Source organism: Antennarius striatus, chromosome 10 (genome assembly GCF_040054535.1).
Source record: "Antennarius striatus isolate MH-2024 chromosome 10, ASM4005453v1, whole genome shotgun sequence".
NCBI lineage: Eukaryota > Metazoa > Chordata > Actinopteri > Lophiiformes > Antennariidae > Antennarius > Antennarius striatus.
Genome location: NC_090785.1, coordinates 21,417,079 through 21,484,466, shown reverse-complemented (window position 1 = coordinate 21,484,466; position 67,388 = coordinate 21,417,079). Strand labels below are relative to the sequence as shown.

The 67,388-nt window shown below is 48.0% G+C and overlaps 7 protein-coding genes across 11 annotated transcripts in view; 2 read left to right on the top strand and 5 right to left on the bottom strand.

The window, feature by feature from the left end:
- elf2a (E74-like factor 2a (ets domain transcription factor)) overlaps nt 1-7,349 on the bottom strand; it is an 8,837-nt gene extending 1,488 nt beyond the window's left edge. Inside the window, exons 1-9 of one of the 2 annotated variants that reach the window (XM_068326278.1) lie at nt 7,042-7,349; nt 5,391-5,474; nt 3,880-4,153; nt 2,954-3,061; nt 2,726-2,839; nt 2,183-2,266; nt 1,819-2,011; nt 1,484-1,738; nt 1-1,318 (exon numbers count right to left, since the gene is read on the bottom strand). The exon at nt 1-1,318 is cut by the window's left edge and continues 1,488 nt beyond it. In XM_068326278.1, coding sequence (XP_068182379.1) covers nt 781-1,318; nt 1,484-1,738; nt 1,819-2,011; nt 2,183-2,266; nt 2,726-2,839; nt 2,954-3,061; nt 3,880-4,153; nt 5,391-5,465 — 1,641 coding nt within the window. In that variant the 5' untranslated portion in view covers nt 5,466-5,474; nt 7,042-7,349 and the 3' untranslated portion in view covers nt 1-780. Of the gene's footprint in view, nt 1,319-1,483; nt 1,739-1,818; nt 2,012-2,182; nt 2,267-2,725; nt 2,843-2,953; nt 3,062-3,879; nt 4,154-5,390; nt 5,475-7,041 lie in introns of both variants that reach the window. The other variant, XM_068326277.1, reaches the window with a different exon arrangement.
- Nucleotides 7,350-11,939: 4,590 nt separating this feature from the next.
- On the bottom strand, nt 11,940-24,946 carry mgarpa (mitochondria localized glutamic acid rich protein a). 3 transcript variants are annotated; one of them, XM_068324955.1, is made up of 7 exons: nt 24,787-24,946; nt 23,142-23,242; nt 22,317-22,422; nt 17,936-18,244; nt 14,149-15,611; nt 13,500-13,546; nt 11,940-13,325 (listed from the first exon to the last, which is right to left on the bottom strand). In XM_068324955.1, exons 1-6 carry the CDS (start codon nt 24,860-24,862, stop codon nt 13,511-13,513), a joined length of 2,091 nt encoding a protein of 696 aa, XP_068181056.1. In that variant the 5' UTR covers nt 24,863-24,946; the 3' UTR covers nt 11,940-13,325; nt 13,500-13,510. The 3 variants fall into 3 exon arrangements, with proteins under 3 accessions (XP_068181056.1, XP_068181057.1, XP_068181055.1); XM_068324956.1 differs by lacking the exon at nt 13,500-13,546; XM_068324954.1 differs by lacking the exons at nt 11,940-13,325; nt 13,500-13,546 and having other exon boundaries at nt 13,553-15,611.
- A 3,303-nt stretch (nt 24,947-28,249) lies between these two features.
- Nucleotides 28,250-31,772, bottom strand: ndufc1 (NADH:ubiquinone oxidoreductase subunit C1). Its single transcript, XM_068326129.1, has 4 exons — nt 31,670-31,772; nt 30,679-30,782; nt 28,504-28,573; nt 28,250-28,349 (listed from the first exon to the last, which is right to left on the bottom strand). Coding segments are annotated over exons 1-4 (222 nt in total). The 5' UTR covers nt 31,716-31,772; the 3' UTR covers nt 28,250-28,347.
- Nucleotides 31,773-34,289: 2,517 nt separating this feature from the next.
- Nucleotides 34,290-43,129, top strand: naa15a (N-alpha-acetyltransferase 15, NatA auxiliary subunit a). Its single transcript, XM_068324885.1, has 20 exons — nt 34,290-34,485; nt 36,390-36,474; nt 37,663-37,767; nt 38,018-38,175; nt 38,262-38,396; nt 38,509-38,662; nt 39,097-39,216; nt 39,338-39,433; nt 39,839-39,945; nt 40,026-40,098; nt 40,169-40,338; nt 40,436-40,588; nt 40,773-40,901; nt 40,987-41,200; nt 41,555-41,748; nt 41,818-41,926; nt 42,009-42,107; nt 42,353-42,496; nt 42,576-42,673; nt 42,808-43,129. Exons 1-20 carry the CDS (start codon nt 34,432-34,434, stop codon nt 43,015-43,017), a joined length of 2,607 nt encoding a protein of 868 aa, XP_068180986.1. The 5' UTR covers nt 34,290-34,431; the 3' UTR covers nt 43,018-43,129.
- A 103-nt stretch (nt 43,130-43,232) lies between these two features.
- On the bottom strand, nt 43,233-51,989 carry ugl (ureidoglycolate lyase). The gene is made up of 16 exons (XM_068324886.1): nt 51,835-51,989; nt 51,601-51,661; nt 50,474-50,602; nt 50,168-50,386; nt 50,014-50,104; nt 49,816-49,892; nt 49,299-49,409; nt 49,149-49,208; nt 48,637-48,793; nt 45,967-46,165; nt 44,852-44,930; nt 44,682-44,774; nt 44,484-44,556; nt 44,338-44,405; nt 43,890-44,014; nt 43,233-43,787 (listed from the first exon to the last, which is right to left on the bottom strand). The coding sequence occupies exons 2-16, from the start codon at nt 51,604-51,606 to the stop codon at nt 43,625-43,627; spliced, it is 1,650 nt and encodes a 549-aa protein (XP_068180987.1). The 5' UTR covers nt 51,607-51,661; nt 51,835-51,989; the 3' UTR covers nt 43,233-43,624.
- Nucleotides 51,990-54,811: 2,822 nt separating this feature from the next.
- hars (histidyl-tRNA synthetase) lies at nt 54,812-60,896 on the top strand. 2 transcript variants are annotated; one of them, XM_068324887.1, is made up of 14 exons: nt 54,847-54,985; nt 56,597-56,914; nt 57,057-57,146; nt 57,583-57,702; nt 57,784-57,879; nt 58,439-58,564; nt 58,656-58,763; nt 58,842-58,940; nt 59,071-59,164; nt 59,255-59,382; nt 59,494-59,766; nt 59,863-59,979; nt 60,066-60,212; nt 60,289-60,896. In XM_068324887.1, the coding sequence occupies exons 2-14, from the start codon at nt 56,810-56,812 to the stop codon at nt 60,346-60,348; spliced, it is 1,563 nt and encodes a 520-aa protein (XP_068180988.1). In that variant the 5' UTR covers nt 54,847-54,985; nt 56,597-56,809; the 3' UTR covers nt 60,349-60,896. The 2 variants fall into 2 exon arrangements, with proteins under 2 accessions (XP_068180989.1, XP_068180988.1); XM_068324888.1 differs by lacking the exon at nt 56,597-56,914 and having other exon boundaries at nt 54,812-54,985.
- Nucleotides 60,897-62,733: 1,837 nt separating this feature from the next.
- dnd1 (DND microRNA-mediated repression inhibitor 1) lies at nt 62,734-67,132 on the bottom strand. Its single transcript, XM_068325104.1, has 5 exons — nt 67,112-67,132; nt 64,740-64,845; nt 63,920-64,245; nt 63,327-63,459; nt 62,734-63,239 (listed from the first exon to the last, which is right to left on the bottom strand). Exons 1-5 carry the CDS (start codon nt 67,130-67,132, stop codon nt 62,734-62,736), a joined length of 1,092 nt encoding a protein of 363 aa, XP_068181205.1.
- Between the last annotated feature and the right edge of the window lie 256 nt (nt 67,133-67,388).

Genomic DNA, 67,388 nt, shown 5'->3' with positions numbered 1-67,388 from the left:
ACGTGTTCAGCAGCGCAGCGCCCCCTTGTGGTCTGACCTGCAGCTCTGACTGAAGACCAAAGAACACAACTTGACGCAGTTTTAGTCCATATTTGTTTTTTTATAATACATATTTAAGTAAAATCTACTTCAATACACTGGTAGTACAAGAAAAAAATAGTATATTATACTTCAGATGTGGAACACACCGCTGACTTCTCATCCTGACGCAGACATCCATCACTCCCTTTCTATGAACAGTAAAAAAGACAAATGTGTGTGTGTGTGTGTGGGGGGGGGGTGACAACAATCTGCTGGACAATGGCAAACAAGGACACAAAGGGTGTGTTGTGTGTGTGTGTGACGACATGTGAGCGGGACACACCTCCGAGTATCAAAAATCATCTTTACATTTACAACAAAAACTCTCGTCAGGCGTTTTATTTTACATTCCGTTACAAAAAAGGACTGTTTTCATTTACAATCTAAGGCTGTCCCTGTGTGTGTGTGTGTGTGTGTGTGTGTGTGTGTGTGTGTGTGTGTGTGTGTGTGTGTGTGTCTGTGTGTGTCTGTGTGTGTGTACACCAGTCCCTTTGATCCTCTGTGGGTTTGCAGCAGTGACAGCATCACCCTTCAGACCAACGTCAGTCTGACAGCCTGAGCCAATCAGAGCGCACCTCTGCTCTGCTGTGGGAGGGGTTTGTGGGGGGGGTTTGGGGGGTCCTGCACTTCCATAGCAGTGTCCACAGTCACTTCCTGCCCCCCCCCCCCCCCCCGGCGGCTTGGCTCCGGGCAGAGGTCTCAGGACGACAGGCTTTGCACTGGTGCTGCTGGCGGACTGGAGGGGGGCGTGGCCTCAGACGCCACCTCTGATTGTGCTGCCTTGGGTTGGCTGGGGGTTGTGGGCGGGGCCGGGTGAGGCTGGCTGACCTGGACGGACAGCTGAGGCAGTGGCTGGGCCACCGCTGCCGGTTTAGCCAGGATGAGCTGCTGCGGGGGCCGCGCCGCCGTCAGCTGGACGGGGGGCGCGGCGGCGGCGGGTTTGGCCTGCGCTACGTGCGTCGCTACGGGTTTAGCGTGGATGACCTGCGTGACCTGACCAGAGGGGTTGGACTGCATGAGCGCCGCCAGCTGATTGGCTGGGATGGTGATGATGGTGATCTTCTCCCCGGCTTTGGAGCCCGCTGGCAGCATGGTGGGCAGAGCCTGAATGACCAGTTTGGGGGGGGCGCTGGTCGACGCGTTGGCTATCGGGACCCCCGTGGTGAGGATGGAGGAGGAGTTTAGCGTCACCTGACCCAGGGAGTTGGTCATCACCACCGGCATGGCTCTGATGGGCCTGCAGCGAAACGGGAGATGAGAGATTCAGGCTGGTCTCCATGGAGACGCCTCAACATCAGCACCAGCCAGCAGTGATGACTCTAAACGTGGCCTGACCAACAACAAAATCTAACCACACGCTGGAGGAAACGACCTGCACACACACACACACACACACACACACCTGGTGGCGGCGTTGCTGGGGATGACGGTGACATAGGTCTGCTGGGACTGGGGGGCGGTGGAGGCGTTGGTGCTCAGGCTGACGGAGCCCTGCTGGTGCGCCGGGTGCTGGCTGGACATCACGCCCTCGCCGTCCTCCACCTCGTCTCCGTCGTCCTCGTCTTCGATCACCCGGATGTTCTTGGGCATCTCTTTGAACTGGTAGGCCAGGCGCTGCCCCTCCACCTTCGCCAGGATGCCGCGCTGGTAGTAATACCTGCACACACACACACACACACACACGTTACAGGACAGGCACAAATGGCAGGGGTGGTGTTGGTAGTGAGGAAACCTGACCTCAGAGCCCGGCCCATGGTCTCATAGTTCATGTCGGGCTTGTTCTTGTGTTTGCCCCACAGTCTGGACACGGCCTTGGAGTCGACCAGCTTGAAGATGCCCTTCTCCCTCTGCATCCACTTGATGTACCTGGGGCAGGTGTTCTTGTCCTGCAGCAGCTCCAGCAGGAACTCCCACAGGTAGGTCGTGTTGCCTTCAAGGACGCACAGAATGACATGGTGAATGCCTGCCACCCCCCTGTAGAAAACACGCTTTTCAACGGGGGGGGGGCACATTGGGGGGGTGGGGGAGATCGATGGGTACCAATAGCTGGCAGTGAAAGAGTTAACAATCGAGGATGAAAAAAAAAGAAGCTGCGACCGACCTTTACCCTCTCTCTGCCTCTTCTTGATACCGAGGTCAAAGGAGCCGTTGGAAGCAGGCTGATGTGTCTTGGGCTTTCGTCCACCTGTAAAACACACACACACACACACACACTAGCCTACAGTGAACAGCTGGGGTACCGTGATCACGTGACAAAAGCAACACCAAACATGGCCGTCAGAGACTGACTGGAACATCCTGCGACACCCCAGAATTCAACATTTTACCCCGACCTACACGTTTTTGTGCCTCTAGCCTCCTGAAAATGTTGCTTTTTATTTTCTGATTTTATCGCATCAGGTTTCAGAGATGTGGACCTAAAAAGTTTTAAAAAGTTAAAATTTGACCTTGACCTAGTTTTTCAAGGTCAAGGCTGCGATCTAATTTTCATCCTCTTGCCTCCCTGAAAATGACGCCTTTTTTGTTTTGTCTATCTCATCCGGTTCCTGAGATATGTGCAAAAAAATATACAACAGTTGAAATGTCCATCCCCTGCTGCCTGAATGAGGGGCTTTTTCTGTCTGAAACGGTTGTGGAGACTGACCTCCTCTCTTCTTCTTGGCGGCCGGTTCACAGTCAGGAGCAATGGGGAAGGAGTCCTCCTCGATGGGCCCACACTCTGTGGACACCTCCACCACCGTCTCCATCATCACGTCCTCTGCTGGAGGAGCAACCAGCACTACTGTTAAGGTCACCTCTGACACACGGCTTTAATTGTGGCCCCCCATGTGCCCCGGTGACCAGTGGGCTGGCAGTGGAGGAAGCGCTTCACCTGTGTTGCGTTCGTTGTGCAGTCCTCCAGGAGACTCCATGTGGAGAAGAGCCTCCGCTGCCTCGAACGTCTTGTCGAAACACACCATGTCGTGACTCGACATCTCCACTGAGAAGAGGAGCAGAGAGAAGGCTGTCAGTACACGCACACACACACACACACACACCCACACCCGCACACACACGCCCACGTGACACACTCCCTGAGGAGATGCACACCTGTGACCTCCAGGAACACACCGGAGCAGCTTCTGCCAGTCACAACAGATTCTGTTCACTGCAACCTCGAATGTTTTGAAAGGTTCACTTCCTTGTTTGAGATCTGCCGAGGCAGTCTGCTCCTCCCTTCCTGTTTCCTGTAAACTGGTCTACATGTCGGTCTAGATTCCTGCCAGCAGGGGGCACCCTGAGCCGTGTCCTACACTTCAACAGCCGCTCCGGGGAGGAAGAGGAGCGCTGCCCTGTGGGATCTCAGTCCCAGAACGTAACGGACCCAGAAACCAGGGGATCGTTTCTGGACATGAACAGGGGGCCGTAAGAATACAAGAAATAAAGCTGATCAGACGTCAAACAAGATCTACTAATGAAATGAGTCACTGGTAACACAGTGTGTGTTTAAAATCAGGTATAACGTGTGCAGCTGGTCCAGAGGACGAGAACTGTGTCCAGTATTTGCAGGATAGTGTGTGTGTGTGGGGGGGTGGGTGAACAACAGGTGGGATCCAAATCAAATCCTAAGGAATGTGAAGTGGGACGGCTCCCTCACTGATCTCGAGTCAGTGACAGGAAGTGAGACGCATTCATGCACAGACAGGACGGGGCTGGACAACACACTCTACATGGTGCAAATCTCACTCCCCCTCACAAGTGATTTAAAACAAAACAGAAAAATCTTTCTCAGCCTCGGCCCCCAGGGGTGCGGCTCACCGGTCTCGGCCACCTCGGTGACCACTTCCTGCTCCTCCGCCACGTCCTGCATCAAGTAGGTCTCGTCGTCGTAGACCAGGACCTGGGCTGAGTAGCACTCCTCCACCTGGGCGCTGGGGACCTCCTCCACGATCACAGCCGGACAGCCTTCCTCCTGCAGCACCACGCCCTCCTCATCCTCCACGTCGCCCTCGATGATCACCGCCTCGATCTCCTGCTGGACCACCTCTTCCTCCTCCTCCTCCTCCTCCTCCTCAGCAGGCGGCTGCTCACACTGAACACAGAGGGGAGAGGTGTGAAGACGGAAGGTTTTTAAGAGCGTCACTGCGTCCCAAGTCACACCCGTTACCTTGGTGATTACTATGTTACTGACACGAGCCAACTGAACCAGGCCCACGGTGACATCAGATTTCATCTCATTCTTTAGAGAAATCATCGTGTTGAAGTCATTTACTTGAAATATTTTAAACAGGAAATTGACAGCAGTACCACAAATGATGTTAATCTCCCCTCGCAGGTCGGACCTGGGACAGAACTCTTTCGCAACAAGTCATGAGACAAAATTCTAGTCAGAATATTTGATCATTAGTTATTTGTTTGTTTGTTGAGGGGGAGGGGTCGTTATGGTGCCGCATGTTGAACGATCATCAAACTAGTTTGATTTAAACTTCTTTTCGATTATTCGGCCGTTTAATCATCAGAGAAGGTGAATGATAGTCAACTACGTAACCAGAAATACTAGCCAGTTAAACATATTTTCATATTATTAGTGTACACGTAGTGAATGTGTCATCGCTTCCCAGTGAAATTTAGTTACTTATTATTTTATTTTGTAATTCATTTATTTGAATGAAAATCAGATTATCTGACGTTATCAGAGCTGCTTTACTGCGTAACCGTAACCCACCAAGCCACAAATAAGGGTTAAATGCCAAATATCAAATATTCATTCATTCATCTGAAAGTAATCCCCCAGCTCAGAGCTCTACCCCCCCCCCACACACACACACAGACACACCTCCAAGTTACAATCGCAGACTGTCTAAAGGACGCTGCAGTGACATTATGACATTTTATCTCCATCCACTTTCCTCAAAGATAGAATCTCTTTATATGTGTGCACATTTATCAGCTCGTCACTCCGCCAAAACTAATTCCTAGGAGAAAAAAATCACAAGGCCATACCCTTTTTGTTGCCGTGTCCTTTAATTATGCTCAACTGTCTGTTTTATGTATGCTTTTCTTTTCTTTTTTTTTACACTAGTTGAAAGTTAAAACGTCCATTTAAACTTAATGAAAATGTGTAATTCGATGTTTTTTGCAGATAAAATATTTTTACAAAAAAAAACAACATGCAATTATATTTTTGCGTTGTCTTTATTGTTGCATGTTTTTTACTCAATATTAATCATAACAGAATTGAACAGATCGCTGTCATGTGAACGAGGTCAAAAGCTGAATTCACTCCAGCAACCAATCAGTGAGCAGATCAGTGGGAGCTGTGGGCCTACCTGTTGGGGCTCCTCCACCACAGTGACATACTCCACTATGTTCCCACCACCGTCTGACACCACCACAGAGGTCATCACTCATTCCTGTGAAACAACAGTACAGCATTGTCAGGATGGATTATAAATATGGCAATCCCATTCATGTCCTGTGTGTGTGTGTGTGTGTGTGTGTGTGTGTGTGTGTGTGTGTGTGTGTGTGTGTGTGTATCATATGAACCCCTCCCGGGGCACCTGTTGTTCTTATGATTCAGTCTCAGTAACATTTTTTTTTCTTCAAAAAAGCACATCACAGGGTTACTCAACATAATCTGCTACATGAGGATTCTAAGAGCTTCAACAAGAACCACTTCAATGGTTCAATAGATAGATAGATAGATAGATAGATATACTTTATTAATCCCGGAGGAAATTGCAATGTCACTGCAATAATCCAGAACACACTACCAGTCACAGAAAGGGCCCTCACACACCCACAATAAGAGACGTCTTAGTAGTGGAGTTAGACTTCAGTTTAACATCACACACACGCCGTATTCAGTGCGACAAAAGAAGTCACATGTCCTACTACAACTTCACTGTGTTTGATACAAAAAGGACAAGTCATCACTGATTGGTCATGCAGCTCTATCAGACCAGCATCTGATCCTCTGCTTGTGCACAGCAGAGGGACCAGAACCCACAACCCACCGTGTTTCTGGATCAACACCAGAGTCACTGATGCTCCACCTGAGGCTGTGGTGAAAGCCACGACCAGGTCTGACTGCTCTATCTTATTATTCATTTTTTATTTTACATACTGAATTAATCCCCTAAGAGAAATTAAGTGGCAGGAACAGGAACCAAGACATTTAAATGAAAAACACTCAGACAGAGCAGGAACAGAAAACGATTGTTTTTCCTCTTTATTTCACTTTGTAAACAACGATGACACTAAATGCGTTTTACGTCACACCTCCTTCCGTGACGCGTGAAATGATCAGTAAATAATAATAATAAATAATGCTAATAATTATAAGAAATATTTTGCATGATGATAGACTTTCTTACACTAATGCAGTTACAAAAACCTACCTAGTTAAATAAATAACTTAACTGTGAACACACTGAACACACGTAGTTTCCTTTTAACAGCCGCCTGGATTCCAGCTTCACCTCATTTGCAAATGAAGCTGTCATGCTGGCTGAACGCCAACACGTTTTGTTCCAAAACAAAGAGTTCCTCACCTGTCAGAGAGCAGCAGAGCCCCCCCAGCCCCGCTCCCTCCCCACCGTCACTGCTGTTTACTTTCTGCGCGGCTTTGCGCGTCCAAATGATCGCTAAACGATGCCGTAGCTAACGGCAGCTAGCTTGTGCTACGTACCCTAGACACTCTTGCTAACATTATATAACTTCCCGTCTCCGATGCAACAGAAGGAACAAAGAGCGCCTTCTGTCCTTAAAAGGAGAGAAACAAACCAAACAACTGAGCAAATGCTAACAAAATAGTTATGGAGGTAGTTAGCAGCTAGCTAGCTAATGTGTGTAGACGTAAAAGCAGTTTAAACTCCTGGTTGAAGAAGTCAGTGAGGGGCACAAAGAGTGAATTCGGGTATCTGAGGTGGAGTTGTGTGGGTTCGCAGCCCGGTCCCGCGTCGGGGCTCCGGTCCTCACCTTGTTTGGCTTTTGGTCGTGAAAAGTCAGCTCCACGGCTAAAGTCAGCGGGCCTGGCGTTAGCCGACGGCGGCAGAGCGGGCTAGGCCAGGGGGACCGCCTCGCTTCCGCTTTGTCTTCTGACCGTCAATAATTCCTCTGCAGAAGGTAGAAGACGTCCGCGCTGAACCCCACCGGCTGAGAGCGGATCCAGGCCCAGAAGGGGTGTTTTGGTCGGTGCTCGGTGCTATCCTTTAGCTTTCCGGCGCGCCGCCTCTTCGCCACAACGGATCCAGCGGGTCAAAGCACAAACCGTGGTGACGTCACGAGAACAAATGCGTTATTTTCCTCCGCCACAGTTTGCTCTAGTCCCGCCCCTTTGTGCTGTGATTGGCTGATACAAACTCCAAAAAAATCCATCCTTCAAATAGATTTTATTGAAAAAGTTGTCAATGAAAGATAAATATATGTAAAATGTAAGCAACATAACATAACAGGATATTCGGGAAACCTTGAAAGTTATTTTTAGGAGGTGATTGAAGTTGTAAAATAGAAGAGACGCGTCCGTGGACGTGGAGGCGCAGAGAAGGGCAGTGGGTTCACCAGGAGTTAATTTCACTTTAAATTCTGTTTAAAGACAACAACAACTCAGCATCAGGAAAAGGTTGTGGCTTGGATTTAATCATTATTACATGGAAAAAGTTATGGAGTCAAATCAGCTAATATCCGCTCTGGTCAGCTTTTATGAGCTCCCGCTCAAGGGATCCAGTCCCAGCCACTTACAGAGCAGCGGTCCGCGTCAGTCACGTGACGGAAGAGAGGGGCTCTTGGGTAGAAAAGGTGTCCAGCAGGGGGCGACATGCACCGGGGGTTTGGCTCGATATCATTTCCACTCCCCACACTTATGTTACATCTAATGGCGGTTCATTTCACCTTTACCTTCACTGCTACTCTATCCAAAACATTGATTTTATGTGCAATAATTTAATTATAGGAACATTTTGAATACACGAATGTAGATGAGGAGTGAATAAATAATGGATCCAATGTAAAAGCGACTTTGAGTGTCCAGAAAAGCGCTTAATAAATCTAATCCATGTTTTTGTTTCTTTCTTTATGAGTCATAAAGTTTATATATTTATTTATTCATTCATTCATTCATTCATTCATTCATTCATTCATTCATTCATTCATTCATTCATTCATTCATTCATTCACATTCCTCGCCAAAGACGCCAACACCAGTTCTGGGTCAGACCGGGATACGCTGTCTGCTGGCGGGAGAACTCAGTGATGGGTGCGCTTGGTTTTTAATACCAATACATTTGTTTTCATATGTTTGGTGTGAAGTCTGATATTATTGTTTTATCGTGGAATTTCCACGGGTTTCTGCTACACTAGAATAGAATTGAATAGCTTTTAATTGTATTCATACACAAATGCACATTCATTCACTCATTTTAACAATCCCTTAATCTGCCACAAGTCTACAAAGAAATTTAAAAGACAATTCTCAGAAGACAGGTGCAGAAACAAGTCAATTATATAAATATATTTGCAATGAGCCAACAAGAATGTAATGTGCAGCAGAAAGCTCGATAGCAGCCGTGGGAACAAACACACTGCACAGAGGACATGGTTGGAAGAACGGTCCAACAGCGTAGCGACATTTACTTTGTTCAGTACTCTGTTGGTGTGTCTAGAGGTTTGGGGTGTGAATGGTCCCTAGTGATGCTTGTGGACCTACGCAGACATCTGGTGTTGTGGATGTATGACAGAGAGGATAACTGTACACCTACGACTTTCTGCGCTGACTTCCTGACCCTTTCCAGAGTCTTCCTGTCAGCCTGAGAGCAGTTGTTACACCATAGGAGGATGTTGTTGGTGAGGATTCTCTCTACAGAACACCTGTAGAAGGACAGCAGCAGGTCCTGGGAGACGTTTACTCTTCTCAGGGACCTTAGACAGTACAGGCACTGTTGCGCCTTTTTCACAAGGGCATCGGTGTTAGTGCCCCATATAAGGTCCTGTGAGATGTGTGTTTCCAGGAACTTGAAGTCGCTGACCCGTTCCACCAGGTCCCCTCAGATTAGAAGACGGGAGATCCTCCCTCCTCCTGAAGTCCACCACCCTCTCCTTGGTTTTCGAGGAGTCCAGTTCCAGGTTGTTGAGGGAGCACCAGGTGGTGAGGTTCAGGACCTCCTCCCTGTAGGCTGACTCATTATTATTTGTAATCAGACCCATCACATTAATGCCGTCAAGAACTTTGACGAAGAATTTACTGCTGTTGATCGGGGTGCAGTCGTGGGTGTACAGGGTGTACAGCATTGGAGTGAGCACACAGCCCTGGGGGTCCCAGTGCTCACAGCCAGGGTTGAGGCGTAGTAACCCCCCAGTCGGACTGACTGCCTGCGGTTTGTGAGAAAAACTCCCGATCCATGAGCGGGTGTACTCGTCGATACCCAGACTCTACAGTTTGGACAACCGTCTGCTCGGAACAAATGTGTTAAAGGCAGAACTGAAGTTTATGAACAACATCCTCACATAACTGACGGCACGGTGGCATAGTGGTTAGCACTGGTGCCTCACAGCAAGAAGTGTCATGGGTTTAAAACCCAGTATTCCCAGCATGGCCTTTATGTGTAGACTTTGCATGTTCTCTCCGTACCTGAAGGGGTTTTCTCCCCATCATCAGGACAAACATGCGTCTAAGGAATATTGGGTTGTAGCGGTGGCGGCTCAGGACCATCTCTCCACACTAGCCTTGAAATTTCTTTGTACATTTGTACAATGACAATAAATGCTTCTTCACACCTCGCATAACGGTTCAGGGGTTCGTCCCTCAGTCTTTCTGGCATTAAGCTGCCTTCACCCACTTGATGTCCCTCTTCAGGTTGGATCTGCTTCCATGTCTCTAGACCCTAAGGCAGAATGTCGTTCCCTCAGCAGTTCTTCCATCCGCTGTTTCCTGTTTGGATAATGCCTGAACATCTTCTCCTCAGTGACATTATCCTCCCCCGTTTTAACATAAAACCGAACAGTGGATGTGTAGTAGTAGGTCTGGAAGCAGTCCTGTAGTTGCGGGATGGCATTTTCTGACCAGACCCGTAAGGTTCTTACCTCAGCCGGTGTTCTCTTTATGAGGGGTCTGTATGCTGGGATATAAACCTTATCTTGCACGTTAATGACCCATCGTTGAACATGTAACACGCTGATAAAATTTAGGAAGCACAGTTCTTAAGTCCACATGATTAAAGTCTCCAGTGACTATGCACATGCCATCCTGGTGTGCAGACTGTTGTTTGCTAACAGGGTCTAGCAGGGTCTTTAATGCTATGTTAGCATTAGCATTGGGTGGTGTGTACACAGCCTTGTGTCAGTTGGAAGTTGCTTACCGGAATTTCCTTTGTGAATAACAATTGAACGAGTAAATGTATGATTTATACATACTGATCAGGTCAGAGACCTGCTGACAGGCCATGTTTAGTTACTTTATCTAGTCTACTATTTTTATTGTTACTATTGTGGGGCCAACAACAAAAATAATGTACCTTTTTAATAATTCTTGACATCGAATTTAACTGAAAACATTCATTCATTCATTCTTCTTCTGCTTCATCGGGTCACAGGGAATTGGAGCCTTTCCCAGCTGACTGAGAGCATGAGGCAGGGGAAACTCCGGGCACGACGCCAGTGCACCGCAAAGCCACACAGACAAGCATGCACACACTCACACCTACAAGCAATTTTGTCACAGATTCTGGCTTTTGAACTTTGTTCCTACAACAGTCTGAAGGGTTCTTCTCCTTTTTGGTCCGGAGAACAAGACTACCACATTTTCCCTAAACAATTTGAAACTCGTGGACTCGTCAGACCACAGAACACGGGCATTCAATGTTGGTTTTCGGCAGTAATTTCTGCAGATTCTCTGAACTTTTTGATATTACGGACCGTTGAAGATGAAATCCCTAAATTCCTTGCAATAGCTCGTTGAGAAATGTTCTTAAAACTGTTTGACAATTTGCTCACGCATTTGTTCAAAGTGATGACCCTCGCCCCATACTTATGAATGACTGCATTTCAGGAAAGCTGCTTTTCTACTCAACCATGGCACCCACCTGTTCCCAAGTAGCCTGTTCACCTGTGGGATGTTCCAAATAAGTGTTTGATGAGGTTTCCTCAACTTTCTCAGTCTTTTTTGCCACTTGTGCCGGTTTTTTCAAAACATGTCGCAGGTAACGAATAATAATATAGCGAACTTTGCCAGTTCGAGCACTGAATATCTCGTCTTTGCTGAAGCTCTCAGACTTCCTCCCACTTCCAAAAACATGCGCTTCAGGTTAACTGAAAACAGTACAAAGAATGTTTCTAGTAATGCCTCATCAGCTTCATTGATTTTTGAAAATATGTGCTCATTCTGAATTCTTTGCCAGCCATGCTCGCCATGTCTCTAAAAAAGTTGGAAAAGTTAGAACTGAAGCAACAAAACATTATGAAGGATGTGGAATAACTTAGATGAACCCTTCATCACCAGTGCTACATCATGTTCACTTCAGCTGCCTAGAAGGTTGTATGCAGGTATATCTTTATATTTTTTTAAAAAGGCAGAAAAATGGCAAATACATCAGGGTTTGTCAGCGGGACTGTCCAAAACAAAAGCAGTGTGGATAAAAACTAAAAAACTTGCAAGGCGGGAAACACTACAGTCTCGACGCTTACTGTTCTACATACCTGCTAAAATCAGTATCTTCTCATCGCGCTGAAATCTGTCGTCAACAAAGACATACAGTATATTTATTCCTGTGTTAACAGGCAGAAACAGAATCCGTCTCCACCTTTATGTTGCCTGCATAAAATTAAATGACTGAAAATGGACTCATTTGTGACACACATTCACCTGGAAAAAGATTACACAAAAGTAGATTTTGTCCCTTTTTATTTTGACAAAACAAGAGAAACAGTAACATGTGAGCCACACCTCGTCAAGTCCAAGCATGCGCCCCAGAGAGAAACAGGCCTGTGGGCACTTGGTTCAAATCCCAGCTCGAGCGACTACATGCTAAGCTAACCAATCCACACATTTAATGACACATGTGAGAGAAAAGAAAGAAAAAAGAAGAATCACAAATGTCAAAACATTTCAAATCGGACACTTTTCTCACATTCTGCAATACTTTAACACATGAATATTTTATATAATATCAGGAGTTCACATGGCAGTTCAACTTCCTGCAAGCCTTTAAAATCATCCACACAGGACTGACTACTTGAGTGGAGCAAGAATGACAGAACAGAGTAAAAGAATTAAGCTCCATCTACACATTCCTCCAGTAACAGTTCCCACTCTGAGCCATCTTCCACACACAACAATCAGGACAGGAACAACCAGCAGGACTCCCTTCTTGGGTCTACAGGGGTGATTAGAGGGATGTGGCCCAAAGGAGATAGAAGGAGTATGACCTCAACGAAGGGTTCCAGCTTCATCAGGAATATGTACCTTGTGTTCGGAAAGAAAACCTGAAGTGAAGGAGCACTAACTTGCGGCTCCGCTCCAATTTATGATGTCATAGAGTTAGTAGCCTTGAAGGGAATCGTATCCACTATGACATCCGAACTTGAGTTTGGCCAAAAGATGAACAACAAATCAAAGAAAGCACTGCAACAGCAGTTTTTGTTTCTCAAGTTAAAAGGTAACCTTTGGTTTTACAGACTAAGACGCTCCAGTGATCAAACTGAATAAGGAGTGTTTACTGAAGTTGGTGGCTTTGTAACCGTCAAGATCATGAAGATGTCCAGCGCGTAATTCTGAGGCTGAAAACGAGGTAGGAAGGAAGGCGGCTACTTGGCATGGTCTGTTCAGCCACAGTGCTCGAAATGTTTCTTCATGAAATCCACAACATGTTCATTAATGTCCCAGAGCGGCAGAAAAAGGACCCGAGGTCAGACTTAAGGAGAATGCTGGTGAATAAATACCCCTCACAATGGGTTTAACACTGGAGTTTTACATCACAGGAGGATGTGGAGTGAAGTTTGAAGCTGTAAACACTGAGGAAGAACCGGGCTGGATGGCTCAGATTTCAGCAGTAAATAGGTTGTAAATCACTAACGTTACAAGGAGTTATTGACTATTCAAAGGCTGACCACAGATCTGTCATTGTTAGCACACAACTGACGTGAAGTGATGGTGGGTCCACAACCCCACACTGATCTGAACTCGGTAGACTGTCTTTAGCTTTTCAATGTGACAAGGAGAAAGGCACATCCTCTTCTTCTGCAGGGTCAAGTCATCATTCAGGAGCTGTTTACTGTGATGAAGGAAAGAAAGAAGTCAATAGCATTGAACATGAGCCACATATCCTGCTTTTAGAGATGACATTTATATACTTAATGTTTCTACCACAGAGTAACAACAGAGCTGCGTCATTGTAATCAATGTATAATCTACAACAACCATGACAGAAATAATCAAGGCTCAGTACCTTTGTTGGAGCTACTCCATCTGCATTCTAAGAAGACGACGTTTACCCTGAATAGGAGTTTAAAATCCATGTTAAAGCCCACACTGACCAATGACAAGCACAGAAGATAACTTCATGAAATATGTTTATGAAGCATCATCTAACTCTCACTGGGATTATTTTTCTAAAGTGAAAACTATTGCTTGTTAGTGATGTGCAAAAGTTAGGCCATGAGCCACATGAGTTACAGCAGACTGGGGTTGACTTTTAAAAGGTATTACAGGGTAGGGCAGTTCAGTCAAACAGCAGTGAAAAAGATTTAGAGGACATGGTTCAAGGATTATTTCTTAAGCAGCAATTCAAAAAACGTAAGGACGAATTTGTTTATGTAGACTAGCTCTTTGTATGAATATGGGAGAGGGGATTAAGACATTAAAGAACAGTAGTACCTTGTAGATTAAATGGTTCTCATTGATTGCTTTGTTAATACAATGCATTTTGGCTGCTTGAGGGCTGGGTCAACTTCAAGTCATTAGTGTATTGATGTGGGGGCACGTACTAAAAATGCCCAATGTTGCATTCCTAGCACTGTTCACCTATGCCAATCAAAATCCATATAAGGAACCCTTACTCAACGTGAGGTCAACCACAAAACAAGAATATCTGGTACCTCAGAGACAGGGGCATCATTGTCGTCATCTGGAGCTGGGATGATTCTCCCAGTCACATGACCCACTCCCAACACTTTGGACTGTTTCTCTTTTGCAGGGGTTCCTTCCAAAACAACAACAATATATTCTCTCTTGGGTTCTTCTGCCAGGGTCTCTGCAGAAACTGCAACTGGTTCAACTCCCGCAGCTTCTTCCACAACCGTGGTGGGGCTAGGCTCTTCATCTACAGCTGAGAGAACATCAGGGTCTGCTGGCGCAGGGGTGTCCTCACCATGAGTAGCTTCTACTGTGGTCACGGCTTCTTCTACCACAGGTGAAACCTGCACTGCTACTAGAGCTTCAGCATCCACAGCAGGGGCCTCATCTACTGCAGCAACATCGACTGTTGCAACAGTGTCTTCAAGCAGGGGTACAACTTCGATGGGCACAAGGGCCTCTTCGGCAACTGGTGCAACGTCCACTGGTACAGGGGCCTCTACGGCAACTGGTGCAGCGTCCACTGGTACAGGGGCCTCTTCGGCAACTGGTGCAGCGTCCACTGGTACAGGGGCCTCTTCGGCAACTGGTGCAACGTCCACTGGTACAGGGGCCTCTTCGGCAACTGGTGCAACGTCCACTGGTACAGGGGCCTCTTCGGCAACTGGTGCAACGTCCACTGGTACAGGGGCCTCTTCGGCAACTGGTGCAACGTCCACTGGTACAGGGGCCTCTTCGGCAACTGGTGCAACGTCCACTGGTACAGGGGCCTCTTCGGCAACTGGTGCAACGTCCACTGGTACAGGGGCCTCTTCGGCAACTGGTGCAAGGTCCACTGGTGCAGGGGCCTCTTCAGCAACTGGTGTAACGTCCACTGGTGCAGGGGCCTCTTCAGCAACTGGTGTAACGTCCACTGGTGCAGGGGCCTCTTCAGCAACTGGTGTAACGTCCACTGGTGCAGGGGCCTCTTCAGCAACTGGTGCAACGTCCACTGGTGCAGGGGCCTCTTCAGCAACTGGTGCAACGTCCACTGGTGTAGGGGCCTCTTCGGCAACTGGTGCAACATCCACTGGTGCAGGGGCCTCTTCAGCAACTGATGCAACGTCCACTGGTGCAGGGGATTCTTCGGCAACTGGTGCAATGTCCACTGGTACAGGGGCCTCTTCGGCAACTGGTGTAACGTCCACTGGTGCAGGGGCCTCTTCAGCAACTGGTGCAACGTCCACTGGTGTAGGGGCCTCTTCAGCAACTGGTGCAACGTCCACTGGTGCAAAGACCTCTTCGGCAACTGGTGCAACGTCCACTGGTGCAGGTGCCTCTTCTGCTGGCTTAGAAGCTTCCCCAACTGGTACAATATCTTCAACAGGCTTCGTCTCTACTGGAACCAGAGATTCTTCCTCTTTGAGGTCTCCAACAGTTGGTGCCAAATCTCCATTTGCTTCAGCTATCTTCGGTATCTCTATAGAAGAAGCAACTGCCAGCAGCACTGCAACACAAAACCCAGCCATCCAAATATCACTGATGTTGAAATTATAGTCTTCCATATCAAGCCTACACAAGGTGAGGTAGTTAAGCAAGGTAGAGTGTTTGTGAGACACTTTCAGGGATAGCAGATTTCATGCTAGGGCTGTGAAAGTATGGATTCTCTTCTACAGGAAAAGGGGTGCATCCCTGTGGTTTGGTGGTTGACCACCCTCCACTCAACCCAGTGAAAAAAGATAAACAAAAGCAAGGACGTTTTGTGCAAGAGAGGGCTGGTAGAGAATGAAAAGAAGGTTGTTACAGTCATTTATGATGAACATTAATTTACTATTGCAGCTCCTTCTGACAGAAAACTTGGAAACTAATCAGAAAAAGCAAAGAAAATATCTGGTGCGATCACATGTCTTTCAGAAGTCTGTAATCCAGCCGTCAAGAATCCAAACAAAGGCTTTATTTCTAAATGGACATGTGAAATTTTAAATGCATTGTACAGTATAACACCACAGGCCAAAAAAAATTAAAATAAAAAGATTTGCAGTCAATCTCAGCTCTGCAGGAGAAACCATGTGACAGTGGTCATGCATTTCTATTCAATGACAATCTCATGTATTAGGCTAACATGCAGCAGTAGTCTACTTCTAGCATTTAAAGGAACTGAAAGGAAAGCTGTTAGAGGAAAGACATGGTTCATTACCAGTGTACCATAAACCAATGAATTGAAGAAAACATTTTCACAGAAATTACAATATTATTTGATTAGTTATCTTAGTATCGTTTCAATAACCGGTAATTGGCTGTAATGTTCTACAGGGAAGCCTTAGGTCCTGACATTAATTTGAAAATTTTTGTTTCATTATCCCGTAGTAAGGATCCTTCTCTATGAAATCTAACATCACAGTCCCTGTTTCCATTCCTCAAAAGAGGTGTAACGCACATAGACCTTATCTGGTTTTCTAAGGGTGAGACTATCCAACATCATCCGTCTAAAGCTCAGAGGACCCACTCCACAACACGGGACAAACTCAGTTACTACACAACAAGACAGCCAACAGCAGCTCTAAGGGTTTGGCTTCTTGGCCAGGCGAGAACATATCACCAAGCATCACAAAGTAAAGAGACTACAAACAAAAAGTGAAGGTCAACTTTCAATGAATACTGAAGTTTGGTTGCAGCAAAGCTGAAGGTACAAATAGTGATGAGATGGAGAGCATGGCAGTGGCTGTTTTTCAGATCGATAAAGACTTATATTGAATTGATGTATAACTTCATGCAAGATTAATTACTATGTAAAAACACCAAGTCACTGATACTCTGGAATCAGCAGCCAGAACGGTCGAATGACTGGAAAAAAACTGAGACAAAGTAAAGATGGCAGTAAACCTTTCCACTTCAAACAAAAGCTTTATTTTATGGCTTAATGACTTATCTTTATTGTTCACAGTGCTCAATATCCAGTTCCAGGATTAATAAAATCATCAAATATAACTTGAATCACTCAATAACTTAATTGTTTCATTGACCTTATGATTCGTGACACATTACAGTTGAGGAAAAAACACACTTCAGCTGTTACACAGTTTTTACACAAACAGCCATCTCATCTGGGTGTTGGATGTACACATCGACATGTGAGGACAACCAGGAGTCAACCTGCTCCACGGCAACGGGAAAATCTCTCCAACATTACAGATTAAAATCAAAGACATACAGTGTGTGTCAGATCTCATGAAGCTTCAGGGGCTACATGGTTAAAAATCACAGCATCTGATGGGGGCTCCAGCTTGTTTCCAAATGCCTATGTGCCTGTGTGTGTTCACTGTAATCTCACATAAGGCCTGTGGTATTGTGTTGGCCAATCCGAGGGGAGGGAACACAGAAAAGCCCCACTGGCCCCTAGAAACTGTCTTCCTGATGTGCAGCTGGAAATGAGGATCTTTAGCAGAAGATGACCTATCTGAATTGGAACATGTCTAGGCCACAAACAAACATACACATCATGCCCAGTAATCTATGCTGCACACCACAAAAACCTCAACGCATCCTTGATAAAATACTTAGTTTGCTCCCAGTGCTGCCCTTCATCCTTAGTACAATAATGAGAAAATAGTGTCTTAGGAAAGAAGAGGAGGTGAACCCATGCACCTGAGAAGCAGCTAATCCCTAATGTTTCTAGACGTCGGCTATAAGTTACCAGTGTTACTGTTCCCAGAGATGTGAGGAGAAAGAAATGTGGGTCAGAGATAGTCAAGTGTATGTGTGCGTATTCCTGTGGTGAATGTGTGGAACCTCAGGCCTCAGAGGCAGTTGTCTCCTCGGATGAAGTCGTACCATGGCTTTCAGGCTCCGTGGCAACAGCAGCCGGCGGTTCTGCAGCAGCCTCAGCCGGCGGTTCTGCATCAGCCTCAGCCGGCGGTTCTGCATCAGCCTCAGCAGCTTGTTCAACAGCGACAGTGACTTCCTCAGCAACTACCTCCTCTTCCTCCTTAGCAAGGACTTCGGCTTCCTCAGCAACCTCGGAGACCGCCTCAACAACCGTCTCCACTACAGCCTCAGTTTCAACAGCTGCAGCCTCCTCTTCATCACCCTCAGCTCCTCCAGTGGCCTCCTCAGCCTCCTCCTCAGCCTCCTCCTCAGCATCTACTCCATAAGAAACAGAAATACCATCAGATGGAATACTGGTTTGACCGTCAGAGTGAACACGAATGATGATTGTGTAAAGAACCCTACCCCCCCAACCTAAAACAATCCTCACTGACATTCAATGCATTTCCCAAATGTTGCAAATAAGATAAGCCTGGCAGAACATCCTTCTTATATATATTTTACAATTTTAAAAATATATTTAAGATAATCTTTCTTGAATATACTTTAATATTTTAAAACAAATGGGGTGATAAATATCTTCTGCAGCTAGATTTCCATCCAATGTGCCAAACTGAAGTATTCAGTACTTGTCTGAGACTTTTTTCAGACACATTTCATGTCCAGAATATCAAAGCAAAAATCTTGGATTAAGGATATTTTTTTTTCAAACACAGTTACTCCGCCTTGATTTATCTGTAAAAAGTGAGAACAAATCAGGGATGATCTTCAGACAACATGCTCTGGTAGCGTCACCTGCTAAACCAGAAGCAAACATGAACTGGTGAGTTGGATGGAAACCTAACTACCAACAGCTGATTTGATGTTTTCTAGCAGTCCGACCTGCAGACTGTTAACCTGAGCGCTGCCTCGGGGGTCACGGTGTGTGGAAACCCACAGAGACGTCCCCTTTACCACACACACTGCATGCAAACTCAAACGACAAAGAGGAGCACGACCAGAATGATGCAGGGCAGAAGAACAGGCAGGGTAAGGGAACAAGATGCAGGGTGGTGGGGGGCGGGGAGTGAAGTGGAAGTTATTTAGAACCGTTACCGGTGAGGACCAATGAGATAGTTGGATGTTTGCCTTTTGGAACTGAAATATGATCAACATTTTTTACAACACAAAAGAAGCTTCAGGTTGTGGGACAATGGTCCAGGGACTTCAGCACGGACGACACGACTGTTGGAAGTGATGATTATACCCTACCAGCTCTGGCAGAACCTACTAGCTTATAATGTGGCTCAGTTGAAGCAGCTAGTTAGCTAAGGCCATCTAAATTTTTACAAAAAAACCAACCGACTAAAACAACGAGGGTCATCTCAGCGGTGTGGGTGTGGGCAGACTGACAGGAGTTTCCTCATGCTGCTCCTGGACCTGCTGAACCACTGCAGTCTCATTTCATCTGATTCTTGAAATTTTAAGTGACAATCCCCTCCGTCAGGGAACTGGAAACTGGTCGAGACCCAAATGGCTGGCCGTTTCAAAATCCACAGGGGGTCAAACAATTTCAGCTCTGAGCCAGAGTACATGTGTGTGAATGAGAGGGACCCAAGTGGAAGAGTGAGGTTACAGGGAGAAGAGATCAAGAAGGTGGAGGATTTTTAGTACTTAGGCTCAACAGTCCAGAGCAATGGAGAGTGTGGAAAAGAGGTGAAGAAGCGTGTCCAGGCAGGATGGAACAGGTGGAGGAAAGTGTCAGGTGTGATGTGTGATAGAAGAGTTTCAGCTAAAATGAAAGGAAAGGTGTACAAAACTGTGGTGAGACCAGCGATGTTGTTTGGTCTAGAGACAGTGTCACTGAGGAAAAGACAGGAGACAGAGCTGGAGGTATAGAGATGAAGATGCTGAGGTTCTCTTTGGGAGTGACCAGGAAGGTTAGGATCAGGAATGAGTACATCAGAGGGACAGCACATGTTAGAGGTTCTGGAGATGAAGTCAGAGAGGCCAGACTGAGATGGTTTGGACATGTCCAGAGGAGAGATAGTGAATATATTGGTAGAAGGATGCTGAGTTTTGAACTGCCAGGCAGGAGGCCTAGAGGAAGACCAAAGAGGAGGTTTATGGATGTAGTGAAAGAGGACATGAAGGTAGTTGGTGTGAGAGAAGAGGATGCAGAAGACAGGGTTAGATGGAGGACACTGATTGGCTGTGGCGACCCCTGAATTGAAAAGCCTGAAGAAGAGGAAGATTCTTTCCATTTTGAAACTCAATAAGAGTGAAAAGAGTCAAATAACCATGGAGATCAATCACTGACATTGTTAACTCCAGGTTGGTCAATGCAGAGGAGATCTAATGGAAAACCGTTGCTAATGAACTTGTGATTTCTTCTGTATTATTTGCTTGGAAAACGCTCACATAATTTGTAATACTTCCTTAATTTGAAAACAAAGATGAGTTTGCAGCTAGGATTGTGTCGTCCAGGATCATGATGAAGCAACAGCTTAGCTTGTAGCTAAACTCCAACATGACGTTTGGAGGACGTCTCCGACGTGGCGTGATCTAAACATTAACTGACAGACGCCAAGGGAACACCATCACTCACAACAGTACAGTGTTAGCAGCGATGGCTGTATTGGAGCCATTGTCCCACAAAGTCAGATTTCCATTCAAACTAGAGTCGTGTTCAAAACTAAGTAATCAAACGGAAAAAAAAAGAGTCAAAATCAGAGTGTGGATTTTTTTGACAAGTACATTTATCCTCCTTACGAATGAGCATTTAGCAGCAAAGACAGCGAAGGACGGTTCATCCTTCAGAGAACTGTCCACAGGTTTTAGGCTGAGGAGCAAAGGAGGAGAGGGGTTTGTTTTCCTGTTCACATCCAGAGTCCAGCACTCGGACGAATATCCTCACGGCCACAGAGGACCCTAGCTTTAGCATTACACTGAAAAGAGTAAAGACACACAGTTAGAGAGAGAAGAAGAAATCAGTGCCATGGTCTAATCCCAGAGGTTAGACGTGTGGTAACGGTTTGACGAGAGTGACCAGCAACTAGTCAACAAGTCTTCACATCACTCAGGTTTCTTACAGCTTAGTTTACTCATATTATTAACCAATATGTCTGAATAACGGTGAAGTGGTTTGGTGTGACGGGAGAGGATCCATTCAAGGACAAAGGTTTTAGGTAAGAAGGGACAGGAAGTGAGGTCATACAGAAGAACAACTTCAGTCAGTGATTCTGTCTGGTAAAGGCATTAACCTCACCGACAGGCAGTGAATCAAGCCAAGCATCACATACTCAAGCACATCGGGGGAATGGAAGTGTAGATTCTAACTGATGTTTTGTCTGGAGGAAAACAATCGTATGCAAACCCAATCAACCCCATGTTAATGAACAGCCACACTTTTGGAGTTTCACACAAGATTGAGACTTGTTCTAGACCAAGAACACAACTTCTGGCCAACCAATGCCTGGCCAGAAGTGTGGAAACTCTCAAACCCAATACAGGTTTTAAACGTCAGCTCAGGTCTCTACGGACGACACCTCCAACTAGGAGACCTGCTGGAGTTTCAGGTTTGTAGTTTAACAAAAGCAACCACCATTACAGGGTAAAATCAATCATTTTGAAAAAGTCTCATTATTTAAACTTTGCAATTAACGATAAAATACAAAAACTGTGATAAGACCAGAGTTTGACCTGAGCTGACACAGGGCTCCAACACACACCCTCTGTGTCTGGTGTGACAACGGTCTCTGGTTCGGGAGCACAGGGTTCTAAGGTTGCGTTCAGACGGCAGGCAAATCAGATACCAATCAGATTTCCTTCCATGTCTGATTTTTAGGGACAACTATTCACTGTTTTTAGCAAATGCCCAATAGCGATCTTGCTCTGTTCAGACTGGGCCACATTGTTGACCGATCCGACAGGTTGCCGTACCAATGACGTTGGAGCAAAGGTGTCGTTCAGTGTGTGTAATTTGTGAGCTCATATAGCAGGGGCAACAACAAAGACATCAACGAACATGGAGTCTGGTTACTTCAGAGTATTGGAGAAAATCTCAGAAACACCATATATTGTCAATTTCTTCTTCCATTTTTTACCGCTCCGTAATGCGATGCTCTCGCGTTGCGTACATTGACGTAACGGACCACCATATCCGATCGGTGTTTGGAGCTGTTGACACTGTCCATATCTGATATGAAACTACCTCCTGTATGTGGTTTCAATCTGTCCCGCAAAAGTCAGATTTCATGTGGTATGTGACATCCGACATCAATCTGGATGGGCTAAAAATTAGATTTTGGCGACCAATCTGAACACGCACTAAGACACACCCAGTGTGTCTGGTGTGACCGCCGTCTCTGGCGGGTGAACAACTGGAGGGTCGCTCAGGAGTGCTTACGTCTGGGTGGCCATGGCTTAGGGATCCACTCCGCTTCGGACTTGGCATGCATTCCTGCCACACGTTTGTTGTACCTGGCATTGTCTGCAGTTATGCCTGAGACAGCCTGCAGAGAGAGGGAGAAGAGTCACCAAGGTCAGTTCGTTTGTTGGAATCACCAGAGGACTGAAGCTCAAACATTTGGCTTGAAGGTTTGGTTTTGAATCACTGTGGACATCACTTTTTAAACTAGTGTAGATGAATGCATTCCTACTCCGGAATAAAAGACATTGAAATAAAGTGTGTGCGCTTTTGATTGCGAAAGATTCCTAACTTAATGAATTACAGAAGGCTTGTTTCAAAGCTGATTCTTTAATATTACCACAACATCCTGACAGGAGAGACAGAACTGAGTTCATCTAGCGTGAAAGCTGCTCCTCTTCATCACAGCTGGGTCAGCACACGGTTTCCAGTATGAACTGGAGACCAGCCAGAGTTGTGAGTGACTGAAGCTGGTCTCCATGTCCAAGAGCATCACATTCATCACACGCGACAGGATATGAAAGAAACCGTGGCAGAAGGCTTGAACCATCTGACGGCTTCTCAGAGAAAAACACGTAAACTGAACGTCGTTTGGGTGTGGATGCGACGGCGTCACAAGGTTGATTGTGAGCCGAGGTCAGAATGATCAGGACTTTAATATCCAAACGTGAGATATGTAGGATCTGATCGGGGGGGGGGTAACAATCCAGGTAGATCTTTGGGTTCAGGACCGGATTTGTAAACACCTCCAAACGACCACATTAAAAAGTTCTTCTAGAGTGTGTTAGAGTCAGTAGAACTTACATATGCCACAGTGCCGACGAAGGCTCCTCCACACAGCAAGCTGTAGACTATGGTCTGGCCAGACCCCTCCGAGCCGGAGGACATCTGTCGCCGCTGCATAACTAGACAGAGTAAGAAAAAGAAAGCACCACATCAGACCCATTGATTGTTCCAACAGCTCAGAACGGCGTTCGTGTTTGCTCGCCAGCGGGCGCGTCCACGTCTCTCCACTGTCGCTAGACCTGGAGATTTAGAGGACAGAAAAAAGACGGCTCACGATGCCTCATCCTGTGATGGGATTGAGCACAATAGCATTAGATCTCCAAAAATATGCTTGTCAGCACTTGTTTGACACCTGAGTCACTCCGTGGCCATGAAGGTTACGGGGGGGGCATGGATCAGGATAAATCCTGCAGGAACGGTGGACTGAGAAACTTCACTTGACTCCCACCAGCCTTGTTGTGTGACAACGAGTCAAATCCTGGTCAAGTCCTCCTTTAAGTCAGCGTTAACGGTATTAACCTCATGTTGTCACCAACTGATCCAAAGCCGATACGCCTCCTGGTATTTATACCCACTGATCAGCTCAGACACCCCCCTCCGAGGGGTCACATGGTGCCACTTCCTGACCCGCTGGAGGACCCACAGGTCACAGACTAACCACCGATACCCTCCTCTTGTTAAGTGGGACCATGGGAAGAGTCTGGTGGTCAGAATGTCTGCAATAATTTAACACACACCCCTCCGCCCCCCATGGATGGATGAAGCATTGATGAGTCAGCAGTTCTACAAACAACAAACCTGTTCCCGTCCATCCAAGGTACAAATAACACAAATAACAGTTAGCATCCGCTAACTGTCAGCGACAGACTCCAGGTTTTATTAAAGCCATTTCCTGTCAGCAGAGGACAGTCTGAACCACAGAAAGGTCAAGCAATTCAATCGTCATATTTCCCACACCCCCTGAAGGCATCATTCCCGTAAAAGACGCTAAAAGCAACCTTTATTTCACCTGGGTGGGTGAGATCGTGACGTCACACACAGAGCCACACCCCCAGCGGGTCCCCTCACCTTCAGACCGGATGTTGTCCACAGGCGCGAGCCTCTTCCACGCGTTACGTCACGTCACAGGGGCTGGAGCGCGAAGCTCGCGGCCAAACGATTACACAACAAAACGTGGACATGACGTCACAGCTCGTAACCTCTGCTTCACGTTCCAGTGACACGCCAACACCACGTGACCGAGCAGCACCATTACTGTGCCGCACGAACACTTGGTGAAGGTCACGCGCGTGCACGCGAGTTTGACCCGGAATCTACATGAAGGATCACGTGACCTGCGGTGCGTTCACGGTCAAGTGTAAAAAAATTAAACCTTTAACGCTGAGCTCAAACTGCTGCTTTACTGCCCCACACACCCCACTGAGGGGCAACACGGTGTGGAAAGAACCCCCCCCCACAGGAGGGGCGACACCTGGCGGCCCCAAACACCTCGACCTTCACCCCACCCGAGCAGACATCCCATTCCAGCAGCGGACGAAGCCACGCCGGGCCAGGACACGCGAGGACAGAGTGTACTAGTCCACGGGCCCGGCCCGCGGGCCACTGGCGTCCCAGCAGGACTGCGGGGACCCGTCCACGGGGACCCGTCCACGGGGCCACTCACCCTCCCGGGGCAGCCGGCCGCCCACTCTCCGCACCAGAGGCCCACACCGCTGCCAGGCCGCTCTGCAGGCGAACATGTCGGCTCCACGAGTGGAAAGGTCCCGCGTCACGTCGGCAGCCCGTGGAGGAGTGCTTCACGGCTGGAGCGGAGAAATGTGCGTGGGGGCGGGAACAGACCGCCCCGCCCCCCCCGTGTATGGAAGCTGATTGGTGCGCCAGCGCCTCGGCTATAAGAGGTCGGACACGCCCCCGGGAGACGTCACACGTCTGTTCACGTGACGTCATTTAAACCCATCCAGACCCAGAGCTGGAGGACAGGACGTCCAGTGAGAACAGCCTGAGAGGGTTGAGGGCTCCTCGGGGTGCATTCTGGTGGACAAACGCTTTACTTTTACTTTATTAAAATGTCAAACTCCAGTTTATTTAGAGAGAATCAGGATCTGGATTATTGACCAGAAAGTGTGACGTCAGAGGATTGACCCCCGTGTTTGGTGCGTGAGATTAGAAATATAATCCTAATCATAAATTATGATTATAATCATAAATATAAGGCAGCAAGTACAAGATAACAAATGTGGGCTTTTAAAAAATAAATATTCAAACTAAGAGTTTTAAAGGGTATAAAACTAGTTTAAAGCATACAGAGCAGGAGTGTCAAATTATTATTTATTATTTCATAATGAGCTGTCGCAGCACAACACGGTGGTTTCGGGTTCGAGTCCCACCCTGTGTGAAGTTTGGAGCCATGCCGGGCCTCTCTTTCTCCCGCCGCTCACTGGACCCTGTGGACTCCTGGCTGCTGCCTGTCGTCGGGCCGGATGAGGTGTTCCAGCCCCGCAGTCTGTGTCTGGACCCACACAACAACATGGACACACACTCCATCTTGTTTTATCGTCTGGTTTGCCTGTTTTTAACCTAGAGATTTGTGCTGCAGTGTTTTCAGATCATATGCCTGTGCTTTTTGAGGTTACTCTTGTCACTAATACAGTTAAATCTGCTTCTCAGCGCTGTCGCGTCATAAACCCTTCACCGCTGTTCAGTTTTCAGCCGCTTTTAATCACAACTCCACCATTCCTGAGTCTGTGTGCAGTACAGAGGAGCTCAGCTCATGGTTTCACTCCACCTGCCAGACTGTCTTAGACTCTGTGGCTCCATTAAAAACCAGGCAGCCTAAAACTAAATCTGAGCCCTGGTTAAATGACTCGACTGGTGCTGCCAGACCTGAGTGCCGTAAAACTGAGCGCAAATGGAAAAAGGACCAACTGCAGGTGTCTCTTCAAATGTTGAGGGACTGCTGGCGTCATTATCAGAAAACTGTGAAAAGTGCTAAAAGAGAACACTTGTCTAATATTATCCTCTCTAACTGTCACAAACCTCGTGTTTTGTTTAAAACAATTGATTCAGCTCTTAATGCCAAGCAGACAGTTGGTATAGAGACTTCTCCTGTTGTCTGTGAAAATTTTCATCAGTTTTTTATTGACAAGGTCTCTTCTATAAGGGCTCTCATCTCACCTCCTGCTTACGACCCCTCAATCTCTGTCACCTGCTCTGCTGTTTTTGACCAGTTTGAGCCGTGACACTGTCCTTTGTACAGGAGATTGTTGGTCAGGTGAGGCCCTCAGGTTCTCCAAGTGATGCTGTCCCTCCTCGACTGCTTAAAGAGGTTTTCCCCACGGTTGGAACTTCTGTTCTCACAATTATTAAAAGCAGTCTCTCCTCAGGTGTCGTCCCTGTGTATTTTAAACACCCAATAGTGCAACCTGTGATCAAAAAACCTGGCCTAGATCCTACAGCTCTTGTCAGTTTCAGGTCGATCTCCAAACTACCTTTTCGCTCAAAAATCCTTGAGAAGATAGTCTACAGTCAATTAATAGACTTTCTGAAAGACTACAATATTCTTGAGGTTTTCCAATCCGGTTTTAAAACCCTGCACAGCACAGAATCAGCTCTTTTGAGGGTTTTTAATGATATCTTTTTAGCTACAGACTCTGGTGACTGTTATTTTAGTGCTTTTAGACTTAACTGCTGCATTTGATACAGTGGACCATGAAATCCTGATCTCCCGCTTGGAGCAGTGGGTGGGCATCAGGGGCATAGCACTGGAGTGGTTCAGGTCGTACTTGACCGATGGAATGTTCTGTGTCAGCCTTGGCAACTCGGTGTCCTCCTCTGCTCCTCTCCTGTGTGGGGTCCCACAGGGCTCAGTTCTGGGCCCTCTTCTCTTCTCTCTCTATCTGCTCCCGCTTGGCTCCATACTTAGGAAGCATGGGATTCACTACCACTGTTATGTGGATGACAGCCAGATTTATGTTCCACTCAAAAAGAACAATGCGTACTCTATCGCTGCATTAGTTAAATGTCTTGATGACATTAAGGCCTGGATGGCTCTGAACTTTTTGAGTTTCAATGAAAAGGAAACCGAAGTGATGTTTTTTGGTGGCACCGCTGGAACACCCCTTCCAGATCTGGGTTCTTTGGTCCAGCATATCAAACCAGCCATCACTAATCTTGGGGTAAAAATGGACTCAGGTCTCAAGCTTGACAGCCAGATCAGGGCAGTAGTGAAGTCCAGCTTTTATCATTTGAGGCAGCTGGCCAGAATAAAACCGATTCTTTCGAGGCAACACTTTGAAACAGTCATCCACGCCTTTGTCACCACTAGGCTGGACTATTGCAATTCTCTTTATGTGGGGGTCAGTACTTCTTCCCTCTCCCGTCTCCAGATGGTCCAAAACGCTGCTGCACGTCTGTTGACCAGCACCCGTAAACATGAGCACATTACCCCCATTTTAGCCTCACTCCACTGGCTGCCCATACATTTTAGAATCCATTTGAAATTCTTTTATTTACTTTTAAATCCCTGAATGCCCTTGCCCCGCCTTACCTCTCTGAGCTTCTACACCCCTATGTACCTGCTCGCTCTCTCAGGTCAGCTGATCAGCTGCTCCTGAATGTGCCTAAAACCAAACAGAAGCTCAGAGCGGACTGTGCCTTTGCTGTTGTGGCACCCAAATTGTGGAATGATCTGCCTCAGCAAATCAGACAGGCCTCTTCTCTGTCTGTTTTTAAATCTCGTGTGAAGACCTACCTCTTCTCCTTGGCTTTTAACATCTAGATAGACACCAGATTTTATTTTGTCTTATCTTTTTTATCTTACTTTTTATTGCTCTGATTACTTGCTTTATCCATATTTTATTTTTTGTGTTTTTAGTTGATTAACTTTACTTATAATATTTGAGCCATTTTGTCTTTTATCTATAATGTTTGTTCTTTTTTATTCATTCGCCTGTACAGCACTTTGGTCGACTGCGGTTGTGGTAAAGTGCTCAACAAATAAAGTTTGGATTGGATTGGACAAACAAACTTCTCTGCAGTCTGACCTCAGCTCACACCCAACCTCGTGACGCCGTCCCACCTGCACCCAGACAACGCCGAGTTCCTTTTTTAGAAGTGATCCATGAACAAAAGGTGACGACAGGCGTGTGTTTCACAGGAGAGACTTTATTAAACACAGTTCAGACAGAAGAACCCAGTGCTGGGGGGCCCTTTAAGAACCACCGCCTCCTGTAAACAGAAGCACAGGGTGAAGGTTCACTCGTTCATCGTTAGGATTTCATGTCCTCACACTGAATATGAGAATGACGCTGCATCGGGTTATAGAATGAAGACACTTAGATGTAACAGAGCTTTAAATCTGTTGTCGTGACGACATACTCACATGTGGAGGACGGCTCCAGACCATTCTTCACTCTGTACTCATGGACATCAGCGCTGTGCTGTTTGAAGAGCTGCAGGCAGGAGACAAAAACAAGAGTGGTTTAAAGAACATTCTTCTCTCAGCTACATCCCATAGTGTCACATTCTTCACTACAGACCAGCCTGATCCCTGACAGTGTTTGTCTGTGAGCTCATACAAACTGATCTGAGACTTTATTAGAGCTGATTATTGTCACGAACATTAACGTTATAGAATTCTCTTTCTTCTCAAAGGAATCCTGCTCACTGCCGCCACCTGCTGGCTGGAAGAACAGCGACACCCTAACCCTGTTCTGACCCTGTTTTGACCCTGTTCTGACCCTGTTCTGACCCGGGGCTGTCCTCAGGCTGGGCTCGAGCGACATGAAGACAAGAACGAAGGCGGACGAGACTCATCTGTCCTGCTTCTCCTGACTCAACAACTGATTTGCTGGGGGGCGTGCAGAGACTTCTCGGTACGTTAGAGTAGATGTGTGCGGCAGGTTGGTGTGTGACCGGACTTCAGTCTCCAGTCAAATGACTTCTGAGGCACATGTGTCAAACTCAAGGCCCAGGGGCCAAATGTGGCCCTCCACATCATTTTATGTGGCCCGCGAGAGCATACAAGGTCAGAGTGTCTAAAAATAAAGAGATCCAAAGTGTGCTTTTGGCAGAACTACATTTCCCACAATGCAGTAGTTAAGACTATTTTAACTTTGACAACGACAAACGTTCTGAACAAAGTTAATTTCCTAACTTGTGTTCGATGTTTGTTTTTTTAATTCTCCTGGATAGTTTGATCCTTGATTGATGGAGTTCTGTGGGTTTAATAACCTGACAAATTAAAAGGATTTATGTTAGAACAGAGAAACAAACATTTTGTTCTGTGTAACTGTAATGTTTGGAACTTGAAAATGAATAAATTCAGAATTATTTAACATTAAGGAGTAGTTACATTTATGTTATATTACATTGAGTTACTTTTAGTAATACAGTGGTACCTCTACTTACGAAAATTAATTGGTTCAGGAAGAAATTTCGTAAGTAGAAAATTTTGTAAGTAGAGACGCGTTTTCCATGCAAATGCCCTAATCCGTTCCAAGCCCCCCAAAATTCAGACATAAATTTTTTATGAAGCATAAAAATGCATCAAAACATGTAACAAATACATGTTACAATTAGATTATTACACAATAAATGAGAGTTGTGCATAACGTAAAAAACAAAGAATAAAGAATAATAATGACGGTCATTTATCTTTTAACTGCTGTCCTCATTGTTTTTTGCCCTCTTTGGTTCATGCCCTCTTGCCCCACCATGAACAACAGAGTGAATTCCAGTCCTCCTTCTGAACTTCTCCAACCACCCACGCGACGCCTTAAACTCCTTAAACTTCCTTTTGTTTTAATAACGTGGTGATTGTAGATGCATTACGGCCATATTCTTTGGTGAGATCAACCAAATGCATCCCTTTTTCAGGCTTTTCTATGATGTCTTGCTTTGTTTGTACGGACAAAAAACTCTTTTCTTCGTCTTTTCTTTTCCTCTTTTCTCCGTCACTTTCTTGGGGTCCATAGTGAATACTCTAAAAGTTAATATATTTACGTAAAACTATCAGAACACCTCATGGGTCGAGGGCCGAATGACGAGGATGCTGCAGAGACACCTATCTAGCTCCACACAGAGGTCCGTCTGAGCCAATGGGATGGCAGGAAATTACTAGGTAATAGCCAACGGCAGAGCAGCTCTAAGAATGTTGCGTTCAGGAACCTGTGGGAGCTGCGATTATCAGCCCATACTGTATTCTTACCTTTTGTAACTCGGAATTTCTTTTGTAACTAGAGGCAATATTTTCCTGTCGAGGCGTTTTGTAAGTAGAAAATTTTATAAGTAGAGGTACCACTGTATTTAACATTAAGCAGTAGTTACAGTTATGTTGCATTACATTGAGTTACATTTAGTAGTACATTAGTACATTTATTAGTTACATCTGGCCCTTTGAGGACAGCCGTTATGCTGATGTGGCCCTTTGTCAAAATGAGTTTGACACCCCTGTTCCAAAGGAACCTTGAGAGAGTCAATCACAACAATCCGACTACAAACGAACACATGCTGAAATGACACGTTATCTCCACGTTTCATGTTTATTGTAACTTACCAGGGCCCAAAGGAAGACAGTTGTTCCAAAGGAGAGCCCCACTCGCAGCCATTTGGGGTTTCCAATGTCAGACTTGGAGCTTGTGAAAAAAGACCTGGATCCAGCTGGAGAAAGAACAAACAGCGTCAGCAGGGAGCTCCTGAAACATCCTCTGAGAACCATGTGAGGAACACTGACATGAAGAACTTTATGATGTTAGAAAGACATTTAGATGTTTGAGAGTTTAATCTACCGACACCTATCCACTACCAGTTCACACTCCAAATGTTTTTGCCCGACATGGGTCTCGAACCACCGACCCTCCGGTTCCCAACCAGGACTTATGGACTGAGCTACTGAACACAACTAAACACAAACGTTTTGTGAACCCATCGAATATCAGGTTCCAGATGTTTGACAAAGATCAAAAACACAGAGGTAACAATAAAGTAACACAGCTGTAGATTTAAGTATGAACTCACAACATTACATGATGCTAGCAGTAGATTTATTATTCCTACAGCTGTAAACAACATTCAAACATTTGACAGTATTACACCCACACCAAGGACAAAACTGATCAAAAAGTGCTGATGAGCTGAAGTTATATTTAGCAACACAAAAAACAACATAAAACAATCCCACTCATTCATTAAATACATTATTATATCTACTTTCGTTTTAATCCGATTATTTTTAAATATTCTGCAAAAACACAGAGGTAAGAATAAAATTGATGAATCCCACAGGTTCTCCTGTCAGGTTACACATTCCGACCACCTTCAGTGAAAAAATAAAGATAGTGGTGAGAATAAGATCACACTAATTAAAAAGAAGAATATTTCTTAACATCTATGAAAATAAACAAGAAAACATTAGCCTTAGCAGTGCTAAAGTGATGCTAAGCTAAGGTCAGGCTACAGAACACACACACACACACAGACACACACACGGAGCTCAAGCTGTGAGTATCAAGAATACACAAATAAGTTGTCATTCGATCCCGTCTCACCTTTATTAAAGGAAACATATCGTGATAATGACCGGCTGAACGTCATTTTGCTAAAACCCTGCTTCCTTCTTCTTCTTCTTCTTCGGTTTCTTTATCTTCTTCTGTGGTTTTTTTTTACGGTTAGCAGACAACTTACGGGCGCATTGTCGCCACCTGCTGTTCGGAACGTGGTTCTACATGAATCTCCACAGCTATAACCCTCGAAAAATACGTGACAAAATACGTGACAAAATACGTGTCCCACGTGCAGCGAGATCAGTTGTTAGAGAAATATTTTTTCACGTTTTCACATTCATTTTCTTCCACCATAATTTCCTGTCTTACGTCTCATTGTATGTTCTTGAAAAAAAAAATCGCAAATTGCCCCGGGATCCATAAAGCATTTATTTACCTATCTATCTTGGTTATTGTCAAAGTACTACTTGAGTCTGCATCTATTATAAACTTTTTAAACATTTACCCCCCACCCCCACCCCTAAATATTGCCCCTCCCCCACCATAACACTCAGTAGAATATCTGTTCGATTAACTTTAATATCTGATATTAAAGTTTAGTTTGATTTAATATGATAAACTGACCTCCATGGCTGTGGACCCCTACCTCGTAAACTGGATTACGGACTACCTAACGGACAGACCCCAGTACGTCCGTATGGGGGACTGTTTGTCTTCTATGGTGACCAGCAGCACGGGGGCGCCACAGGGGAGCATTCTATCCCCCATTCTCTTCACCCTCTACACATCAGACTTCAAGCACAACTCGGATACATGCCCCATACAGAAGTACTCCGATGACACCGCGATAGTGGCATGTATCCGGGAGGGTGATGAGGGGGGGTACAGGGCATTGGTGGCTGACTTCGTGGAGTGGTGCCAACAGAACCAGCTCCAGCTCAACGTCTCCAAGACAAAGGAGATGGTTCTGGATTTCCGGCGGGCACCTTCCTCTCTACAGCCGGTGATCATCAAAGGCAGTGAGGTGGAGGTGGTAGAAAACTATCAGTACCTGGGACTGCAGCTAGACAGCAGACTGGACTGGTCACTCAACTCCAACTGTGTGTACAAGAAGGGGCAGAGCAGGATGTACTTCCTAAGGAGGCTGGCCTCCTTCAACATCTGTCCTAAGCTCCTTTTCATGTTCTATCAGTCCGTAGTCTCCAGTGTGCTGTCATACGCCATTGTGTGTTGGGGTGGGGGGGCCAGGAAAAGAGATATGGACCGTCTGAACAGACTCATCCGCAGAGCGGGCTCAGTGGTCGGGCTGAGCCTGGACTCTGTGGATATGCTTCTGGAGAGCAGGACCATGTCTAAAATTAAGGCCATCATGAACAACACCAGGCACCCCCTACACACCACCTTCTCCCAGCAGAGGAGCACCTTCAGCGGCAGACTGCTGTCACACAGCGCCTCCACAGAGAGGCTGAGGTCCTCCTTCGTGCCCCGTGCCATCAGGGGGTACAATGACAATGACTCTCTCAGGAGCGGGGGGGAGGTGGCGAGGTCAGCACGGGGTTGAATATGGATTTAATTTAATTTAATTTAAATTTAATTTTATACTGTTGTATATATATATATATATATATATATATATATATATATAATTTATTCATTTATTTTTTATACTGTTTTATATTTTAATTCAATTTTATACTGTTTAGATTTTATTTTATACTGTTTATATTTTAATACTGTAATATTTTTAAATTTTATACTGTTTATATTTTAGTTATAGTTTAGTATATAAGTCCTGCTAGTGCTGCATGTGCCTGTCTGTTAGTGTAATGTATGTCTTGTGGTATGTCCTGTGATGTCAATGTTTCCTTTTCTCCTGGTGTTTATCCAGTATTATTTGTTATGTAATGCCTGAGCAGTGGATATATGCAATTTCCTCCGGGATTAATAAAGTATCTATCTATCTATCTATCTATCTATCTATCTATCTATCTATCTATCTATCTATCTATCTATCTATCTATCTATCTATCTATCTATCTATCAAGAGTTCTGATAAGTGATTTCAAACACATTCAGGGCCAAATAAAACAAACATAAGACTGTTTGTGCTACGGGTTATAAAGGTCAACAAATAGCAAAATAATAATTACATAATTAATTAAATGTGATGACAAACACGACACCTTGGGTTCTCTTGAACGTTGGAGCGATTTATCGATGACTCTGTGATCATCTGATCACGTCTGCTGTGAAACGGAATCTGTGTTCAGAGCGAGAGAAGTAAGAAGGAAGGAGCAGTGAGGATTTACATTCAGGCACACGGGAGAAAGTGGTTCTTTATTGAATATAACAGCTAAATCTGACCTGTCTGTGCACAAACTACAGAAATGTTATTTTTCACTGTCAGAAATGAGGCACAAAGAACACATCTGGCGCAAGAAACCTTATATATTAAATTTATCACACGTTAAACAATTCTGTCAGAAGGTCTTCTCACACTACAGGAAAGCATTATTAATTGTACCAATTTATAACATAAAAATAAATGAATGTCCTCTTTGGAGCGGCAGCTCTACAGGTATCGATCAGTCCGCTGACAGACCGGCGGCTCCAGGTCGACCCCGGCCCGCACGCAGACGCGGAGCTCCGTGACCCGGAAGAGATGCTCGGCGGCCATTTTGCTCGGAAGGGGGCCTCGGCTTCAACACGTGAGAGAGGAGCCCGAACACAGCGAACCGGTCCAGAACCGCGGCCTCCAGCGGGACGCCCTTCATGTGTGCACCGACCGGCGCCAAGGAAGCAGCAGCATGCCGACCGTCACCCTCCCGCCGAAGGAGAACGCGCTCTTCAAGAGGATACTGGTAGGCTAGCGCCGCTAGCAGCAGGCTAGCCGTTAGCAGCAGGCTAGCGCCTTTAGCGAGCTAGCGCCATTAGCAGCAGGATAGCGCGTTAGCAGGCTAGCTAAGGCTAGTTTACCCAGTAGCCACTAGTTAGCTAGGCTAGGCTAACTGCTAGCACGTCACCCGAAATCTGCGCTTCACCGAACAGAAGTGTGTGTGTGTGTGTGTGTGTGCGTGTGCGTGTGCGTGTGTGTGCGTGTGCGTGTGTGTTTAGGCCTGTAACACAACTAGAATGTAGCCATGACAGAGCTGTTCACACAACTCAGTTAGCTGCCCGCTCCAAAGTGTGTGTGTTTGTGTGTGCGTGTGTGTATCTGTGTGTTATCACAGTTGCATGTGTGTGCGTCTGCTGTGTGTGTGTGTGTGTGTGTTTGTGTATACTCACTATGTGTATGTGTGTGTGTCTGCTGTGTGTGACTCTAGTCGTAAGTCCAGCACACACCAGGGACTTGAACTGACAACCTACTCCAAACAGCATGGATGTAAATCGGTGGGGTCAACAAGGGGTTAAAGCTGAGTGTGTCCAGAGTGTGTGTCCTCTTCAGAGTGTGTGTCCTCTCCAGAGTGTGTGACGCCTCCAGGGTGTGTGTCCTCTCCAGGGTGTGTGTCCTCTCCAGGGTGTGTGTCCTCTCCAGGGTGTGTGTCCTCTCCAGAGTGTGTGACGCCTCCAGGGTGTGTGACGCCTCCAGGGTGTGTGTCCTCTCCAGAGTGTGTGTCCTCTCCAGGGTGTGTGTCCTCTCCAGGGTGTGTGTCCTCTCCAGAGTGTGTGACGCCTCCAGGGTGTGTGTCCTCTCCAGGGTGTGTGACGCCTCCAGGGTGTGTGTCCTCTCCAGAGTGTGTGTCCTCTCCAGAGTGTGTGTCCTCTCCAGAGTGTGTGTCCTCTCCAGAGTGTGTGTCCTCTCCAGAGTGTGTGACGCCTCCAGGGTGTGTGTCCTCTCCAGAGTGTGTGTCCTCTCCAGAGTGTGTGTCCTCTCCAGAGTGTGTGTCGTCTCCAGAGTGTGTGACGGCTCCAGAACAAACCTGATCGTTCATATTGATGATGATGAAGGGAGGAGAGTCGTCCCTTCGGTCACACACTTGATCTACGCTCACTAGAATCAGACGCGTTATGATTGGTCAGAACAGCGAGCTGGTCTCCTGGGGTCTGAGATCAAACACACTCCTGAACCTGTGTGTGTGTGTGTGTGTGTGTGTGTGTGTGTGTGTGTGTGTGTGTGTGTGTGTGTGTGTGTGTGTGTGTGTTGGACCAGCAGCAGTGTGTGTCGACCTGACCCGTGTCACAGTGAACATGTGTGCTCCGTGGTGGTGAAAGGTGTCACATCCATGCTGTTAGAATCAGAGCACATGTCAATGAGGAGGCGTGTGATGCGTTCAAGTGCTGTTGGAAGAGTTGAGGTGATCCGAGGCGTTCCCAGGCCAGCCCAGAGACATATCTATCTGGGGTGTCCTAGGTGTTCCCCGAGGTCTCCCCCCGGTAGGACAGGTCCTGAACACCTCCTGGGAAATATTATGGTTCATTGGCTGGTCCCAGATTGACTGTGTGAGTGTGTGTGTGTGTGTGTGTGTGTGTGTGTGTGTGTGTGTGTGTGTGTGTGTGTGTGTGTGTGTGTGTGTGTGTGTGTGTGTGTGTGTGTGTGTGTGTGTGTGTGTGTGTGTGTGTGTGTGTGTGTGTGTGTGTGTGTGTGTGTGTGTGTGTGTGTGTGTGTGTGGGTGGCTTCCTGGTGCACTTTGACTTCCTGGACCGTCTGTGTGGCTGAGGAGGTGTTTGGACCTCCTGCTGCCTTGAAGGACTGTTGGAACACCTTCAGCTCTCTGGTGCCGGAGCTTCTGGCCTGATGGACTCTCTGCTCTGTCTTCTGTTGCAGCGTTGTTACGAACACAAGCAGTACAGGAACGGCCTGAAGTTCTGCAAACAGATCCTGGGCAACTCCAAGTTTGCTGAACATGGAGGTAAGACCAGGAGCTTCAACACACTGATGGATTGTAATTGTCAGCGTTCGTTCGTTCGTCCACCAAATATCTTTAGATAGAAATATGAAACAAAACACACATTACTCGGGCAGCAAAGGGGATGAAATTGAGATGATGATCTTGACCTCGATAAAACTAGGTCAAACGCTGGCAGTACGGGGACACGCTGCACTAAAAATGACTGGCAGCCAATGGGTTAATGTCTAAATCAAAGTTGTTGTTTTTTTAGATTGACAGACTGTAGTGTTTACCTGTTAGGAACATGGTTTTAAAGATGGACCGGACCCCCAGACCTTCAGCGGTCACACTAGTTCACTCCAACGGACCAATGAGTTATTTCCACTCCACAGCATTCAGAGAGTTTGTCTGGAGTCCACACAGACGTGTTAGATGGTCAGACGTGTTAGATGGTCAGACGTGTTAGATGGTCAGAGGTGTTCCCTGAACGTCTCTGCTCCACCAGCGAGAACGAGATCCGGTCTCAATGACGTCGTATCCATCCGCCAGCCGTGTCACCTGGTTCATCTGTGTTAAAGCTTCTAGAGTCGGTGTGTTGTTACACAGCGCCGTGACATTTCCTCATCTAGATTGACTTTGTTCGTTCACACTAAACAACACTCCTCACAAGGGGAGCTTGAGGTTAAACAGTCCACCCTCACTGGGTTTACTCTGAGCAGGGCGCCGGATGACCCCTGAAAACACTGAATGGAGCCAGTGTGAATTCTTTTACTCCAAACGGTCACAGTTGAGCTGGGCAGGGAATTTGAGCCGTAGAAAAGTACACAAGGAATAAAAAGAGTTGACTTTCTTTAAATTGTTCCGGTTTTCACACCTGTGGAATTGTGGGTAATCTCTACAGGAATCAGACATGATGTCTAGAAACAACGATTATCATCACGGTTAGTTTGTGTCATCACATGATGCTTTACCCACAGCGTGTTCTCCTGTGCCAGGAGGTGTGATTGTTCTGTGGCTTTGGGTTTGATGTCATGTGATCTGAGGTCTCGCTCCTCATTGGCTAACAGCTTCAGCTCCTCTGAGCTCTCAGACAAACTTCATGTTGAAACTGAACCGTTGTCAGTCACACTGGGTCGATCAGTGTTATTTTTAACAGTCTCTCTCTCTAACCCCCCACCCCCTGACCCCCCCCACCCCACCGGGCTTTAGAGACACTGGCCATGAAGGGTTTAACCCTCAACTGTCTGGGTAAAAAGGAGGAGGCCTACGAGCTGGTGAGACGAGGCCTACGCAACGACCTGAAGAGTCACGTCTGTATCCTTCCCCCAGGCCTTCAGGGCAAACCCAGTCCACCCAGTCCACCTCCGACTGGGTGGACTGGGTTTGTTGTTAGTCGTGATAGGTTAACCCCCCCGGGGGGACAGTTATAGGACTTTGTTTTTCTGCTGTGCAGCTTTTGTCAGCGTGTAGCGTGTAGCGTTGTCCATGAATCCCTGCTGGCTGTTCTTTTGTCGGTTCACACCTACACACGTCTGGGTAGTTTCCTGAACCCCCCCCATCCCAGGCTGGCATGTGTACGGCCTGCTGCAGCGCTCGGACAAAAAGTACGACGAAGCCATCAAGTGTTACCGCAACGCTCTGAAGTGGGACAAGGACAACCTCCAGATCCTGAGGGACCTGTCGCTGCTGCAGATCCAGATGAGGGACCTGGAGGGGTACCGGGTGAGGACCCCCCTCGTGTGAACGGGAAGCCTTCAGGTCACCGGTCCTGATGTGAGACTCATGACTCATTGACTGGCTGTGTTCAGGAGACGCGGTACCAGCTGCTGCAGCTGCGCCCGGCCCAGCGGGCCTCCTGGATCGGGTACGCCGTGGCCTACCACCTCCTGGAGGACTTTGAGATGGCCGCCAAGATCGTGGAGGAGTTTCGTAAAACTCAACAGGTAGACGGACACTGTAGGCTGCAGGTGTGTGAGTCTGTGTGTGTGTGTGTGCCACACACACACCTACACACGGCTGTTCGTGGACCTGTAGTCTCCTCTCTCTGCCCCGCAGACGTCTCCTGATAAGGTGGACTACGAGTACAGCGAGCTGCTGCTGTACCAGAACCAGGTTCTGAGGGAGGCGGGTCTGCACAAGGAGGCTCTGGACCACCTCAACACCTACGAGAAGCAGATCTGTGACAAGATGGCAGTGGAGGAGACCAGAGGTGGGTTTGTTTCGGGCACAGGGGCTCCTCAGGGGGTTCTTTGGGGTTCTCTGCCCCCCCCCCCAGTGCTCTGAAGGAAGGACAGATGTCTTGTTGATTTGTCGCTGTCAGGCCCAGCGACCAGCCGTCACACCGGACCGGGACCCGTCCAGCTGGGACGACCCGCCCCGGCTTCCGTTTTGTTTGTCAAGTTAGAAAAAGGCATGCTGGGAAAGGGGCTCGCTCGTGTCTCTGTGGTGTGTTCTCTGTCTGAAGGAGCTAAAGCCAGGCTTTAGTCTGAGGAGCTGCACCGTGGGTAGGCTGGGGCAATGAGGGCAAAGAAGAGAAGAATGTTAGTATGAACTGTCACACTGTGTGTGTGTGTGTGTGTGTGTGTGTGTGTGTGTGTGTGTGTGTGTGTGTGTGTGTGTGTGTGCGTGCGCACTCACGAGCAGGAGAGCTACTGCTGCAGCTAGAGAGGCCTGAGGAGGCGCTGGAGGTCTACAGGAGGCTCCAGGCGAGGAACCCAGAGAACTGGTCGTACTACAAGGGCCTGGAGGAGGCCCTGAAGCCAGGTGAGCGTCTCTTCCCCACGTTGGGATGCAGACATTAGATCCCCCCCCACACACACACACACACTGAAGATCACAGGACAGCTGGACTGTCTTTCTCCTCACAGTGTTTGTGTTCTACCAGGAAGTACAGAGGAGCGGCAGAAGATTTACGAGGACTCCCGGTTGAAGTTTCCCAGAGGCCTGGTTCCACGGAGACTTCCTCTGAACTTCCTCACAGGTAAACACACTCGTCTGGACGGGCGGGGGGGTGAAGCGTGATGATGATGATGTTCCCCCGCATGAGGAACATCCACAGGTGAAAGCCGTGACCTCATGACCAGCGTGTCAGCTTGGGTTCTGATTCTCCCTCCAGACTCTGGGACCTGGATTTCCAAGTGAAATGTGTTATATTTATGGAGTTCTGAGCGTTACTATCATAATAAAAATAATCATCAGGGAACATTTTGGTTTAGACGTGTCATGAGGCTGCAGTGTTCCACTTTATAAAACAATGGACACAAACTATTGAACTTTCTACGATATCCTGTTTTTTTTTGGGACGTACCAGAAGCAACCACTAGGTGTCACCCTCCACAGGACCTAAATAGAGAATACATTTAATGTTTGACCATGTTCTGACCAGGGGAGAAGTTTCGTGAATGTCTGGACGGCTACCTGAGGATGAACTTCAGTAAAGGCTGTCCGCCTGTCTTCACCACGCTCAAGTCCCTCTACACCGACAAGGAGAAGGTAAGCAGGGTGGGGTGGGGGGCAGCAGGGGGGTCCACAGTGAACTGTGTGTGGAGTAACGCTCGACTCTCTCCTCTCAGGTTACGATCATTGAAGATTTAGTCGTCGGTTATGAATCGTGTCTAAAAAGCTGTCGAATGTTCAGTGAAAACGGTGAGTAATGTTGGCTGGAATCCAGTCTGGGGGGGCGTGGACCCACGCTCACTGTGCTACATCTGTCCAGACGATGGGAAGGAGGAGCCCCCCACCACTCTGCTGTGGGTGCAGTATTTCCTGGCTCAGCACTTTGACTTCATCGACCAGCCGGGCGTCGCCCTGGAGTACATCAACACCGCCATCGACAGCACGCCCACGCTCATCGAGCTCTTCGCCATCAAGGCCAAGATCTACAAGGTGTGTGTGTGTGTGGGGGGGGGGGGGGCAGGAGCCAGCACCTGTGGGGGGGCAGGGTGAGGACGAGCGCTGACCTGTCCCTCCTTTCTGTCTGCAGCACGCCGGAAACATTAAGGAGGCGGCGCGGTGGATGGACGAGGCACAGGCGCTGGACACCGCCGACCGCTTCATCAACTCCAAGTGCGCCAAGTACATGCTGAAGGCCGGACTGGTGAAGGAGGCGGAGGAGATGTGCTCCAAGTTCACCCGGGTGAGAGTGGGACGTGTGGGGGGGGGTCGTCAGGTTCTCAAAGGTATTCAGGGATGTCTCCAGGGGTCAGGGTTCTGAGCGGCGTCATTAATAACATTTTATCTGTGTTTCCTTCTTCCTGTTGCTTCTTGTTGACGCCAACGTGGAAACATCCCATAATAACAGTCAGTGTGTGTGTGTGCAGGAGGGGACGTCTGCTGTGGAGAACCTGAACGAGATGCAGTGCATGTGGTTCCAGACGGAGTGTGCCTTAGCCTACAAGGACATGAACAGGTTTGGAGACGCGCTGAAGAAGTGCCACGAGATCGAGAGGGTGAGCTTCAGCACACACACACACACACACACACACACACACACGTGTTGTTGCTGGTTGATTTCATCCGACTCCTCTCCGTCAGCATTTTGTGGAGATCACAGACGACCAGTTCGACTTCCACACCTACTGCATGAGGAAGATGACGCTGCGCTCCTACGTGGACCTGCTGAAGCTGGAGGACGTCCTGCGGCAGCACCCCTTCTACATCAAAGCCGCCCGCACCGCCATCCACATCTACCTGGCGCTGCACGACAAGCCCCTGACCGACGACAACAAGGAGAGCCAGGCAGACACCGGTCAGTTGTTGGTGATGGGGGGTAGACACGCGACGCGTACCGATGTTCTGCCTTTAGGGCGCTTCGACTGCTAAAGCACCGATGGCGGTCGTTGTTAACCCGGGCCTCGGCCGAAGTCATAGGTTTGATTCACATCTTTGATTTGGCAAAAGTTTTACGCTGGATGCCCTTCCTGATGCAACCCTCTGTATTTGTCCGGGCTTGGGACCGACACCATAAGACACGGTCTTGTGTCCTCCTGCGGCTGCTTTCGACTGCTAAAGGATGGATTCTATTGGCTGAAGTTAGACTACTTCCTGTCTGCTGCCAGTGACGAGTCGTCCCAGTCAGACGCCACTTCCTGTGTGTCTGCAGAGAACCTGACGGACAAGGAGCTGAAGAAGCTGCGTAACAAACAGCGGCGAGCGCAGAAGAAGGCTCAGCTGGAGGAGGAGAAGAAGAACGCCGAGAAGGAGAAGCAGCTGAAGAACCAGAAGAAGAAGAAGGAGGACGACGACGAGGAGATCGGGGGGCCCAAAGAGGAGCTGATCCCAGACAAGCTGATCAAGGTGGGCCCCTGTTCCCGGCCCCAGAACACCCCCCCCCTCCCTTACTGATCATGTGACTTCTCCCACCAGCCTGACAGCCCCCTGGAGGAGGCCGTCAAGTTCCTGATCCCTCTGAAGAACCTGGTACGCAACAAGATAGAGACCCACCTGCTGGCCTTCGAGATCTACTTCAGGAAAGGTGAGTAGGATAGCGCCCCCTGCTGCTGAACCACGTTCACCCCCACCACCCCCCCACCCATCTGACTGTGTTCCTCCCCCAGAGAAGTACCTGCTGATGCTGCAGTCCATCAAGAGGGCCGTCGCCATCGAGCCGTCCAACCCGTGGCTGCACCAGTGTCTGGTGCGCTTCTTCAAGGGGGGTGAGTGTGTGCGCATCGCCGACCGCGGGGGGGGGGGGGGGGCTGTATTAATGTTGAACTGCACCCCCTCTGACCTGTAGCTGCTTTAAATGTACATCAGGTCACCATGGAAACGCAGAGTGACAAGATCTGATTGGATTAACACTCATCATTTCAGTACTCTAAGACTGTGCGTGTGTGTGCGTGTGTGTGTGTGTGTGTGTGTGTGTGTGTGTGTGTGTGTGTGTGTGTGTGTGTGTGTCCAGTGAGGGACAGCGCTGACCTGCCAGGGGCGGTGAGGACGGTGCTGAAGCAGGAGATCTCCAGGCTGTTTGGGGAGAGTAACCCCCAGAGCTTCAACAAGAACTACCTGAGCCGACACTCCAACTCCATCCCCCACCGAGTGGCTGGTGCGCAGCACACACACCATCACACACACACACACACACACACACACAACAAACATGCTCTGCGTGTCTCTCCCCCCAGCTGCTAAGATGATGGTCTACCTGGAGTCTTCCTCCGACAAGATGGCCTGTGAGATCGCCACGGCGATGGACGAGTCACTGAGTGGGAGGAGCATCCAGGTGGGGGCGGAACCCGACCAGCAGACCGCGGTCCACAGCATGACAAACATTTAAGTCAACCTTGTGTGTGTGTGTGTGTGTGTGTGTGTGTGTGTGTGTGTGTGTGTGTGTGTGTGTGTGTGTGTGTTTGTCAGATCTGCACTGAGGTGCTGGAGGCCCTGCGCTGCGGCCAGCTGGGGGGCGACCAGCAGAAGGCCGCTGATGCCTACCGAGCCGCCTGCCACAACATCTACCCCTACAGCCTGGCCTTCATGCCCCCTGGTTACCAGGACAACAGCACCACTATCAGCGCCAACGGCGACCTGTCGGCAGGAGAGCACGACGACACGGCGAACGAAATGTGAGCTCTGAGGAGGAGCGAGCGCCGCCAGAAGCCTCCATCGCCCCGACCCCTGACCCCCCCAGGCTACGGCTGCTGCGAGTTGCCCCCCCCCCCCCACAATGCACTGATCTGGATGGACTGATCACAGGACCGGAGCTGTCGCGCAGAGGAAAGGTAACCCCCCCCCCACTGAGGGCCCCGCCCACGGCTGTAGCGGAACAGACTGATCCGGTTTGAGAGGCAGAGCAGGAAGTGGACTCCGGCAGGCTGAGACGGCTTCTGTCAACACAGACAGGTTTTCTAACCCCCCCCCTGTGTTTTCACGCCGTGTCCTCCTTGAAGGTGCATCTGCTTCTCACATTTTTAAAAGTAATTTATATATTACAAATTAATAAAAACAAATGTTGGCAAAACCAAAAGGCCTGGCTGTCGTGTTGGGGGGGGTGCACATTTATTGGGCAGCAAAGGAGATGAAAATGAGATGACCTTCACCTTCAAAATTCAGGGGTGTCGCGGGATGTTGTCTGATTAATGTGTGTCCAACGACTGCCGCCCCGCTGGGACACGTGTTCTGTTGGTTTTCAGGAATCCTGTGATTCATTAAATCAACCCCCCCCCCCCCATAGTCGTCACAGTTTGGCTAGGTGCTCGTCAGCCTCCCCCGGTCCGGGGCTGTGGCAGCTGAGGAAGGTGTGGTCCAGGTGTAGGTAGGTGGTGATGAATTCTGGGAAATCCCTCCTCAGGACCACCTCCAGGAACAGGTGTGCCGCTGTGTGGAGCCTCCGTGTGGCCCTGAAACACACAGGACGTCACCCAGTCTGTGGTGATACGGGGGGGCGCTTCAAGGACGACCGATGATCTGACATGGGACCAGCATCCTGGGGGGGGTCTCACCTGACAGAGGGACGCCCCCCCTTGAGCTCCAGCAGCACCTCCTTGATCAGGTCGCCCACCAGACGTCTGCTCACTCGCCTGCTGTCGTCCTCCAGAGGCGTCTGGTGACGGAGCCACTGCCACACCTGACACACACACACACACACACACTATAAGACATGACAGCTCTGTCCTTCATGACATTTTTCCACATTCGGACTCATACGGTGATATTTTGATTTATTTAAATTGAAGTGAGAAACATTTTTAGAACGCTTCCACATTTTCTGAGACGTTGAATAAAATCTCGTGTTCACGTGTGTTTACAGAATATTGTTAACGTTTCACAGAGGATCCCAACGTTAGTGGAACTGGGCTTGTTGTTGAGGACGAGGGAGCGCTTCATTACGTTTACCCTGACCTCCAGGACGGGAGTCAGCGCTCATGTTGAAGAATGTTTGAAACGCACCTGAGACCTGGAAATCTCTGCCGTGGCTGAATCCTCCACCTGGCCTCTGTAGAAGAAGTGGCCGTTACCTAGCAACAGAAGAGGGTCACCACAACCTCACGTCAACGGGTCTGCCGCTGAAGATGAACACACACACACACACACACCTGACAGCCAAGCATCGATGAAGAGGACGCCAACGGCGATGTTGTACTTCAGGCCGTAGAGGGTGACGCCCCCCTGAGGAAGAACACAACACACCAGAGTGTGTGTCATCACTAGAGACTAGTAGACTCATGACGCACCACTAAACTAGTTCTCTAGTTTAATGGTCTTTCTTTTTTTTAGCTAGCTAATTGGCTGACCGAAGGCATGGACAGCAGGTCGTCGGGGGTCACAGCGACATCGCTTGAAGGCCGGTTAAGCTGGTTATCCCCCCTGGTGTGGAGCCTGAAGAGCTGGAAGGGGTGACAAACGAGAGTGAACACAAACCAGGAGTCACTACTAGCCAATCTGTGTCAAGATCAGCGCTCACGTCCTGCATGGGTTCAATCAGCCTCAGATCGTACACCATGAAGCCGTCCACGCCCGCCTCGATTTCCAGTAGCTTCAGTCTGAGGGGGGCAACTCACAATTACACAGTACACTAGTACCTCGAGATACCAGAGTAATACCAGTTTATACGAGTTTAATACCAGCTAAATACCAGTTTAAAATCAGATTAATACCAGTTTAAATATCACTTTACACGTAAAGAATGAGATCCGGTCCCACCGATGTTGTATCCCTCCGCCCGCAGTGGTAAAGAACGAGATCTGGTCTCACCTGATGTTGTATCCATCCGCCAACATGTAAAGAACGAGATTCGGTCTCACTGATGTTGTATCCATCCGCCAACACGTAAAGAACGAGATCCGGTCCCACCGATGTTGTATCCCTCCGCCCACAATGGTAAAGAACGAGATCCAGTCTCACTGATGTTGTATCCATCCGCCAACACGTGGTAAAGAACGAGATCCAATCTCACCGATGTTGTGAACGAGATCCAATCTCACCGATGTTGTATCCACCCGCCAACACGTGGTAAAGAACGAGATCCGGTCTCACTGATGTTGTATACATCCGCCAACACGTGGTAAAGAACGAGATCCAATCTCACCGATGTTGTGAACGAGATCCAATCTCACCGATGTTGTATCCACCCGCCAACACGTGGTAAAGAACGAGATCCGGTCTCACTGATGTTGTATACATCCGCCCACAGTGGTAAAGAACGAGATTCGGTTTCACTGATGTTGTATCCATCCACCAACACGTGGTAAAGAACGAGATCCGGTCTCACCTGATGTGGTATCCATCTGCCAACACGTGGTAAAGAACGAGATCCGGTCTCACCGATGTTGTATCCATCCGCTAACAGTGGTAAAGAACGAGATTCGGTCTCACTGATGTTGTATCCATCCGCTAACAGTGGTAAAGAACGAGATGCGGTCCCACTGATGTTGTATTCATCCACTAACACATAGTAAAGAAACAAATGCTGATCAGCTCGTACCTGGTGGGGGTGTGGTGCGATCCTACTATAAAAATAACAGCTTCATAACTGATCCAGAGATAACAACTCTCTTTTCTCATTTGTGTTGCTCCTACCGGGTGACGGTCGCCAGCACCTCCCTGTGGGCGTCGCTGAGGGGGTCGGGGGGCAGCAGCAGAGCAGCCATACCTCCGGTGGCCAGCGCTCCCCTCCGGTGGCATGTCTGAACCAGCAGGTCCATGTAGCTGCGTAGAAAACGCTTCTCCATGTTCACGTATTTACTGCGATCAGGCAGCAGGAAGGCCCGTCTGTGACCTGGTCCACAAACACACAACGTCCACAGTGAGTGAGACGGAGAGTCTGTGACTATTGACGACTGATCAAAAAACATCAATGGTACAACGCCAGCTGGTGAGATGATAGTGACATGATCACACTTTGCTTATTGTGTGAAACAGAAACAGGTTAACCTCGGTTTACGTCGTTAACCGGTTCCAGGAGACGGTCAGCTTGACTAGTCTCCTGGCTAAACTGTAGATAACCATTCCCAGTTCTGTACTGAACTCCATTAGTGAATGCAATTTAATAACATTCGGTTAATATGAATCTATTTTAAGCTGAGAAACAATTACATTGTAATTGTTTGTAATAATCTGTGACGAACTCCAAAATAGACTGAGATGGAATAACCTGAGAATCTTCCAGGTACCAGGAGGAAGCGAAGGAGGAAACATGGCTGGGTTTGTGAGAGAACTCCTACAGACGGTGGTCAAACTACCACCAGAAATGGATTTAATGATTGAAAGGGCACATTGTTTTCCTCTGTCTAAATCTCAAGACCCCAAAGCCCCTCCCAGATCGATTATTGTCAGATTTCTGGATGCAGCTGCAAAAGATGCAGTTATACGGCAAACATGGACTCAAGGAAAGGTCCTATTCCACAGTAAAAGGATCTTCTTTGACCACGATTACTCTCCTGAATTACTGAAGAAAGGAGCAAAACTTCATGAAGTCGTCAAGCACTCCCTGACCCGGGACAAACAGGGATTACACACAGTTAGGATTAGACTACTGTGTTAGAAGAGTTTCATCTAAAATGAAAGGAAAGGTGTACAAAACTGTGGTGAGACCAGCGATGTTGTTTGGTCTAGAGACAGTGTCACTGAGGAAAAGACAGGAGACAGAGCTGGAGGTAGCAGAGATGAAGATGCTGAGGTTATCTACCGGATAGAGAAAATTAAAGTGAAGTCTGATATCTGGGAATAGTTTGTGTTTTGTATTTTATTTTATTTTTGTTTAAAAATAAATAAAAATTAATAAATAGGGATAATATGATATTACATGTTATTACACACAAACCCCTCCACCACGATAAGGTGACGACTCAAGGAGGGGCATGGGAGTTCGCCCAACCAGTCTACATGTGTTTTGTGGACTTGGAGCAGGCGTTCGACCGTGTTCCTCGGGGGTTCTGTGGGAGGTGCTTCGGGAGTATGGGGTACTGAACCCCTTGATAAGGGCTGTTCGGTCCCTGTACGATCGATGTCAGAGTTTGGTCCGCATTGCCGGCAGTAAGTCGGATTTGTTTCCAGTGAGGGTTGGACTCCGCCAAGGCTGCCCTTTGTCACCGATTCTGTTCATAACTTTTATGGACAGATTTTCTAGGCGCAGCCAAGGCGTTGAGGGTGTCCTGTTTGGTGGCCTCAGTCTTGCGTCTCTGCTTTTTGCAGACGACGTGGTGCTGTTGGCTTCATCAAGCCATGATCTCCAACTCTCACTGGAGCGGTTCGCAGCTGAGTGTGAAGCGGTTGGGATGAGAATCAGCACCTCCAAATCTGAGACCATGGTCCTCAGTCAGAAAAAGGTGGAGTGCCCTCTCCAGCTTGAGGATGAGATCCTGCCCCAAGTGGAGGAGTTCAAGTATCTTGGGGTCTCATTCACGAGTGAGGGTACGATGGAACGGGAGATCGACAGGCGAATCGGTGCAGCGTCTGCAGTGATGCGGACTCTGTATCGGTCCGTCGTGGTGAAGAAGGAGCTGAGCCGAAAGGCAAAGCTCTCGATTTACCGGTCGATCTACGTTCCTGCCCTCACCTATGGTCATGAGCTATGGGTCGTGACCGAAAGAACGAGATCCCGGATACAAGCGGCCGAAATGAGTTTCCTCCGCAGGGTGTCCGGGCTCTCCCTTAGAGATAGGGTGAGGAGTTCAGTCATCCAGGAGGGACTCAGAGTCGAGCCGCTGCTCCTCCGCATCAAGAGGAGCCAGATGAGGTGGCTCGGGCATCTGGTCAGGATGCCTCCTGGACGCCTCACTGGTGAGGTGTTCTGGGCACGTCCTACCGGGAGGAGGCCCCGGGGACGACCCAGGACACGCTGGAGAGACTATGTCTCCCGGCTGGCCTGGTAACGCCTTGGGATTCTCCCGGAGGAGCTGGACGAAGTGGCTAGGGAGAGGGTAGTCTGGGCTTCCCTGTTTAAGCTGCTGCCCCCGTGACCCGACCCCAGATAAGAGGAAGGAAAATGGATGAATGGATGTATGTTATTACTCTGATTTATTGTACAGTAACATATTATGTGATTTTAAAGGTTTACTGGTGATTTTATCATTGATAGACATAAAAAAAAGATGTTTTAGACCGCTGCATAGTTGAGTACGATGCGACTCCAAATGACAAAAGCCGAGGTCTACCTGTATTATGAATCAAAAGCTGGCTCCACCTTCTTAGTCTCAGAAGCCTCTTCCTGATTGGTTAATGGATTCAGAGTGGCAGCGTTTCACTCACCAAACTTGTTAACAAAGGAGGCGGAGTAATCCCAGATGCCACAGTTCAGTCCCGCCGAGTGATCCCGCAGCTCGTACAGAATCTCCTCCATCTCAAACGCCGCTAGCACGTTTTCAATGAGCACCGTGGCCTTTATGCAGGCCAGTGGCAAGCCCAGCTACACGCACACACACACACACACACACACACACACACACACACACACACACACACACACACACACACACACACACACACACACACACACACACACACACACACAAACACACACACACACAAAGCTTCACATCTAACTCATGAAGAAGTCTGTCCTGCTTTTCCTTGCACTAAATAAGACATACATACGATACTTGTTTCTGACTATTGCTTATTCTCCCTTTTAATTTCACAGTATATTGTGCATCTAGAAGCCTGCTAACAGTCAGCTCAGGCCTTTTCCATGATAAACAGATTTATTTTGAAGGTTTTCCAGATAAATAGTCCAGAGACGGAGGATGGCATTCTCTACAGACCTTCTGTTGGGTCCAGACAAAAATGTGGTTCCACAGTTTGGCCTCCATGCTGCTCTCCACCTGGACATCAAGCAGGAACAGAGAGCGTTGTGCTGAACGTAATGGTTCCGTGTGCTCTCCTGAATGTTTCTGAACATGTGTGATACTTACTTTGGAGAGGTAGAAAAACGGCCCACTCTGGTTTTCAAACAGAGTCTTCCCACAGTGAAACATGAGGAGTCCAAAGTCGAACAGAGGACCAGGAACCTCCTTCCCCCCCACCTGACAGATGCCCACAGAACAACACAGAGCTCTTCTTCATATGTCAGACATGTGAGCTTTGATTCACCATTAACTGTTCTGGCTTTGAAAGGACAATCATCTGACTCACACCATCACGAAATAAATCCCCGCTGCTGCTTCTGCTTTACATTGCACTGACATTATGACCATAACCCCAACCTTGTCCTTGCCTTAATTCTAATCGTAGCCCTAACCCTAGCTCTTCTAACCCTAATCCTAGCCTTAACCCTGTCAAACCTCCAAATACAATAAGAGGGCTTTAACCCAGAACACACTGGAGCTCCACCAGAATAGTTTCATCTCCAGTCAACCGCATGAGCTCTAGATTTAGATCTGACCCTACACTTGTATAAATGAAGGGAGCGGTGAAGAGGAGTTCTCCTACCATCATGTTGTGTTCAACCATATTCCAGGCACGGGGACGGAGCATCAGAACCGGAGCCTGGGAAATATGTGGAACATCTGTGAACAAATGTATGGTGTGGTCCATGAGCCTGTGTCCTGGTCCATACATGGAATATTCACACCTGCTCTCACAAGCACGTGGCACCAACAGGAGCATCAGATCGAATAAAGGGCTCACCTGGGAACTGGTTATGGACCGCCTTCACAACGTTATGAATACCTCTGATCTGGTTCCGATAGGTGGGGCAGTTCCCATCGTCAAAGTCCACCTGCAGAGAGCAGTTATTGGGTTCTGTGTTCATGTGGCCTCGGGTTCATGATGGAGGTGGTACCTGGATGCCTTGTGCCGGTGACAGAAGACCTCTGATGAACCGCTGAGTATCACAGGGGGCCAGATCCCCAATATCCACGTGTCTTCTCCGGAGCCTCGGGGGGACAGGAAGCACCCTCCAGGACGGGTCTGTCCTGATGTGAACGGTTCTGTCCAGAAAGCTCGGCAGCTCACCTGAAAGGTCCAGCTTGGACTTTCTGAACACTCTGAACTGCAGAACCTGAACAGGGGACAGTAGATGACCTGTGCTGAAGTGAACAAGTCTTCCATGCCTCTACTAAAGAGTTGTTTTTTTCAGCCGTCCAACCTTATCGACTTCCTCGTCAAACTTGGAGATCAGCTCATGGAGGAAGCGAAGGGAGTCAGGTGTGAAAAGTGTCTGGTATTCTTCTTCTAGACCAGGGGGAGGGGGAGACAGCTCTACGCCGACTGGAACCTGTGCAGTAGGGGGTGTTATACAGTAATGATTGTTGACAGGTTATCATCATGTATGAGGCTCTGTCCTCCACTGACAGAGACTCACAGCGCAGTGAACATCCAGGACGTATACATCTGGTCTGTGTGCTCATAGGTTCTGATCCTAATATCTGGTGTAGTCGTTCACATTGTTGGACCCATGTGATCTTGAGGCAGGGGAACAGGGTGTGTGTGTGTGTGTGTGTGTGTGTGTGTGTGTGTGTGTGTGTGTGTGTGTGTGTGTGTGTGTGTGTGTGTGTGTGTGTGTGTGTGTGTGTGTGTGTGTGTGTATGCCAGCTCTCCTTGTGTTTTCTATACACCTCCTCTCGTACTAAAAGTGTTTTAATGCAGACAGTGAATCTTTATCTTTATGTAATGGAGCACATTTAATTTGACAAACAGTTCATTACATTATTTTTATATAAAAATGATGCTCATATAGATCACAGCGTTGTCCTAATGCTTTACAATATGCTGTACAGAATTTAACAAATTATCATGAAAAGATATTAAAAAAGTATCCCATGGGTAAGAATGACTGTATACCTAAGTTTTCCTTCTTCTTCTAGAAAGGATCATGGACAACATTAGCAATCGGTTGGTAATCACTTTTTCATCCTGCTTAACCAATCTCTCTTTCAAAAGACACAAGAACCCACTGACACTCATGAGCTGCGTGAGTGGAGGAGTGGAGAGGAATTCATCACCAGTGTCCTCCACTCTAATGCGTGTCACTGCAGAGCACTGGACAAGATGTTAAAATACAGACTGGACTTGAGCTGGTCCCAATCAATAGAGTGTTTCAGCCTAGAGGTAACATGATCAATTCAATGTCATAGGATAATGGTGTCAGACGAAAGATGGTGAAGTCCATCAAGCAAGATGCTGACATCATGTCTTCACACAATGTTATTCATCCACCATAATGTGACCACTTAACAGTCCAAAAGTCTCTTCAACTAAGACGGACATACTCACAGACATGTTGGCTGCTGCTGCTGACCACTCAGAGGCAGACACTTGTCATGAACTTTGTTCACTGTTTGAACAGGAAGATGTTTGTGAGTAGAGTTTAAAGTCCCGTGTAGGTCAAATGACAGGCAAGGTAAACAGACTGTAATATCAATTCAACGAAGTAATATCATAGGTATGCAGCATGTGATTTGAAAATCATATTTTAATTTGAATTGAAAACCTCAAACTTGCACTCACCTTTCCTTGGTTTTCTTTATTAGTCCAGGTTCTAAACACAAAGTACAGGTTTAATCCATGTTAGCAATAATGGAGACACCTGGAGGGGCGTGATTGGGAGGAATGGCCTCCCTGACCTAAGCCCGAGCGGTGTTATGTTGTTGGACTTCTGTGCTAGTCATGGATTGTTCATAACTAACACCATGTTCGAACACAAGGATCTCATAAGCGTACCTTGTACCAGAGCACCCTGGGTCGGAAGTCAATAATCAATCTTGTGATCGCATCATCTGACCTTCGACCGTGTGTTTTGGACACTCGGATGAAGAGAGGGGCAGAGCTGTCAACTGATCACCACCTGGTGGTGAGTTGGGTCCGTTGGCAGGGGAAACCTTTGGATAGACCTGGTGAGCCCAAACGAGTAGTGCGGGTGAACTGGGAACGTCCGGAGGAGGACTCTGTCCATGAGGCCTTCAATTCACACCTCTGAAGGAGCTTATGATGCATCCCTGTGGAGGCTGGGGGCATCGAATCTGAATGGTTGATGTTCAAAACTGCAGCGAGAGCTGTGGTCTTAAGGTCTTGGGTGCCTCAAGGGACGGTAACCCTCGGTGGACCCCAGTGGTCAGGGAAGCCATCCTCCTTCTTCAGGAGGCCTTCAGGGGCATGTTGTCCCTGGGGACTCCTGAAGGAGTTGCAGGGTACCAACAGGCCAAAAGGACTGCTGCCTTGCCTGTGATGGAGGCAAAACAGAGGGTGTGGGAGGAGTTTGGAAAGGCCATGGAAAAGGACTATTGGACGGCACCAAAGTTGTTCTGGATGACACCTCAGGAGGGGGAAACGGGGGACCATCCAAGCTGCATACGGCAAGGATGGGACACTGTTGACCTCTACTGAAGAGCTTTGGTTGGCGGAAGGAACACTTTGAGGAACTCCTGAATCCAACTACCCGAACTGACCCGTCCTCTGTTGCAGAGGCAGAGCTGGAGGATGATGGGGGATTCGAGTCAATCTCTCTGGGTGAAATCACCGAGGTAGTTAAACAACTTCACGGTGGCAAAGCCCCGGGTGTTGATGAGATTCGCCCGGAATAGCTGAAGGCTCTGGGTGTTGAGGGGCTGTCATGGATGACACGCCTCTTTAACATTGAGTGAAAGTCTGGGACAGTGCCGAAAGAGTGGCAGACTGAGGTGGTAGTTCCTTTTTTTAAAAAAGGGGACCAGAGGGTGTGTACCAAATACAGGGGCGTCACACTCCATAGCCTCCCTGGGAAAGTTTACTCCAAGATGCTGGAAATGAGGGTACGGCCGATTGTCGAATCTCGGATTGAGGAGGAACAATGTGGGTTCCGTCCTGGTCGGGGAACAACGGACCAGCTTTTTACTCTCGCAGGGATCCTAGAGGGGGTTTGGAAGTATGAAAATCCAGTCTACATGTGTTTTGTGGACTTGGACAAGGCATACAATGGAGCGTGAGATTGGAAGGAGAATTGGGGCAGCAGGAGCGGTATTGCAGTCGCTTTACCACACTGTTGTCACAAAGAGGGAGCTAAGCGAGAATTGCAGGTACAGGCGGCAGAAATGGGCGCTCTCAGAAATTTCCTTATTTGTGAAAAAAAAAATACACAAAAAAACAACCGTTTCTTTTCTTTTTTTTTTTTTGTGCTGGTGGGGGTAACGTGAATGTCTGGGGTTGCTTTGGTGCTGGAGGGATAACTTGGGGGTAACTCTGTCCATCCCTGTGGACAGAGCTTGATTGGAGCCAGTTCCATCCTATAACTAGACAATGACCTGAAGCACACCTCCACAGTGTGAAAGAACTATTTAGAGGAGAAGTAGGCAGCTGGTGTTCTACCTGTCATGGCGTGACCAGCAGGTCACCAGATCTAAACCCCATTGAGATGTTGTGGGAGGAGCTGCACCGTATGGTACACAGGAAGTGTCCATCCAGCCAGTCCATGTGGTAGGGACGCCTGGGGTGAAATTTCTCCAGACTACCTCAACAAATTAACAGCTAGAACGCCAAAGGTCTGCAATGCTGTAAGTACTGCAATTGGAGGATTCTTTAACAAAAGCAAAGTCTGAAGGAAAAAAATATTATTTCAAACACAAATCATTATTTGTAACCTTGTCAATGTCTTGACTATATTTTCTATTCATTTTACAGCTCATGGTGGTAAATAAAAGTGTGACTTTTCATGGAAAACACAAAATTGTCTGGATGACCTAAAACCTTTGAATGGTAGTGTAAATACTGAAGGAGAATATAAACGCAGCACTTTTGTTTTTGCTCCAAACACCTCAAACATTATTCTACAAACAGAAAATAACCAAACATTGTTCACAAATCTGTCTGAATCTGTGATAGGGAGCACTTCTCCTTTGCTGAGATAATCCATCCGACCCCACCCCCACCTCGCCCACCTGCTTATGCCACCGACCCCCCCACCCCTTGTGCACTCAGTGCCACAAAAACACACCTTGCAGTGTGACGTGTCAGGTGGGTCTCTGTCTTCGGGTGTCAGGAAGTGTTTCAGAAATAAAAGCCTGGCTGTTAACAACTAGAACTAGATCATTGTGGAACATGGCTCCGGACATGTTGAAGTGTCTCAGTTGTTGTGAAAGAGTTTGGATTCGATTTTTGCAGAAATGTTCAATCTGCACCTTTTGAGGAATTATAAAAAGAAAACTGAAGAAAATTCATAACCGTTTTTGTCCTTTTCTTCTTTTAACACACAGTTTTAGGTATTTAATCACATATAAATGGTAATTACTTGAAAGATTTTGAAAGTTCTAAGTCGTCTGTAAAAAGTGTAAATTATTTGCATAGAGGTAATTTTTCCAGAACTACTGCCATAAACAAACAACCCCTCTGAACCCTATGATGGAGGCAGTGAAGGGCTCCGCACACAGCTCAGACATTACCTGTCAGAGCTGCTGTCAAAACTCTTCCTTCTCCGCCATCAACTCATTTACATACATTACCGGAAACAGTCGTCACTTCCGCTTCCGGTTTCCTCCGCCTCACTCTTGACAGCACCAGTGTTGCCGGCGGGGGCGTGAAAATATATCAATGAACAGCCATGGAAGACAAGGCGCAGATCCAGGAAGCGATTAAAAGCCAAGGCGAAGTGGTTCGGAAGTTAAAGTCTGAGAAGGCGAGCAAGGAGCAGGTCAGTGACGGCACTGGTTAGCCGCTGTGGCTAGTTAGCAGCTGTGGCTAGTTAGCAGCTGTGGCTAGTTAGCAGCGGGGGTGAGTTAGCAGCAGGGGTGAGGTAGCAGCGGGGGTGAGGTAGCATATGGTGACCGGCATGTCCCGTAATCAGGCAGGCTGTTAGCTAGCTAGCCCCGGTCACATTGGTGGACCTACGTGGACGTGTCCCGGAGCGGAGGACGGGTGTCCCGGAGCGGAGGGGTCCGGGCCGGTCCACCCGTCCTCCGGTGTGTCCTCCGGTTGTCGGCCTGCTGTTACATCAGCCGCTCCGGGTCACGTTCACACAGGAGGCGCGTCTGACGGTTCGCTGTTAGCATGTAGCCGATCGGCTAACTGTTAGCTTGCTGACAGTCACGTGTCGTGTCCGCTAGATTTAGCAGATAGAATGACACTAAACTACCTTAACGAGTCACAATCCGGCATGGTAGCTAGTGTTACTGACTGGTGTGACTGACTAGTGTTACTGACTGGTGTTACTGACTAGTGTTACTGACTGGTGTTACTGACTGGTGTTACTGACTAGTGTTACTGACTGGTGTTACTGACTGGTGTTACTGACTGGTGTTACTGACTAGTGTTACTGACTAGTGTTACTGACTGGTGTTACTGACTGGTGTTACTGACTGGTGTTACTGACTGGTGTTACTGACTGGTGTTACTGACTAGTGTTACCGACTGGTGTTACCGACTGGTGTTACCGACTGGTGTTACCGACTGGTGTTACCGACTGGTGTTACCGACTGGTGTTACCGACTGGTGTTACCGACTGGTGTTACCGACTGGTGTTACCGACTGGTGTTACTGACTGGTGTTACTGACATGCGTTTAAATACTGGAGATGAGGTGTCTGATCAGAATTCTGATGCAGTATGTCTTGGCTTTAGTGACGTCAGAAGTACTCCAAGCAGGTAGACTAGATCTAGTCTAGTCTAGCTACTGGTTCAAGTCTATTGTCAGCTTTTATGTCTTAATTCTAATGTTTCCATTCCTTCATTGAGCGCCTGGACCTTATTACCTGGTGTCATCAATTCATTTCTTTCTGACGTTCCTTATTATTTTTATCTTGATGATCATCCATGTAAAGTAAAGCTTCAGCTGGATTCACTAGTCTGGAGCAGAGACATAAATGGATGGACCTCATGAAGCAGCGAAAGGAGTAATAAAACTACAACATATCGTCTTTTTAGTGGCACATTGGATCAAACATGAACATGACAAACATGTGGAAACACTAAATAGACAGAGCCCATAGGTTAGAGTCTGAGGTCAGAGCTGGATGCTGTGTCTGTGTGTGTCTCTGTGTGTGTGTGTCTGTGTGTGTGTGTGTGTGTGTCTCTGTGTGTGTCTGTGTGTGTCTCTGTGTGTGTGTGTCTGTGTGTGTGTGTGTGTCTCTGTGTGTGTGTGTGTCTCTGTGTTTGTGTGTCTGTGTGTGTCTCTGTGTGTGTGTCTCTGTGTGTGTGTGTCTGTGTTTGTGTGTCTGTGTGTGCTGCATTGAGCTCTGCTCTGATTGACATGCTACATCTCGTGTTCTGTCCCCCCCCATGATGCGTGATGCCCCGCCCTCCCCTAGTGCTCAGGTTGCTTATCACTTTTTTCCTGTTCTTCCTGCCGGACCTGACCTTCATCACTATCACCTTCCTCACGGAACACTGGACTCGTCCTGACACCCCATCAACCGACCCATGTGACCTGCTGGATGCTGCTGTTCCCATGATCCTCTCCTGAACCCCTCTGATTTGTGGATACTTTATTTTCTTATTTATTTTGACACTTTTGTGTCTGGATGAACATGCTGGCTGCGTTTTGTACTCGCTCTGGTCTGGTGGCGCGTCGGACTGCGACTCGTGGCCTGTGTCTGCGTTCTGTCTCTGGGATGACTGTGGATCAGGTAAGCCTCTGGTGCTCAGTGCAAGTTGTTGAAAACATTACTGCAGTTAGTTAACGGCTTTACGTTGTTCAATCCAGACTGAAAGCAAATTAAGAACCAAGAGTCAGTGTTTACAACGTGCTCCTGTATGTGTGTGCTCCAGATTGATGAAGAGGTTGCCAAACTTCTGGAGCTAAAGGCCCAGTTAGGAGGAGATGATGGCAAAAACCAGTTTGTCCTCAAAACAGCAAAGGTAAAGCCGATTGTCCTTCCCCGAATCACTGTCACTGTCGTACTGCTACGTTCACATCATTCAGTGTGTGTCTTTCTCTATTCGTGTGGTCCTGAGCTGATCACAGAGACATTCATTTAACTGCTCGTGTGCTGGTTCTTGAACGCAGCTCATAAATAGTTCTTTCATTCCATAAACTATTTATCTGTTCTGGGCTAAAATGTGAAGAGATGTGATTAGTAATAGCCGCTCTACTTTTAATTCCACCGATTGTTGAGAGTTTCTTCTATAATTGACAGAAGATGCCTCCAAACAATAAGAAAAACGGTGGATTGAGTAACTAATTCCAAGCAGCTGGTAGTCCAGTAAAATAGTTCTTTTTTCTGATAGATGCAAAGCGTCCTTAAAGCTGTGTAAGGTTTTCTTCACGGACTGATGCAGGTTGTCTGTCTATCAGGGAACGAGGGACTACAACCCCAAGCAAATGGCCATCAGAGAGAAGGTCTTCAGCACCATCGTCAGCTGCTTCAAACGCCACGGAGCCGAGACCATCGACACGCCGGTGTTTGAACTGAAGGTAAACGTCACACAAACACACACAGACGTCATCGCCTCACATCCAGACGTGACAGTTTGCATTCTCCTTTGTGGTTTGTAGGAAACTCTGACAGGGAAGTACGGAGAAGACTCTAAACTCATCTATGACCTCAAAGACCAGGGAGGAGAGCTGCTGTCCCTCAGATACGACCTCACCGTATCCTACCTGGGAACACTGGAGTGATGTTCCTGCTGGTTCCATGTGTTTGCTGCAGGCCAACATGATTCCACACAGACAGATTAGGGTAGTGGTCTTTTTATCTAATGATGCTTTTCTGGTGGAGGATCCAGCCGACTCTCATGAGGAGACTGACTGACGACGGTCCGTCACGTCTTCACAGACTGGTGTCTCCTCCAGCAACAGGATGGGGGGTGTTAGTGAGGTCTGGTGGGATTCTGATCTGGTGTGTGGGAACGTGAACGCCGTGTCATGTTCATGTGTGTTTATTAGCGTTAGGAGTACTTGTTAACTCTCACTTCAAGGCGGTGATGTGTATTAATTCAGTGTTTGTTCGTCCGTTAGTTAGTCCACCAAATGTCTTCACAACCGTTGCAGATAGAAAGATGAAACCAGTGTGTTGCAGGATGTTGCAGTCTGTGACTGCAGTGGTTCTAGTTTAAATTTGTTCCTGTTTTGTTGTGAAGTTGAGGTTTTATTTTTGTAGATTAAATCAGAAGTCGCGTTAGTGTGTTGTCCTTGACCCGCCGACCTTCAGGTGCCCTTTGCCCGCTACCTGGCCATGAACAAGATCACCAACATCAAGCGCTACCACATCGCTAAGGTGTACCGCCGTGACAACCCAGCCATGACCCGCGGGCGCTACCGGGAGTTCTACCAGTGTGTGAGTAGCTCGCCAAAGGGGGGGTGGGAGGTCTTCTGGATGCAGGTGTGTGGATTGACTGAAAGGTCCCGTGTGTGTGTGTGTCCTTCAGGATTTTGACATAGCAGGCCAGTACGACCCCATGATCCCAGACGCCGAGTGTCTGAAGATCGTCTATGAAATCCTCAGCGAGCTGGAACTCGGAGATTTCCGCATCAAGGTTTTTTGTCATTTTACGATCGTTGTCAGACGGCGATCTGTGCGCGTCGCCTCCGTTAACCACGGCCTTCCCCTTCAGGTCAACGACAGACGCATCCTGGACGGCATGTTCGCTGTGTGCGGCGTTCCAGACGACAAGTTCCGCACCATCTGTTCCACAGTGGACAAACTGGACAAGGTATGAAAGCTGCGGTTCTGTCACCAGGTGAAGGCAGGAAGGACTTTTGTTGTCTGTGAAGACGAAGTGATGGTTTTCACTGACGGGCTCTTCGTCTCTGGTCGACTCGTCTCTTCCTGTCTGACCCCAGATGCCCTGGGAGGAAGTGAAGAAGGAGATGGTGACGGAGAAGGGCTTGTCAGAGGAGGCTGCCGACCAGATCGGGCAGTACGTTAGCATGCAGGGTGAGCCCCCCACCCATTACCAACCAGCAGACGGGTTACCCCCGGTGTCGGGTCACACAGAAGGTGCTCACGCTGCTCGTGTGTCTGCAGGGGGAAAGGATTTAGCGGAGCGCCTCCTGGGGGACCAGAAGATGTCTCGGAGCAAGACGGCGTGTGCCGGCCTGTCCGACATCAAGCTGCTCTTCAGCTACCTGGAGCTCTTCCGGGTCACAGACAAGGTGAGTCTGCGGGGGCTCACGTCCCTGCCGGCGTCACGGTGCTTCCTCCCCCTCTTCAGGGTCTTCTCGGTTGTGGTTTCTTTACCGTCGCCCCCCTGCTGTCGTCTCCAGGTGGTGTTCGACCTCAGTCTGGCTCGGGGTCTGGATTATTACACAGGAATCATCTATGAGGCCATACTGACTCAGACCGGCGTGGCCCCGCCCCCTAGCGGAGCCCAGAACGGGGCATCTGCAGAGGAGGGCGTCAGCGTGGGCAGCGTGGCGGGCGGGGGCCGATACGACGGCTTGGTGGGGATGTTCGACCCCAAAAGCAGGAAGGTGCCCTGTGTGGGCGTCAGCATCGGCATCGAGAGGATCTTCTCCATCATGGAGCAGAAAGCTGAGGTAACGCCGATGGGTCTGCCCCTTCACACACCTGTGTGTGTGTGTGTCTAGGTGATGAGTAGGTGTGTCCGGACCGTAACGGCGTTGTGTGTTCAGGCGTCAGCAGTGAGGGTTCGCACCACCGAGGTCCAGGTCATGGTGGCGTCGGCGCAGAAGAACCTGCTGGAGGAGAGACTGAAGCTGGTCACGGCGCTGTGGGACGCCGGCATTAAGGTGCGTACGTGTGAGAGTGTGTGTGTGTGTTTATGTGTGTGTGTTTATGTGTGTGTGTGTGTGTGTGTGTGTGTGTGTGTGTTCAGGCAGAGGTGACGTACAAGAAGAACCCCAAACTGCTGAGTCAGCTGCAGCACTGCGAGGAGTCTGGGATCCCCCTGGTGGCCATACTGGGGGAACAGGAGCTGAAGGACGGCGTGGTGAAGCTCCGTGTGGTGTCCACCAGAGAGGAGGTAACCCCCCCCACCCCGACACAGAACACACTCCGTCTGTCCTCACGCCGCCTGCTCACACTGACTCCGCCCACAGGTGGACGTGTCCAGAGAGGAGCTGATTGGTGAGATCAAGAGGAGGACGTCTGAGGCCTAGACGCCCCCTCGTGCCCCCGACCTGACCCGCCCACCGCCCTCATCTCATCCTCCTCACGCTTCAACGCTGACACTCAGCAGGACGTCTGGTCCTGCTGAGGGGTGGGGGGTGGGTTCACATGAAGGAAAGCGTGTTCGCTGTTACCGACACGTGTCCTGTGTTCATGTCTCCAGAACTTTTCAAGTCTTTTCCAAAGCGGCGCTCTGACCAACGGCGTCTCAAGGAGCGCTCCTTCATCTTTCACGCAGATGAGACTCTGTTTACCTTCAACGGCTCGTTTCCACCTGAACCCGACGCGTCTGTACCGTCCAGTGTCTGAAATAAACGTCGTTCAGCTCAGCGCTGAGCAGCAGTGTCCGCTCTGGTGCCAAGAGTGATACTGTCACACCCAGTAGATGGTTCAGTCTATTTACTGGATTCACTTCTTTATTGTTGCGATAAGTTAGAAGCTGGCCAGAGTGTGAGACATTCGTGACGACGTCCACCTTCAGTGGCTGCAGCCCTGCTGCTCAGTAGAAAAGAATAAACCACACGTCGTTTTTAATTTGCAGGTGAACTTTTTCCTTCGTTCCCACCCATGACGTACAGTAACGACACGTCATCAATGAGGAGACGTTTTTTTCCAGTAGCCCTTAATCCTTCTATGTCAATCACTTACACAAACACTCATGTAAATATTTATACTACATAGACATGCTAGGCTCAATAATCATATCAATGTCGTATAATATGAGGCTACAATATAGAATGGATTAACACTAAATTTATTCAGTTTTATTAAGAGCAAGACCGGACACGTCAAGGAGCTGTTTTCTGGGATTATCGACGTTGTGTGGCTGCAGTACAGTCACCCTACCAAAGAGGGCGCCCGCGGTCCCAATGACTGGGGCGCCGAGTTCTTAAAGTTCTTAACACAATTGTCCCAAACGGTTTGAAGCCCCATGGGGCCACATTCAGACATCACCAGACGTTTACACTTTTTCACAATTTTCCTTCTGACCTTCATTTCTTAAAGTAATGATCGCCACTGGTTTTTCTTTAGTTCGCTGATTGGTTCTTGCCATAATATTAATGTTAACAGTTGTCCAATAGGGCTGTCGGCTGTTATTAACCTGACTTCTGCACAACACAACTGATGGTCCCCACCCCCTCGATAAAGTAAGGAATTCCACTAATAAACCCTGATGAGACACGACTGAACTGGAAACCATTTCAGACGACGACCTCTTGAAACTCATGGAGAGAATGCCCCGAGTGCAAAACGGTAATCAAAGGGTGGATACTTGGAAGAAACTACAATATAAAACATGCTTTTAGTAATTTTACCCTTTTTTGTGAAGTACATAACTGAACATGTGTTCATTCATAGTTTTCATGTCTTCAGTGAGAATCTACAACGTAAATGGTCACGAAAATAAAATAAAATGAGGTGTGTCCGAACATTTGGCCTGAACGTATATACTGTGTATATCAACGTGTTAGTCTATCACTCTTCTGTGACAACAAACTCCACTTGAAGCAACACTGACCAACAAACATTGAGGACAACAGGTGGAAATCCCCCCGATAAAGGCGTCGTTCTGCAGGTGGTGACCCCTGACCCCGTCAGTTCCTCTGCTTCCTGGCTGATGTGTTGACTGCTGGTGGTGTTTGACTCTAGTCAGAGGCTACAACCCTCACCGGTGGGTCAGGTAGAGCAGCTCCTCCAGGATGGCCCATCGTAAGCTGTGGTTAGTGTCCACAGCTGTGGCCCCAACCGTCCCCCACCTGAAGTGTGTTCGACGTCCGGTCTACTCCAGTTTGGTTTTCTTTACGGTCACTGCAGAAAATCACGCTTCACAGAGACAGGAGGTTGGAAATGGAAGCAGGGATTAAGATACTTCTTGGGCGATCTCAGGATAATCTGCCCTGGCTTTAATCCAGAACACTGGCGCAATCGTGGGTGCTTAATTTAGGGGTAACCCGTCATGTGACCGAGACCTGGTGGTTGGGGACCACTGACAGACGGATGTAACAGAGAATCGGGTAATTTTTCAAAATAAAACATCCTTCAGATTCCGAAATAAATAAAATGAAAATAATTAAGTTATTCTTCCCGTGCGGCCCGGTACCAAATGACCCAATAACTAGTAAATAAAGAAATATCAGGTTTTCTCTTCAAATCTCATTTATTATAAATGAGAAACTAACAAGAACACACAATAAAAAGCATGCAGAAAACAAACCATAGAAACGCAAACAAGTTCAAACAAAACAAAACAGTCCATGAAGAATAAAAGCATGCAGAAAAAAACTAAACGGCACACAAACACAGCAAACCTAACAGAACATGCAGAACGAACGGAGTGAAGCGGTGCGGTCCGCTCCAGGTCCTGGACCGACCCGTCAGTAGCCGGGCTGGTGACGCTGCAGCCTCAGCAGGATCTGCCGGGCGGCCGCCTGACGGGCTTCGTGGAGCGTGGTGAGGGCGTCGGGTCCGGGTAAGACGGTCACCGTCCCCTCACACGCCTCCGGCCCCCCCGGGACACACATCCTGTAGGTGAAGTGGAGGAACCCGTCGGGGCCGGTGTGGCTGTAGAGCAGCTCGTAGGGCAGCCGGCCCAACCCAGACACCTCACACACCTCCAGCGGGGTGGAAGAGGAGCCGGAGAGACCGGGGGGGCTGTTGGGGACAGCCGGACCCCCCACTGCCCTGCAGAAAGGCGGAGGGGTGGATGCAGGGCGGGCCAGGCGTGGGGGTGGGACACAGCTGGGGACGTGCCGCAGCGGCTTGAGGGGTGACGGTGGGAGGTCCTTGGAAGGTTTCTGAGGGGGACGAGGCTCTTCGCCCCCCAGTTTCAGGAGTGAATGCCACCTGACTGAGACGGTCAGACTGAACTGCTTCTTGAATCCTGGATGGGAATGGAGGTGGGGGGTGTGGGGTGAGGGGGTGAGGACCAAAACTGCAGCACCAAGTCACCAGCACTAACATGACCCACCTTCAACCAGAACCTTCTTGCCCATTGAAGCAGCATAATGGGACGAGAAGACGACTATAGCGGACACCCCCTCTATACCGGGACCAGTCTTCAGAGACACCCGCTCCACCCCCTCGGTCAGGGCGCACAGCACCTGGAAGCCAGACGGCCACACACACTCAGTAGAAACCAAAATGTTCGCTATAATCTACGTAAAATAAATTATAATCCACTAATAATCTCATTACTCGAGGTTGATGTGTTCAAGGACCTCGTGTGAAAAACGAAATTCCGCAATATAGCGACGATAGACTGTTTAAAAGCACTTTTGTATTAAAGAAAAGTTGCAGGAGGAACCGAGAGTCCCGGAACGCAGCGCACACACGGATACTGTCAGCCAATAGCATGTGCGTACGGTGTCACGTGACTACCTACTAAAACTCCGCGATGTCGTGAAGCCGCGCATCTTGAAGCGGGAATAAACGAGAGATTACAGCATACTAAAATACATTATTATAAAGTCGTAGGAGTACTTTTTTTGCAGATGACACACGATACTTCATGACCTACTGACAGGACCGACTGCAGTCCTACAGACTGGGGAGCTGCTGTACCTGCCGTAGGCCCTGCTGTTTGGTGTCGGGGGGCAGGCCTTCCACACAGAGGTGTCTCTTCTCTGTGCTTCGCCGGACGGTGAGACATTGTCCGGGCTCCAGCATGTGGCCGTGCAGCTGGCGGACGGCGCCGGCGGCGACGGCCGGCGTGCCGTACTTGGCGTAGGCGAAGCCGCGGTTCTGGCCGCTGAAGTTCATCATGAGCCTGAACTCCCAGAGGACGCCTGCAGAGCTGAACAGGGGGATCAGCCGGTCCTCGTAGGCATCTCGAGGGATGTGACTGATGAAGACCTCACAGTGGGCTCCTGGGGGGGGCCCGTCCCACACTGGCAGTGAGTGGAGAGGAGATGGTGAGGTCACATGATCGTACTTCAGTTATCACAGGGTAGAAGTCAGTCACTGACGCCTGGAGAAGTCTGTGACAACCTTTTTGGAGTTCAAAATCAAATTGATGAACATTTTTCGTTTGTTTTTTTCAATAAAATATCATTTGTCCATTTTCGAGTTTGACCGTCTACGGGTCAATAATATTTTATTCAGATTTTTTGTACAATAATATGATATTTTGTGCTTTTAACTGGTTTACTGGTGATTTTATAATTCCAATATTTGTGGTTGAAACGACATAAACTTGATTTTTATTTTTCTGTGTGTTTTTTTTTAAAACGACGTAAAATCAAGAATAGCGTAACTCCAAACGACGTAATGTGACGTAAACCTGTACTGGACAGAGACACTCTTCAGTCGCCATTCAGTCGCTCATGCAAGTCTCTTTTGGTTTGAGTGTGAATGCAGTCTTGTTTTGTCGGGGTCCCCTCACCCTCAGGCGGGCCTCCATACTTCCGCTGGCCGTTAACCTGAGTCAGCTGTATGTTGGTTGCTTTCAGCCATGTTTCCAGCGCCTTCACCCGATCAGCATTCGGGACCTGAGGAAGACACACATCCAGCCTTTAGTCCAAACCAACAGCGCGGTCCTTCTGGGTAAAACCAACATGGTTGTGTCCTCCCTGTGAAAGAGGACAGGCTTTTCTCTTAACGTCAAACAGACAATGGGGAAAGAACAGTTTAAGACCCCATCCACCCAGGCTGACCTGGTCCACATCTTATGCTAAGTTACAGAATAGATGACACCATTCAAAACCTGGAGGGTTGCAGAACACCTGCAGTAAGAACGACCAGCTGAGGGTCTCCATGTCAGCTCAGACGTCCACCAATGCTGACCTCCAGTACTACAGTAATCCCTCGCATCTTCGCGCTTCAAGATGCACGGCTTTGCTACATCGCAGATTTTTAGTAGGCAGTCACATGATACCGTACGTGCATTCAATTGGCTGATAGCATCCGTGTGTGCACTGCGTTCCGAGACTCACGGCACACTCGTGTGTATTAAAGAAACACTTCTCTTTAAAACAAAAGTGTTTTAAACAGTCTATCAGAGTGTGGGCAAAGGTAATACAGGACCTCTGCGGACCTGTGGATCACAGGTACCTTTGGAGAAGCTTTGTTCCAGAAGTCTATGATCTTTGGATTCCACTGAAAACCTCTGTTGGTATTTGAAATAGGCAAATTTCAAATTTGCCTATTTCAGTCACAGACTGCAACATCCCGCGACACCCCTGAATTCAAAAATTTACCCTTTCATAATGGTTGCAGCAATGAATTCTATATTGTACTATCTAGCCTTGCCTTTCTATTTGTATATTATTGGTGGATTATTTATTATTCTATTTTGTGCTGGTGCTACTTTTATGTGGTTGTGTGTTCTCACTGCTGTGTGTAGTGCAACGGAGAAATTAATTTCCCTGACGGAACCTCCTTAAGGGATCAATGAAGTTCTACTCTACTCTCTACTTTCTAGTACTTTATTGGCTCGACTATAAGACGGTGTTTTTTTGCATTGAAACAAGATTGAAAAAGTGGGGTTCGTCTTACATTCGGGGTGTAGACGTTATACCCATTCTCAACGCTAGATGGCGCCAGATATCTTTACAGCGAATGCTGAACTAAGCTCCCCAGGCCAAAAAATAAAAATATAGTGGTAAGAAGGAAAAGAGAAGAAGAGATAAGAGAAAAAGGAGTAACGTAGCGACAATCTGGAGAGAAGTGGGTCGAAGATCGGCCGGTTAATTTGGTGTTCAAGAAGTCTTTCTTCAAACTTGAGTCATGAAAACGAGGGGGTCGTCTTATAATCAGGGTCGTCTTATAATCAGGGTCGTCTTATAATCAGGGTCGTCTTATAATCAGGGTCGTCTTCTATTCGGGTCAATATGGTATTTGGCTTTTCATTTCATATTTGTAACTTAATCACTGCTAAAGGTATACTGTAGCACACAGACCCAGGACAACCTACAATATTGTTCTGGGCATTAAAAAGGTATAAAAGTGAGAATTTGACCTTGGCCTATTTTCTCAAGGGCAATGTTGTGATCTAATTTTCATCCCCTTGCCTTCCTGAATATAACGCCGTTTGTTTCATCTTTCTATCTCATCCGTTTCCTGAGATGCATGCAAAAATATCTCAGGATAGAAAATATCTCCATAGATCAAAGCTAGTGTTTTGATCTATGGTCTTACTCACAAGGTGAAAAGGCTGGTGGCTCCTGGCTTCATGTCCACACTAGAGCGACTAGTTGCTGACCAGCGGCCTGATGACAATCTTCTAAATGCAAACAGGTGTTGGTCCCTGACCCCCCCCAGCGCTCCTCAGCGGTTTGCTTTGAACCCCCCCTCCCCCGACGCGCGCGGGCTCATCACGTCAACGAGCGTCAGGTGTCGCTCAGAGACAAAACAGCCGACAAACATCAGACATGTTGACAAACAACCCGAGCGGAAGCGGCACGCGCCACCTTGAAACAAAGTAACAATGAGGCGCGTGCCGAGTAAACAGCTCGCGTGCCGAGTAAACAGCTCGCGTGCCGAGTAAACAGCTCGCGTGCCGACACCAGGTGTTAGTGTCGGCTGTCAGTGATCAGGTGGAGTGTGTCCGGGGCTGTTCAACAGGCCCCTGGACCTCAGGAGGTTCTTCAAGAAGTTTCTCCTCATCAAAGAGTCTTCAGTAAACAAAAATAAAGTAACGCAGAGCCGAGGCCCTGTTGGTCCGGAGCGACCTCTGTGCTCTAACACGTTATAACGACACGTTATAACACCTCGTTATCCAAACGACCGTCGGGTCTCCGTCTATTGCCGGGTTACCTGTCGCCGCTTGATGTCCATCTTCTCCTCGCTGGTGACGCTCGTGCGCAGTGGCGCCTCTCTGGCGCGCGCAGACGCACCTGGAGCCCCGATTGGAGAGCCCCAGCCCACGTGGATGGATGATGGATGGATGATGGATGATGGATGGATACATGGACGGATGGATGATGGATGTGGGGAGTGTAGTTTTCACTGAGTTTTAACCATTTCTGTATTTTATTTTCTAGTTTTTCAGTATCCATTAATCTTATTTTCTTACTTATCACCAAGTTCAATT

What these genes read in the sequence shown, in the direction of transcription:
- ndufc1 (XM_068326129.1), bottom strand. Translation starts at nt 31,715, where the DNA reads ATGACGTTCAGCCGGTCATTATCACGATATGTTTCCTTTAATAAAG. An exon ending in ATATGTTTCCTTTAATAAAG is followed by an intron (nt 30,783 to 31,669) that starts GTGAGACGGGAT and finishes TTCTTTCTCCAG; the next exon opens with CTGGATCCAGGTCTTTTTTC. An exon ending in CTGTCTTCCTTTGGGCCCTG is followed by an intron (nt 28,574 to 30,678) that starts GTAAGTTACAAT and finishes TCCTGCCTGCAG; the next exon opens with CTCTTCAAACAGCACAGCGC.
- hars (XM_068324887.1), top strand. Translation starts at nt 56,810, where the DNA reads ATGAACATGCTGGCTGCGTTTTGTACTCGCTCTGGTCTGGTGGCGCGT. An exon ending in CTGGGATGACTGTGGATCAG is followed by an intron (nt 56,915 to 57,056) that starts GTAAGCCTCTGG and finishes TGTGTGCTCCAG; the next exon opens with ATTGATGAAGAGGTTGCCAA. An exon ending in TCATGGAGCAGAAAGCTGAG is followed by an intron (nt 59,767 to 59,862) that starts GTAACGCCGATG and finishes TTGTGTGTTCAG; the next exon opens with GCGTCAGCAGTGAGGGTTCG.
- dnd1 (XM_068325104.1), bottom strand. Translation starts at nt 67,132, where the DNA reads ATGGACATCAAGCGGCGACAG. An exon ending in TGGACATCAAGCGGCGACAG is followed by an intron (nt 64,846 to 67,111) that starts GTAACCCGGCAA and finishes TGTCTTCCTCAG; the next exon opens with GTCCCGAATGCTGATCGGGT. An exon ending in CAAGAAGGTTCTGGTTGAAG is followed by an intron (nt 63,240 to 63,326) that starts GTGGGTCATGTT and finishes ATTCCCATCCAG; the next exon opens with GATTCAAGAAGCAGTTCAGT.
- naa15a (XM_068324885.1), top strand. Translation starts at nt 34,432, where the DNA reads ATGCCGACCGTCACCCTCCCGCCGAAGGAGAACGCGCTCTTCAAGAGG. An exon ending in GGTGCGCTTCTTCAAGGGGG is followed by an intron (nt 42,108 to 42,352) that starts GTGAGTGTGTGC and finishes GTGTGTGTCCAG; the next exon opens with TGAGGGACAGCGCTGACCTG. An exon ending in TGAGTGGGAGGAGCATCCAG is followed by an intron (nt 42,674 to 42,807) that starts GTGGGGGCGGAA and finishes TGTGTTTGTCAG; the next exon opens with ATCTGCACTGAGGTGCTGGA.
- mgarpa (XM_068324954.1), bottom strand. Translation starts at nt 24,862, where the DNA reads ATGTTCGCCTGCAGAGCGGCCTGGCAGCGGTGTGGGCCTCTGGTGCGG. An exon ending in CGGCCGGCTGCCCCGGGAGG is followed by an intron (nt 23,243 to 24,786) that starts GTGAGTGGCCCC and finishes TACTCTGTCTAG; the next exon opens with TTATGCAGCGGCGACAGATG. An exon ending in TCGTCGGCACTGTGGCATAT is followed by an intron (nt 22,423 to 23,141) that starts GTAAGTTCTACT and finishes CTCTCTCTGCAG; the next exon opens with GCTGTCTCAGGCATAACTGC.
- ugl (XM_068324886.1), bottom strand. An exon ending in TGATTGAACCCATGCAGGAC is followed by an intron (nt 44,775 to 44,851) that starts GTGAGCGCTGAT and finishes CACCCCTTCCAG; the next exon opens with CTCTTCAGGCTCCACACCAG. An exon ending in CAGAGATTTCCAGGTCTCAG is followed by an intron (nt 44,015 to 44,337) that starts GTGCGTTTCAAA and finishes TGTGTGTGTCAG; the next exon opens with GTGTGGCAGTGGCTCCGTCA.